At 32.5% G+C, this 60,948-nt stretch overlaps 1 protein-coding gene across 1 annotated transcript; it reads right to left on the bottom strand.

Moving 5' to 3' along the window:
- Positions 1-1,039: 1,039 nt before the first annotated feature.
- On the bottom strand, positions 1,040-49,718 carry LOC115876791 (radial spoke head protein 3 homolog). The gene is made up of 11 exons (XM_030892730.1): positions 49,560-49,718; positions 47,163-47,568; positions 38,536-38,939; positions 26,614-26,686; positions 23,823-23,949; positions 21,645-21,817; positions 18,539-18,705; positions 14,804-15,003; positions 11,111-11,197; positions 10,859-11,050; positions 1,040-1,204 (listed from the first exon to the last, which is right to left on the bottom strand). Exons 2-10 carry the CDS (start codon positions 47,520-47,522, stop codon positions 10,860-10,862), a joined length of 1,782 nt encoding a protein of 593 aa, XP_030748590.1. The 5' UTR covers positions 47,523-47,568; positions 49,560-49,718; the 3' UTR covers positions 1,040-1,204; position 10,859.
- Between the last annotated feature and the right edge of the window lie 11,230 nt (positions 49,719-60,948).

Genomic DNA, 60,948 nt, shown 5'->3' with positions numbered 1-60,948 from the left:
TTTACCCGAGTGAGACACCCCTCGATATCGACATACCAAATTCCATTTAAATCGGACGATTTTTTGATTTGAATCATTGATGGTTGGGTTTTGTAGGGCACGAAACGTCGTCAAAATATACTGAAAAGATGGGGCCACATTCTGAGTTTCAGTTTCCTAGCTCACATAGGGCTTGAGTTACGACGCTCCGTCTTAATCTCCCATCGTTACCACTTTTCCTGACGCCTCTCGTGTGTCACGGCCGTGAATTTTTACTCCCATCGCGCGTTTCACTTCAAAAATCGTATTTTAAATCTTAATCTAGAGTGCCATGGCTGTGTTAAAATAACTAATTTTTAATGAGGGTACCTTGGAATAATAGATTGATATAGGGAAATTCAAATAACTTTCGTTGCACATCATAATACGACCACCAGCAAACTCTATAAGACGACGCATGGTGTCATTGATGACGTGCAACGAAAGTTGTTCCAATTCCCCTTATAGTTTGTTTTTCGTGTCATTTCCTTGACGGTCAAAAGATGCTTCAATCGTATTTTTAAACATAATTTAATTCTTTCAAATGGAATAAGGGTGGTTGTTAGCATATTTGGAAAAATATTTTCTACGAATAATTTGGTACCACATACTTGGTAGGTATGTTGAGTCAAATTGTTGTTTTATTTGTTGTCGTGCCACTCTAGACTCTAGACTGTAATTTAAAATCCTTTCTTTTAATCGAAAGTGTCACAAGTTGACATTAGATTTTTTCATTTAATCTAGAATGCCATTTTCAATTAAATAAATATATAATACCATTTAAAAATAAAAGGATATATTTTTTTTTTCGGCGAAACAGGAAGCGACAAAAACTAATTGAATACGTCAATCAGATCTGGTTTAAGTCATATTATTAAGATATCAAATCTCATTCTTTTATTTGAAAAAATAATATAGTTGTAGGGGAGAACCACTTTGGTACACTCGGTATTTTATGTAAAAATCGTATTTCCCTGCATTCCAGCAAACTATTAGTGAAAGGTTAAATGTTAAACAATATTTCTTTTATTTTTTCAGCAACAAATTTTACAATAAAATAGATATAAATAAAAATTTTATACATTAAAAGTGCGTTCTCTAATAGTTCTTCAAAAATATCTAAAATAATATATTGTTAAAATATAGATTCTCTTTTAAAAGGCTCCATAAGGCTCTTCGCTGTAACCTGTAATAAAAATTAAAGATTAATTATTAGTGTGGCATTTCATTTAATATGACTAGAGTATTTTCAAAGTTACTTCATACAACTGAGATATGAAATAATCAAGATTAATGCATGGGTTTGTTGATATACAAACAAACTAGGGAATATTGCAAAAAAGGTTCAATTAAGCGGACATGATATATTACAATCATAAAATTAAAGAAAGAGTAAAGAAGTTGGTTGGGTTGGTGATTATTATTTTATTTCCCCACTCTACTTATTTCTTCAACCAACGGTAATATACGCTGATAACACTTTTTTTATTAATTTATTTATTAATATTTTTGAAACTCTACGAAACATATTTAATAATATCTTAAGATTATATTATAGGGTATTCCATTAAAAAAAATCATCCCGATCCACTCGCAGGGTGTTTTATTTATTTTTTTATTAACACAATGTTTCAACCAGAAGGATTACTGACCGTTATCAATTTTCAATCTAACCATTTTGAAGCTAAGAAAGGAATAGTTAAAACTTTTTTTTATGTCATCGAGCAAATATCATATCGTGGGCGTACAGCGAAAATATCGGCATCCTTATATTATATTATAAGGATGCCGAAATTGGACTTAATTGGTTTTTCATGTTAAAGACCGTGAAAAACTGGACATAGTGGTGTGTTTAATCTAATTCAACCAAAAATGTGACTTAGTGGATTTTCGCTGTACGCCCACGATATGCAGTGACCAAGCATCCTTAATGTTGAATTAAATAATATTAAAACGGATTTGCTTAAGAATGGTTACTCTAGAAGTCTGTATACAAAATTATATCGAATTGTAAAACCGATTCATTGGTCGATGAATCCATGATCTGAGGAGGACGCTCTTTCTCTCTTGACTATTCTATATGTAAAAGGAATGTCAGAAAAGATCAGACGAATAGCTAAAAAGTATAAAATTAAAACTGTCTTCAAATCTGGATCGACTCTAAGAAGTGTCCTAACAAAAACAAGACCGGAGTCATTGAAACAAGGGAAAGAGTCATGTATCCTTGTGAATGCAGTGAGTCGTATATTCGAGAGACTAAACGTCCTCTAAATGTAGGTACGACTTAGGACTTAGGGTAGCTGCAACGACATCCTGCAATCCTGTGGTTCAAACATACCAGCTGGTTTTTATATATAAAAACAAATCATTGTCTTGTTTCAATAGCAGCATTACGTTGGGATGTAGGTAGGGACGTCGTTGCACCCACCCTAAAGGCAGGCGGCCACAGCGAGCGTAACTAAACTAAGCTAAGAATATAAAAACAAACAGTAACTAAACGAAAATAAGTTTCATCGGCCACTGGGAACGATTTTCGTTCAGTGGTCAGCTAAGTTAGCTGCGTTTTCGTATTGTATCTTTGCTATCATAAAACCACATAAAACTAATCGCTACGAAAAATTCGCTGGACGTGACAGAGGTGTCACGAACTAAAATGAGCAAAACTAAACTACGATTCGAATCTTCGTTCATATATTTTCGTTTAGTTTCGCTCCAGTGGCCGCTGATGCATTTAAAAGTATGGGAGCTGATTTTTATACATCTTATCTTCGCTTGGCTTAGTTTCGCTCGCAGTGGCCGCCTTTAACGAGCACAAAAAACATGTACAAAAAGGTGAAACAAGAAGTCATGTATTGCGGATCATATTTGGTCAAAACAACACAATATCAAGTGGTTAGAAGCTGGGGTTGTCCACAGAGAACCTCATTGGAAAAATCGTAAATTTAAAGAGTCCGTTTTAATTGCAAACAATGACAACATCTTTACCAATCCTAGTACGGAAATATCTACGATATGGCAATTATTCATAAAACGCACTAATACAGGAATTCTAAGTGGATAACCTTACGGTTGACTGCACCCAACTTCTTCACGAGTGAATGCCTGGCTGTAGTATAAAAGCTCAGTAGTTTTAGGAATTACTTTAGTTTACAATTGATAACGGTTTTCTGATCGAAACGTTGTGTTTGGTTCGATTTTGTCTACCACATTGAAAGTAACGTTAAAATCGAGGTTAAAATATTTTCCTGAAATGCATTCCTTTAGGTTGAACACATACTTTAGGTTGGCACTTATAAAAGCATCCTAAGTTTTTTATTATAGGAGGTACAACAGATTAGACCTGTTCGGTGTGGAGATTTGAACACCGGTGTTAGGTGTTGATAACCACCGGTGTTTCAGTCGGTGTACCGGTGTCAACACCGACACCGGTGTTCATCTACAACACCGGTGTTTATCTCAACACTGGTATGGCGATGAACACCGGTGTCGATGTCGATAGTGCTGTTTGTTTTTTTTATGTAATATTTTTTAGTTTATTTTACAGCTACCAATTTTTGTTTCATGTTTTGTTTTGTTTTCTGTTTGTTTTTGATTAAACAATTTTTCCCTTTATAGTTGTTCGCTATAGTAGACGCTTCCACTTTATTTTACTGATTAGTCTGACAAAAAAATATATTTAAATTTAAAAGTTTTAAGTTAAAGTCGGTGCGCTTTAATAAACGATAAAAATAATCACCAATAGCATTACTATTATCAGGTTTATTTAACCCGTTTACCAAACACCGGTGTCGTAGCCAAAACCGGTATCGAGATGAACACCGGTATCGAAATGAACACCGGTGTCGGTATCAACACCGGTGTCGGTGTCGACACCGTAACACCGGATAGCCCATATTTGGCCACCGGTGTCAGCCCAACACCGGTGTTCCGGTGTTTGGAATAGACCTACAATAGATGCCTGATGCACTATTGCCAAACCCGTATAAAGTTTTTTTTTGCTACTTTTTTTTCTGCTACTACTGTTTGAACCGTGGCAATATCGAATGCGGCAAATTTTTCATATACAACCTTATAACATCATGCACAGAATGAAAATCATTGTTTTAATTTGATACATAAATGATCAATGAACTAATCTGTGTGTGAACTAATCTGTTCAAGGTCACATAAAACTTAATTCCAGTGCCGTGGTGTTTCAAGTCATATAATAATCAATATATAATCTGTTGTAATTTGTTGTTTTAACTGTCAAAGTCTTGTCAAAACATATATATTTGGTTATAAATATAAAATGGAATGCCCCATTGGTCGCACCGCAAGCACACCAATGGACTGACGCACAAAAACGAATCAATCAAAGAAACGCGATATAGTATAGTCTTTGTCAATCACGCTAATATTTTAGAATAAGTAGGAGGATCGCAGGCAGATGATTAGACCGGGCTTTTAAAAACCTACGTCTGCGGTAAACATTTACGTTTTTAATGTAAAAATGATAGCGCGCGTGTCGATTCTAACTTCATCAAGAGATGAATCACTCCCAAACATTCGTGGCGTTTATTATATTTACATGAGCAGGGACGCGCCGTCCATATGGGCAAGGTCGTGCGGCGCACGACGGCGCCAAAGCCCTAAAGGCGCTAGCGGTCACTGACTTTAAAAAATAATAAAACCAATTTTTGGAACTTATCAACAAATTAACATAAAATTTAAGTAATACTTTTATCCATGAACGCCAGTTGTGAAAATATATTATCTATCAATGTCGAGCGCCGCGCCGCTGGTCATTGGAAATTTTGGCTTAATATTATAATATTGGAGAAAGGCGCCTACCCTTATTTCGCACGACGGCGCCGAAAATACTTGGCGCGTCCCTGTACATGAGATCTAGAAACTTTTAGTAGAGGAAAAACTGCTTTGTTGGAATTTATTTAAAATTTTATGTTCTTATAGGGATATTACATTCAGATAATACAGTATTACAAAATTTCCCTTTGGTCTTCAGAAAACTTTAGGACCCGACATGAACCGGCAGCCACATGAGCCATAGCCTGCGGACACCTGTGTCAGCGAGACAAATTACCCCCTTTACAAGCCCACACCCTACTGCTTATTCACGCTTTGGCTGGGGTGGTTGCTGCTTGCAATATTCCACCCTCCGGTGGGGTGTACCGATAGAGGGCTTTATTAAATCTTGATCTGTCTGTTTTTGTTTTGGTTTTTAATATCGAGATATTGTTATTCAGATATCGTTTAAATTGAGAGCGGAGGGTTAGGTGGTGCAGATACTGAATGCGGTATGGTTTTGTTTAACGCTTCGATTGTTATTTAAATGGGGGTGGTTTTTCATATTCCGCATTGATTCAAATCGTAATTGAATAATAGGATAGGTTTGTGCTAGAAAATGGGGACCTGAAGTTTGAATTAAACCAGGATAAGTACTGTACTGAGAAGTACTGTGAAACACATTATACAGGGTGGTCCGAACTGTATTCCGGAAACTTCGGCAGCATATTCTGCAGATAAAAATAAGTAGAAAAGTTCGTATAAATGTATATCTTAAAATGCTTGGTTTCGGAGATAAGGGTGTAGAAGTTTCATTTTTATTTCGATTTTTTCCAAATAATTTCTGAAGTAACGTCAATATTTGGATTAAAAAATAATAAAAAAATATCGCTGTCTGGGAGATTTTTGCCATGAAAAATTTGATTTTGTTGTCAATATGACTTTTACTAGTAGCCACTTACATATTTTTAACTGGTTTGAAGAGTAATAACTTTTCGTCCGTACCTGAATAAAACTGCCAAGTAAAAAAATATACATTTACGGCGTTTTTTACCTAAAAAAGGTTTCTTGGTAAAAATCGCTAAGAGTAATAGTTTTCAAGATACTTGGAATCGAAATTATCAATACCTGTCATCATTGACATTAATTAAACATCTTGACTAAATAGACTTATTAGCCTGAAATCATAAATTTGAAATATTTTTGTGCCAAAAGTTCACACACAAACACAAACTGTTTTATCATCATTTTTTGCAGAAAAATTTATCATTAATTAAAAAAAACTAAAAATTTCCCAAATTTATTATTTCAGTGAAATAACTATCTATTCAACGTGTTTATTTTTCGTCAATAATGACATGTATTGATTATTTCCATTCTAAATATATCTTGAGAACCGTTGCTCGTAGCGATTTTTACAAAGAGATATTTTTTGCCTCAAAAATCACAGAGATGTATATTTTTTTTCTTGGTAGTTCTATACAGGTACGAACAAAAAGTTATTACGCTTCAAAACAGTTAAAACGCATGTAGGTGGCGCCCTCTCCTAGTAGGAGTCATATTGACATGAAAATCAAATTTCTCATGTCAAAAAACTTCCAAACACCAATTTTCATCCAAATATTGACGTTACTTCAGAAATTATTTGGAAAAAATCGAAATAAAAATGAAACTTCTACACCCTGTATCCCTGAAACTAAGCATTTTAGGACATACATTTATACGAACTTTTTTACTTATTTTTATCTGCAGAATATGCTGCCGAAGTTTCCGGAATACAGTTCGGACCACCCTGTATAATGGCAAATTTTCTGCTGATAATATAGAAATAAAAATTGCAAATATAAATAAATCGAGATAACATATCTAATGTATGTTGTAACTAAAAAAACATTAAAAATTTAAAATATCTACTTTTTAGACAAGGTGACATGGCGTATCAATGTTTTTTTTTAGTTTTTACGGTGGTTTTTACGCCATTTCAAAATATGCAGGGAAGCGAACATTTTAAAAATATTTTTATAGGTATATACATATAGACAGGGTCCGGCAAAAGTACGTCGGGCATCTGTAGCTACTAGAATAAAAAACTTAGGAATTTTTGTGTGCCAATCTAAAGTATGTGTTATTTTAAGTTCTACGGCAGGGTAGCTCAAAAAAGTGTGAATGGATCGGGATGATTTTTTTAAATGATATTAATATTAATAAATAATAACATTAATATTTCGATAGTTTCAGAGATATTAATAAATAAATAAAAACTATACATTTTAAGCCTTTCTTAAAGATATTATTAAAAATACAAGAACTGTCCTGAAATGTAAAAATATATTAGGTATTTACTTTAGATGGTCTGTACTTACTTTGCTATAAATATGGTAATAGTAAATTTACAGGATGTTCAAAATTATACGCCAAATTTTCTGAAAATATAAAATAATTTCTCTTCGTTTTTTTTAAATGGATATGTTACGGTTAAGGTCCGATATTCGGTTAATATCGACATTACCCGGTTAATCTCGAGAATAACACAAAACAACCAAAAACAAACCCAAACATTAATGTCGACATTAACCGGACATCGGACTTTAACCGTAACAGATATATTGTATATTATTTTTTCAATAGATGAAGAATTAAAAAATTAACATTTTTTTAGAATATTTAAAAATGTTTAATGGTATCGCACATATTCGCGGTTTAATATTTCATATTGTATTTTCCACAGTAAATTTTTATGAAAGCCACCCAATGATTTTATTCTCGCATTTTACCGTTGAAAGAGCCATATGAAATAATAATACGTGTATCTGTGAAACCACCAAAAATTTTGAAATACTTTAAATACAAAAATGTTATTTTTTAACACTCCATCTAATAAAAAAATAATATACAGGGTGCTACAAATTCGGGGTAAGAGCATTGGTTCCTCGGTAACTGTAATAGATACGAACATGGTTAAATTGGGGCAAAGTTGCGTTTTGGGATGTTCACCAAGATGCTATCAAAAAAGTTTTAAAAATTTCAAGGATTGCTGAGTTTTTTGGAAAAATCAATTGATTTTTTTAAAAATCAATTTTATTTTTTCCTCGTTACTTTTTAGAAAATCAAAAAACTAATTGCACATTCTCATAGCCACTTTACTAGGGCTATCTGATAGTATTTTTAGATTTCTAAATTAGCTGATAATTTGTGAGATACAGAGGCCAACTTAATTTTTTTAAATACGGACCTGCATTTTTATTTCAGATTTTGAAAGAACTTTGTCTATTGAGTACAACGATGTGCCACACTTAATAGTTTTTTTGTTTTGACATTTGAACACAACTTATTTAAACTAATTTCAAGTCCGCCTCTGAGGTTTTTCAAAGATTTAATCTATTCATCGTTGCAATATTGATTTGAGCATTCAAACTTAACAATGACGTGGGTTAAAACATTGAATACGGAAAATCAAATGCAATAAAATAATCAATATAAATAAAATATAAACAATCAAATTATTTTCCCGGAAGATGGACTGGAAATTGTAGAGTAATATAATTTATACTGCTCTACCATTTCCAAGTATAATGTCCAGCGAGGTTCCTGTACCTATTGCCAAGGGGCTACGTTACTTGACGTCATTTGTAAAAGTGAAATGAATTCATCTCAACATTTACAATAAAGAGTACAAAATGCATTCGGAAGGATAAGAAGAAAGTTCAAAGAGCTATAAATAAAATTGAACGAAAAATAACGAACATGTAGAACATTAGAAACTAGTTTGCAGAAGTTGATTTATTTATAATAACTTCGATTAATATTATGCATATTATTAGGTCGCACACTGAGATTTCAAATTCACAATAAAAAAAGTTAAAAATAATATATCTTTAAATTTCTGACCTGGATATTATTTATTTGAATTTTCCAATTGGCTCGATTTTCCTTATTCAATGTTAATTAGCGCTGAATATTCAATATTGTTGCGATGAATATAATCAGATTAAATAATTTAAGAAACCAGCGTCGGACTTGAAATTATTTTAAATATAATTAAATAGTTTTGTTGCTGTTAATGTAACCCAAAACAAAAAAAAGTATAAAGTGTGGCATCATTGTATTCAGGAGACTGAGTTCCTTCAAAATCTGAAATAAAAAATGCAGGTCCGTATTTAAAAAAAAATAAGTTGGCCTCTGTATCTAAAAATACTGTCAGATAGCCCTAATAAAGTGGCTATGAGAATGTGCAATTAGTTTTTTGATTTTCTAAAAAGTAACGAGAGGAAAAAATAAAATTGATTTACAAAAAAATCAGTTTTTTCCAAAAAACTCAGCAATCCTTGAAATTTTTAAAACTTTTTTGATGGCATCTTGGTGAACATCCCAATACGCAACTTTGCTCCAATTTAACCGTGTTCGTATCTATTACGGTTACCGAGATACCAATGCTCGTATAGTAAACGCCACGAATGTTTGGGAGTGATTCATCGCTTGATGAAGTTAGAATCGACACGCGCGCTATCATTTTTACATTAAAAACGTAAATTTTTACCACAGACGTAGGTTTTAAACGCCCGGTCTAATCATCTGCCTGCGCTCCTCCTACATATTCTAAAATGTTAGCGTGATTGACAAAGACTATACTATATCGCGTTTCTTTGATTGATTCGTTTTTGTGCGTCAGTCCATTGGTGTGCTTGCGGTGCGACCAATGGGGCATTCCATTTTATAACCAAATATATGTTTTGACAAGACTTTGACAGTTAAAACAACAAATTACAACAGATTATATATTGATTATTATATGACTTGAAACACCACGGCACTGGAATTAAGTTTTATGTGACCTTGAACAGATTAGTTCACATGGTAGCGACCGATGAAGCACTCCCAAACATTCGTGGCGTTTACTATACAAGTCAGTTAGTTTAGTTTATGCAGATTTAGATACTATATCGCGTTTCTTTGATTGATTCGTTTTTGTGTGTCAGTCCATTGGTGTGCTTGCAGTGCGATCAATGGGGCATTCCAGTTTATATATATATAACCAAATATATATTTTGACAAGACTCTGACAGTTTGCTGGAATCCTTTTTAAGTAATTTGTTACTATTAAATATTTTTGTAATATTCACCAATAATAATTAATTTAAAATTTTATACACAAAAACATAAACAACATATTATATATTGATTATTATATGATTTGAAAGACCACGGCACTGGCATTAAGTTTTATGTGACCTTGAACAGATTAGTTCACATGGTAGCGACCGCTGAATCACTCCCAAACATTCGTGGCGTTTACTATACCTCGAATTTGTAGCACCCTGTATAAGGTGTTCTATTTAAAAAAAAAACGAAGAAAAAGTATTTTATATTTTAGAAAGTTTGTCGTAGAATTTTGAACATCCAGTATGATTTAGGATTACCATATTTATAGCAAAGTAAGTACAGATCATCTAAAGTAAATGCCTAATATAGTTTTGATATCAGAACAGTTCTTGTATTCTTAATAATTTTTTTAAGGTTGAAAAATATATATTTTTTATTTATTTACTAATATCTCGGAAACTATCGTCATATATTTACTCATATCTTAGGATTTTGTAAAGTGAACTGAAAGGAAGCCAAAAATGCAATAATATATACAGGGTGTTCTATTTAAAAGAGATTTTATTTTTTTTTGAGCCACCCTATAGAAGATAAAATATTTTCCTGAAATATATTCTCGTACATACTTTAAGTTTGCACTTAAACAAAATTCTCAAGTTCTTTATTATAGGATCTACAGATGTCCGACGCATTATTGCCGGACCCTGCATATTGGAACGAAAAGCCCAAGTATGAAATTTCATATTGAGTTTTTTTCGGAATAGTGGGACATCTTGTAAAGATATTTTTTATATGATTAGTATTTTTTATAGCAACAAATGTGTGATCCAGAACCACAAGACCCATATAGTCTCCTTTGATTATCAACTTTACTTATATTTATCTTTGATTAAGAAGATTTACTGATATTTTTATATAAAAACTTATTAGGGTATCAATTATCAGTTGTATCTACCTTATTGCTCATTCTCTGGTTCTTTGGTTTTGTCCATTTCCCGTATTCTAAGTTCTTCCTGAAGTTTCAGATGATCTTGCAGTATCATATCTTCAATTGAAGGTCCCTCTTCTTCTGTTTCTTCAGATGAAACTTCCTTGTTGAGAGCCTTGTATATCTCGGCTCTATTTTCCAGAATTTCTCTAACAATATCTAAAAACATAATTTATTGAAATATAAAAGTGTTGTGTTATATTTTAAACAATTTAAAACCTGAGAGAACATCCCTACTGCAGACCATATCCTGTAGCTCGTGCGTGACTTCCTTAATCAACCATGGCATGAATGACTCATCGATATCTAAAAAAAGGAAAAACAAGTGAAAAACGAGCAGAAAATTAGAGTTACGTAACATCTACTGTTTGCCTGTGATTTACGACCGGCAATTTTCAGTAATACCAACGGTAATACATTATTTATATTGCAGATTATTTGATCCGATAATATACATAAATTATGTTAATCATAGCTTTAAACAAATTATAGCACGTGTGGATAATATAATATGTTTAAAAGTTTTACGGATAGTTTTACATTTTAGTTATTCAGGTTTGCAACGATTGATGGGAACCACAAAAAAATCGTATTATAAGTTTCAATCTAGAGTGCCATGGCTGTGTTAATAACACTAATTTTTAATCAAGGAGCCTTGGAAAAACAGATTTAGTTATCTAATGTTTTTCATGTGTTGTCCTGGCCGGTTAAAAGATGCCCAAATCGTTTTTTAATCATATCTCAATTTTTTCAAATAGAACATGGGAGCATATTTGAAAAAAGCATTTTTTACGAATCATTTGTTACCACACCTTTGGTATTTCGAGTCAAATTGTCGATATGAACCGCTTGTTAAATTAAAAAAAAAACATATGCAAAAATGCCAGATGTTGACATATGATATGTTATTCTATTCAGGGGTCATTCTCTATCGAATAAAGTAAAAAAATATCGAAGGTGTTATTTAAAAATCAAAAATTGTAGTTATTTCCGGTGAAACAGGAAGTGACCAAAAACAATTGAAGACGTCACTTAATCCTACTTTATGTCATATATCAACATACCAAATCTCACTTTTACATCTGAAAGAATAAGAAAGTTATAGAGGTGAGCCATTTTTGAGACGCACCCGGTATATCGTGTACACTAAGATATCGAAATAAATTACAGTGTAATTTCCATTAAACTCGCTAAATAATCCATAAATAAATTTATACAGGGTGTTTAAAAAAACATGTGCCATCTCTCGTGGGGAGATTTCTCACGTTTTATACGTTTCGATTTATTATAATTTTCTTCCAAGTGCTTTTAGCGATTCAAATAAAAATTGGAGGGTAAGGACTACTATGAGTGCTACATATTTTAATGCTGACAGAAGAAAAAATGTCGACATATTCACCAGGCACGTGCATATGGGTTATCATTGGAATATTTTTCTGAAAAAAAATATGCGTTACTGATTTTCTTTCTCTTATTTATTAGCAATAGTGTGTAAGCCATTTAATGCCGATTAAAAGTTGCATCTTGATATTGATTACACTAAATCACCACAATACACCAAAACACTTTTACTTTTACACTGGACGCGCGTTTCGCTAACCATGTTAGCATCATCAGCAGATGATTATAAACTCCAGTTGATTATAAACTTGATACTTGTGATTATAAACTCCAGTTTATAATCATCTGCTGATGATGCTAACATGGTGAGCGAAACGCGCGTCCAGTGTAAAAGTAAAAGTGTTTTGGTGTATTGTGGTGATTTAGTGTAATTTTATTTTGCTGTGTAACACCAAAGGTTCCAACCCTTAACTGTAATCTTGATATTTTATCTAATACGATCTCGTCAATGAGATCAATGGGCAATTTTATTAATAACAATTAATAAAATTAACATAAAAATAAAATTAATAAATTATTTATTTAATGTAATTTGTTACTCAATTTTGTTAAAATTTATAAACCTAATGTAAGATGCTCAAATTCCAATAGAAAATAATGGAATTAAAGATAATAACAAAAGACCAATTTTTAAAAAAAATTAACATCCAGTAACTTTAAATCTATGAATTTCCGCACTCTATGTTTATTTATTATTATTATAAACACTCTTTTATATTTTTTGATGAGGAATCAATGAGTATTTGACATTTTGGCAAGTTTATGACATTAAATTTTTTTAAAAGTTGCTATTAGAATTGGATTAGGACAAATTAATTAAATTGCTATCCAAAAAAATCCATATGGGTTTTTCGCCACTGCACTGCAAGAAAAATCTACAAAATAAAATAGTTATTTTTTGTAAACACTTCTGCGTTAAACCTAAAAGGACGCTGCTTGTCAGAAGTTGTGTTTACAGTAATAAAAATTTGCCTAACAAAGAAAAAAATGCTTAACGTTTCGGAAAGTTTTCTCTTTCCGTCGCCGGAAGCAAAAAAAATATAAAGAATTAAGAAAAAAAACTATTTAAAATATTTAAATTGAACTATTCGAGAACACTTTACTTTTTAAAACAGATACGTCTACAAGAAATCGTTGACGTTCTGTTAAAATGACATTATATTAAGTTAAACTTCAAAATTAACAATTACTACCTAATAATTACTTAATAAGGTAAAACCAAAAAGCCCTAACTTTCTGTATGATTATTTTTAAATTTTACGTGCCTGGTGAATATGTCGACATTTTTTCTTCTGTCGGCATTAAAATATGTAGCACTCATAGTAGTCCTTACCCTCCAATTTTTATTTGAATCGCTAAAAGCACTTGGAAGAAAATTATAATAAATCGAAACGTATAAAACGTGAGAAATCTCCCCACGAGAGATGGCACATGTTTTTTTAAACACCCTGTATAATCAAAGAAGCGATTGCCATACATTACTAACATCTACAGATGCATGAGCAATACATTTATTTTTATTAGATTGAATTAAAAAAGCCTCTTTTATTTTTCTTTTAGAGGCTATCGCTTCTTTCATTATAATTTTGGCGTTATTAAAATTTATTCTGTGCCCTGTGTCCCATGAATGCTGACAAATCTTAGATTTGTGAAAATCTCCCTTTCTTAAATAATCTTTATGTTCTTTAATTCTAGCATTTAAGGGCCTAGATGTTTCACCAATGTAAAACGTATTCCATTCACAGGGTATTTGGTATATAACATTTTTTGTAACATTTTTTAATTAAATTGCGTTTATCTCATCAAGGACACCAAAATCGACCAAATATCAAGAGACAACGTTTAATCAGCATTTAACGGTCTACACAGTAATTTTGCCAATAAAAAAAAGACAGTGGCGCACATATTTTTTTAGAAAAATATTCCAGTGATAATCCATATGCAAATTCTTGGTGAATATATGGACACTTTTTTAGCATTAAAATATGTCGCACTTATAGTATCTTTTACTCTTAAAATTTCATTGGAATCGTTAAAAATACTTGAAAAAAAAATTATAATAAATCGAAAAGGATGAAGACTTTAACCCCCCTTAAGCATGAAACAAAGTAGAATCGGACCTATGTTAATATGAAAAAAAGTCTTATTTTTAAGAGAGGAATCTCCCGACGCGACGAAAGATGGCACATATTTTTAAGACACCCTGTATTTTTTCATTTCCAGTTAGTTTGGTTATATTACGCCGAGGATACACCTGATGAATGTTACCATTCTTTCGCATTCATTTGCATGGTAGCCATTCGCACCTTTATTTGTACCAAGTGGTGTTTCCACCTACGTTATCAATCATTCGCGGCTCGCATTTTTCTTTGATCTATTCAATTTTGCCGACAGAAGTACCTTTGTCGCGCATTACATTCGCTTCGAATGCACTTTTACACCTGAATGCGAACGATGGTGACATTCGCCAGGTGTATTGCCGACTTTAGTTCATTCCGGACTTTTTCTTACCTTCTTTAACATTATCCATCATAAATCCTTCGGATTCTAATCCTTCAATCACGGATGGTAATAGGTCAGCCATGTATCCTTGCATTAGTACAGCCGCAGCTATACGTTCCTCCATTTCTTTCTGGATTTTAACACCATCCTCGTGTTCAGCCAACCTCTTTTCTTTTTCTTTCACAATTCTTTTCTCCCTTTCTTCTAACCTATATATAATTAAGAAATTATATTTTTTGTAAATGTTAAACTTTAAGTTAAAAAAATTAACCTTATGTAGTGTGCTCATATTAAATTCACATAATTTAGTAGCATTCAGATTGCTATCTTTATATCGTTCGCACATACATGAAAGTAGTGTAATTTATTTTACACTAATTGCAATTAGTTAACTACTTCTAGTTAAACAAGTCCGATAAAGAAGAATTAGTGATATGTTTTCCAAAATAATTAGTAATTGAAAAAAAGTGGAAAATTGCATGAAGAGAAATAGTTTTCAAACATATTGCGTGTAAAGCAGAACTTTTTGCAGAAAATTAGATTTCTTGAGATATTGATTATCTTGATCAGGTTAGGTAATAATGACCTTTCAGATATTAGTAAAAACATGTTTACGACTCTTAACACAATAATTTTTCTAAAGTAAAACTTATTTCTATAATAAAAAAAAACTATGTTTAAAATATGTATTATTGTAAACATAAAATAATCTATATACAAATGAGCAAAGTAGATAAGAGCTTGATAAATGTATGTGCATTAATGTAAAAAACAGTTTGACATTATTGATATTTTCCCTCAGACTAATATTTTATTTAAAATATTCATAATAATAAGTCAAAGTATATGACAACCATACTAATATTTTGTATATTTGGGTCAAAATCACGAAGGTGCGAAATTCGCTTCGCCACAGTATAATTTGCAAAAATCGCATAGTTATTGAATAACTAAATTTTGATAAAAATTTAATTTATTCGTTTTATCTGCACATTATTTAATATACTTTAAATGTAAATAATATTTAAAGTTATTTCAAGTTATGTACATAAAAAGTCATTTCGAGAACGCATCCTAAAGTAACGATCCCTAGAAACAATTACTAAGAACGTCTATTAATTAAACAATATTACACATATTCATAACTTGTGATCGAATAGTTTTATCTAATATTAACATTTTATAATAAAAATACAAACATCATTTTTTTTTCCAATATAAAGAAGGAAAAATATTTTGTCCGGAAGTGATTGCATCATTTCAGTGAACGCAGTTTTAACTAGCCAAAAATAATTTATTAAGAACGCTGCGGGTTGGCGCTAGTGTGCACTCTTTGTATATGGCGATAATCAAGGCGGCTGTCGCGTGTGTTTATAGTAAATATTAATACAAATTAGTGGTAAGTATCTTCTTATTTATTATTTATTGAGCGTACATCAATAGTTCATCATCCCGGGAATGCCTGTATTAATTTGCGATATCAGAAAAATGATTATTTCAATGAAATATAGCAAAAGTAACCTCAAATATTTTATGATAACTGTCTCAGATAACGTATATGATGGCTGCCGTTAATAGAAAACGCATTTTTATTTGAAAACGTCATTTCGTGAACGATCATTTTGGGAACGTTCCCGGACATGATGATGCGTTCCCGACATGATTATGACGTTCCCGGAATGACAGATTTGTTCAATTCGGAACAATATTGTAATGAAATTACTTGAAAATGATATTTTACTTTAATGATATTTTTTTGTAGCAATATGGAGTCGGACAAGACCGAAAAAATGAAAAAAAAGCTCAATAAAACAACTGAAAAAAAATAGTGCAGCCTACTTGCGGCAAAGAGAACAGGCTAACGCTCGAAAAAGAAAGTTTTTAGATAAGATGACAGATGAACAGCCAGAGATTAAGAGGGCTAAAAACCAGGTATTATGAATATTATCTGACAAAAAGGAACAGAAGTTATTGTACAAGTGTATCGACATGACCGTTTTCTCAAGGAGTTAAAACTATCCATGGTTTCTAATAATTTAAACGCGACCTCAGTTCAAACCAAGACCGCTTGTATATCTTCGATATTACCTTCTGAACTTATAGAAGGTCCCATAGATGTAGATGATTTAGGAGACCTTTTGAAAGTCTTTAGGATTTAGGAGACCTTTGAAAGAAGAGATATAACATTTATAAATCTATTTATGATTCATCTTCATCCGATGAAGACGATTTAATGACTATTTCAGCTCGTCAGCAGACTGAAAGAGATGCATGCAACAATGTTCAAGCTGGTACATCTTACGGGCAAGACAAAGAAAACTTACATCCAAATTTAATATCATCTGGGACATTTCTATTAATTAAAGTACCTACCCAAAATAAGAAACTTATTTACAGATATGTTGCCACTTGTCAGACAGGTGTTGACAATGATGATGGGGAAATCCTAGTAACTTTCTTGAGATCTGCGCGTAACGGTAGCAGAAAGTTTAAACTACAAAAAAATGATGTGTCTTATATTACCTTTGACCAAATAATAACTATTATTCGAAAGCCACGAATGAAGGTAGAGCATAACCAAAGTATTATTACTTCGATAAGGATGTTGATATTTTTAAAAATTCTAATGTTTTTGTTACTACAAATACAATTTGTTACTAGAAATACCAATAATATCAAAATAAATAACTAAATAAATTACACTGTTGATTCATTATTTCAAATATCCCTTTATTAAACTTCCATGCATCGATTTATATCATATTTGCTTTCATTGTAATACTATTACCGTCATTCAGGAAATAGCTACGTCATTCCGAGAACACGTGATCATTTTCGGGAACACTACTAAATTAAGGAAAACTTAGATCATTTTAAATATATTCCTAATAAAGATTATAATTCATTAATAAAACTTAATTCTGTGTATGTAAAGTAAATTTTATTAAGGAATTCATTTGGTATTTTAACAAAACTAAAATTGTATACTTAAAAATAGTAACTTATCTCAAATGTAGACGTATTTTTCTTCTTACCGTTTTACTATTACTATATTACACGTTTAGTTTAATTTGATTTTAATAAACTTTTAGGTGTGTCACTGTATAATGAAAATAAAAACCATTTATATTTTTTTTGACATTTCATGAATTTTATAAAAACGTTCACGAAATGACTGATTCTCCTATTCAATCTCCTTAAAAACCATATTTCAAAAAAAGTATATTATTCTGTGCTTGCACTATTGCAGTAACAATTCTACACAAGTTTATCGACAATTTCAGCTAATTTACATAATTCTAGTTTATGACATTTTTTATTACAAAATCAAATTTGAAATTTTCCACCTTGATGATTTTGACCCATTTAATTTTTAATACAGTCTCATTTATAAAAAAATACCTTAATTGTACATTGTAATTACAAATATTTTCTTTTCACAATTTATTTGGCCACGATTCTCTTTAATTTGTTTTATATCATAATTTTTTTGGTTATGAGTCTCTTGTTTTTGTTAAATAAATATTTTGTAAAGAATTTATTAATATAAATATTAAATGAACTTTAGAGACATTATTTGTTTTCTACCATTTCTTAAGATCATAAAAAATGTAGTAGCAAAACATTAAAAAATATAGTGGTGTATTATAACGAATGGGGAGAAAATAGGGTATAGAGGGTACCAATGGAAAACACCAAAAATAAAAATTATACCTATAACTAAATATATTTGAAAACAATTACCTTAGAGCCTCAGCAGTCTCTGCAGCTCTGAGCTCAAGGAATCGTCTTTGTTGCTCTCTTAATGCCGCCAGTTCTTCTTCTTCTAACACTTCAATAAGGGCTTGTTCGATAGTTTTTCCGACAAGCACTTCGAGGATGGGCTGAACTTCCATATCAAAGTCGAACAACTGAAATTTTTACAACATTAATCAATTGTGCAAAACACAAATTCATTAATTTGAATTTTATTCTCACATAACAATTTAAATTAGAGAAATGTTCCTCTTTAGACAGCGCGGCAATGAGCCTAATAATTGTGTTTTAAAACGATCCCAAGGCATGTAAACTCTGTATACGGAAGACTGTAATTATTATATTGTAATCAACGGTGCCCGGTGGCGTAGAGGTACAGGCTCTCGTCTACCAATCTCAAGGTAGTGGGTTCGAATTCTACACCCGGCATTTCATCAGCCGACTATTTTTATTAAAATAAAAATAGTTTGGGTACCTAGGTCGACTCAGCCTTAAATGAGTACTTGGGATTCACAATCATGAGGTAATAATAGACGGTTGAAGCGTAGTGCTAGCCACATTACCTTCCTTGTATACCGAACGGCTCTAGCATGGCAAGCTGTACCTTGCTACTCCCAAGGCGTTAAACGCTATATACGGGAGCTATTATTATTATTATATCAACAGTCAACTTATCAAGTCTCATAGACCTACGTCCAAGTCCAGTTCTGCAGGATCTATATCATTCTAACCTTTGATTTTACTTTAACTAAATTTTGTTTTGCGTGAAGCAATCCACGTTGAAAAGTTCTGTAGTCCGTTAGGGAAATCTGATGTTTGCGTATTGCAAAATCCTTATTACTTGATATATATACATAGTTGTTCTACTTATTTTGTAGGAGTTCACATTTATGACTATGAGGCAAAACATTATGAACTTTACATACTAATACAAGATAGTCGAGACACAATTAGCCTAGTTCTCATGGGGCGGCAAATAGCGTTGCGAGCGCGGATTTTTTTAAAATTGGCCCACTGCGGGAAAATTTCAACTTTTAGCGGATCCGCAAAATGTTAAACTATTTTTAACTTTTTAGCGAGTTTTTATAGTCTATCTTTGTCTAAACATGTTCTTTCTTCTTTTAATTTTTAACCTAATCTCAAATTGGGAGGGAAGCTGTTTGTTTTGGTAGTTTGAATTCTAATTTTGGAGTTGGGATTTTGATTTTAATTAATGTTTTTGTAAAGACCTTTTGTTTTTATGCCATTCATTAATTAATATTAATCCAACTATGTACTGCCTTCTCCATTGATAATAGTTATTATAGTTAGCAATATTAGTATCCATAATCACATAAAATTTAAATTAATAATTTAAATTAATTAATATAATAATATACTAGGTACACATATTTTTGTTTATTGTTTATTTACTTATTTACTTAAAAAAAACAAACTTTGTTTGTCACTGTCACCCTTTCAAGTTCTGACATTAAAAAAAATCACTAGAAAATAATCTTAAATACCCTAAATTTATCTAAAAATCCGCATCCGGAATCCCGCCTCTTGTGAACCGTCCAATTTTACTTTCTTCAACAGAAAACGATATTCCGCTCCTGTAACGCGATTTTCCGCTCCATGAGAACTAGGCTATAGCCGTCCATCAAAAATTCCGCATATATATTTCTTTATGCTAGAAGCATAAAATGATCGGCAATCTGATTTCTCTTTAAAGACACTTGTACAATCATAACACATTCTATAATTTCTTGAATTTGTCAATAAAGTAACAACAATGGACACAAATTTCAATTAATACAAGATAATTTCCAATACGGTTACAGTTCCACGAAAGTAAACTTAAAAAACCTTAAATACAACCGAGCAGCAGTTACAATTGAGGCGCTTCGAATAAAAGAGATACAAGTGACTTTTTTCTAAATCCAAATTTAGATAATTTAGGTACCAATTTGTTAGGTATAAATGGAATTAAGTAAATTCTACAGTGGCACTTAGTAGAGAGTGTAGAATTTACTTAATTTCCTTTTATAATAAATTGGTATCGAAAGTGTCTAAATCTGTATTTAAGTCCATTTAGAACAAAAAGTCACTTGTATCCCTTTTATTCTAAGCCCCCCAATTCCAATACTTTCCAATACTGAATTATTGTCTGCATCGTTATGTTTTCGTTATCTACAATTGACGTGGCTGTGGTGATCGGTATTCAGTAGGATCTACAGGGTTGTTCACCACATACGACACGGAGTATTGTAGCTAAACGATTAGATTTTTACAAATTGTAAGTTTTGGGTTCGTTGAAGGACTATTAGAGCTACAATTTAAAAATATTTTTACAAGATACAGAGTGTCCCAAATAAGTAAAAAATATCATAGTTGTATTTTTTTAAATGAAACATCCTGTATATTATTCTATTTTTGGATTCTACGATTGAAATAAAGGTAAATTTGATTAAGGTTTATCACACTTAAATCTTACCGTTTTTGAAATATTTTCAATTTTAAGAAATTGCAGTAAAAATTTTAATGCTTCATTTCTCCAAGGGTATCAAAGTTTTTAATACTAAATATTTACTGAAAATTATTTATTGATCAGATATTGTGTTGCAATAATAAAAATTTTACTACCTTATACAGAGTGTCCAAAAATTTATATTAAATAATTACTAGCTTTAAACGGCAATAACGTGTTTAAGTTAAATGGAACACCCTGTATATTTTACGTGAATCATATGCACAATTTAATTGTCTATCAAATTTTATTATACCATTTTTTACCTATCTCTGCAACTTTTCGTAGAAAATGCATTTTCTTATAATTTAGACCTCATTTATCACTATACCCATGGAATATTGACATTGACGTCGTATGTGGTGAACAACCCTGTATATCAATCACCGTACTGATTCGAGCACTAAGCGAGGTCCGTGGATTCGTATCCAACAGGACCTAGACATCTCTACTAGGGAGTCAGTTACAGGATATGAACTGAATTACAGTTTTGGTTATTTAATAAGTGAGTTGTTTAAATGCCATAATAGAATTACGATATACATATAGATTTATACTTCATTAAATTAAAAAAAAAAAACTTACATCTCCTGGATATATTTGGGTTTCAGCATCAGCACCAGTTTTGGCAGGAATATAAAATGGCGACACAGGTCTTTCCAGGAACAGGTCTGTTTGAGTGCACATGTCTGCCACCGGAGGATTAACAAACAGTTCTTCCAAGTAGTCTTCGGTTTGAATAGTCTCATGACGACGACCTATAATTAAATATGTAATCTTTGACAAAATTTGAACGCTCTGTAAGCCAAATGTTTCTAATTATAAATCACATGTTTGTTTTCGGTCCCGGACCGAGAGGAACTAGGGGAACTAATTAAATGACTAGATCACGCATTTAGATACACATAATACAATGCGACGACGACAGATCCGGCCCTTGTCTATGGCCGCGGCGGTTTATTTCTTTTTTGTTTCACTTTAGGTCTCCTAAATTAGGAAATATCTTATAAAAAGAAGTAGATGTTCTGACTTTTTAGACAAAAATAATGAGCTTGAAGTGACGAAAAATGCAATTTTCATTAAGAGAAAGAATCTATTTATCATTTAGCTTTATCTATATATGTCAGTATTATGTATTTTATTATTTGCTCCAATTAGTTTGTGATATAGATTTTTAAACACTGATTTGAGTTTTTTTAAAATTTATTGTTCATATCTGCAATAAAACTTACCTATATGTTTTTAATATACGCAATTACACGTTTCGTAATATTTCGTACATTTTCAAAATTATATAGATTATAGTACTCGTATGAATAGTTTTGACTTATAACAAAACCCACAAAAAAGCAACGGGGATGTCAATGCTAGTCGGGAACTAATGGGAACTAAAGACCAAGTTCAAGGAACTATTCATCTTGAGAAATTAGTACTAAGGAACTAGTTCCTCACAAAGAACTAAAACTCCCTCCTCTAACTCAAATACATATTTGGTATTATATATATTATATCACTTCAAATTAAACTTAACTATTTACAGTGCTATCTCTTAATCGAAACAACTAATTGTATTCCGATTAGCAAATCGTTCCTACTAGGGAACACTATGTCTATGCATATTGTTTATGGTTTATTATTTGAAAGAAAACCAGGATTTTTAAGTAGTAAAACCACTACAAAGGTTTAGACATTATTTATTGAACCGTTTTTAAACATTTGAAGCCACCCTGCGAATGCACGAAAATCTCCATTTTAAAAATAGTTTTTGAAATGCAACGGCAACATGTTCTCGTTTCAACATTATTTTCTCACAAAACTGATGACCGTCAGGCATAGATATTAAAGATCAGAACTGATTAGTACATTTAAATTGAAACATGTTGCTCAAAGAGGGAGAAATGCGAAAGACAGAGCAAGGAGATGCCGTGCTACGCAAATAAGTCTTTAGAGGAACGTTCTGATTAGGGAGGTAGCGTTCCCACTATAATATCGCAATTGGGATATTCCGATTATTGGACGTTCATATTAACGTGTGTTTTAATTAGAGACTGCAGTATTGCAGTATTGCAGATTGTAGTATTACCAAATAATGTTATTGGTATCATGTGGTGTCATCACTGGACACTGCCCAACCGGCGTAAACTTCGTGAAATAGAATATTTCCAAAGACGACTACCGTAGAGAATGCGGAGAGGAAGAAGAAATTAGAGAACATCTTCTGTGCCACGGTACGGCACTGGAATACCGACGCTTTAAAATTTTAGGGCAATATTTTTTGGAGAGACTAGAGGGAGCAGCAGAAGCCAACATCAGCGACATCGGGAACTTTGCAAAGAGCTGGAAGTGCTTTAACGCAAAGAAAGAATGAGAGGAAGGTTTGGTAAAACAATAGAGGGGTATCGCAATGGGCCCAAGGCCTCCGAGTGAGGGATCAAATATGATCCCAAACCCCAGCAACCTAACCTAACCTAACCTATGAATGACTACAATATGTACCGAAAACAATGCTAAACAATTTTGATCTTAATTTTCAACGGAAATAATTTTTTTCCTAATAATGTGCGTGTCCTCCGCGGTTTCTACGCACTTTCTTTTTGTCATAAACTGAATGAGGCTTCGAATAATCTCGCAATAAACGCAAAGAAAGATTGAGAGAAATTGGTACGATAATACATGGGTATCGCAATGGACCCAAGGCCTCCGAGTAGGATATCAAATAGGATCCTAAACCTTAGCAACCTAACCTAATGTTTAAGTGTTTACCTGTGACTGGAGGTGGAGAACCTAATCTAAGTTGAGAAGATCTGTAATGCTGATTTTTGGCTTTTCTGCGTGCTAAAGCTCTTCTTCTTGCTTCAGCTGCCCGAGCTGCTGCTGATTCACCATCACCCTGTAGTGAAAAATAATTATAAATTCCAAGCAAAACGTAAGAAATATTTTAATATTCTTTTTGTAAAGCTCTACAGGGTGTTTCAAAAAACATGTGTCATATCACGTGGGGAGATTCCTCTCGTAAAAATAAGATTTATTTTTCATACCAAGATATGTCCGATTTTGCTTTGTTTCGTAACTTCGGTTAAGGATTACAGTCTTCATCTTTTTTCGATTTATTATAATATTCTTCCAAGCGCTTTTAGCGATTCGAATGAAATTTTGAGGGTAAAAGTTACTATAAGTCCGACATATTTTAATGCTAAAAAGAGACGTGCATAATATGGGTTATTACTGGAATATTTTTCTAAAAAATATGTGCGCTACTGACTTTTTTTCTCTTGCTAGCTAATTAAAAGAATGTAAAAGATATTCTGTAGATTTCGACCACCTTGATAAGATTAATGCAATTTAATTAATTTGCCTTAATCCAATTTTAATAGCAACCTTTAAAAAAAATTATGTCACTAACTTGTAAAAATGTCAAATAAGTACTCATTGATTCCTCACTATCACTGTACACTGATAACCCGTATGCACGTCCCTGGTCAATCTCTTGGTACTTTTTTTAACATTAAAATATGTAGCACTCATAGTAACTTTTACCCTCCAAATTCATTCTAATCGTTAAAAGCACTTTGAAGGAAATTATAATAAATCGAAAAAAAATGAAGACTGTAACCCAGGGGGTTAGGTTGAAGTACATGACCAATTTCTGTACACCAAAAGGCAATGAATGCCTCGATTACTCGAATATAGCCCCGCAATGCCCCTTCCCTACTCAATCATGCCCGACAATGCCCCGTATTGCCCAATAATGCCTCGTATTGTCCAACAATGCTCCGTATTGCCCAACATTGCCTGAAAATGCCCCCTAATGCAATATATATCTACCTCTTTTCATTTCATGTCATATACTAGAGTATATTATTAATAACATAATAACAGATATACATAAGTAGATAAATAATATAAAAACGAAAACTTTAATACTTATATGTTAGGTAAATGTTTTTAAAATTTCCATTAAACTAAAACAAAGAAAAGTTTTTTAAAACTAAAACAAAGTTAAACGTTTCTTTAACTAAAGATCTGGCAGAAATTTAAAACTTAAAACACATAAGACATTTTTTAATAATTTTTATAAACAAAACTCCTAATTTGTGGTTTGGTTGCGGTACACAAAGTAAAGTTTGGTTTGGTTAAAAATTAAACTTTTCTTAAACTAAAGATCTGACAAAAACTTGCCCAAACTTGCTTTATACTTAAAATACATAAGATATTTTTTTATATTTTTTACATTTTCTTGGATATACTTTTCAGTATTTTTTTTAATAAACAAACTTCCTAATTAATTACTCTACAGGGTATCCCTTTTAAACGATACCACTATTGCAGTCTCCGAAATGAATCGGTTAAATCAGACAGAAGTTGCCTTTTTCGAGGCCCATGCAAAAAAAAACACGTTAAAGTGTAAACGTTAATCCTGTAGTGCGATCACAGTATGAAAATTAAAACTGTAAACGAGAGTTAAATGTAAAAAAGGCCAGACAGGCCACTTTTCCCTAACCGACCGTATAGCTCTTTCCATTTTGGAGATAGCCATAGTGGTATCGCTTAAAATGAACTGCCAAATACATACTGCGATAATAACTCAACCACTACATACTCCGAAACAATAATCAAACTGGCTGGAGCTAGAGCGTTGACCCGTTGCGCTGACGACTGCAAGCCGTTTGAGTGTTGGTGACGTAATGACGTAATCAAAGTGATGGTGGGAGGATGCGCGCGCAATATATTTAACTTAAATATTGCACCACATTGCCCTTTGAATGCCTCATATTGCCCAACAATGCCTCACAATACCTTGTATTTCCCAACAATGCCTCATAATACCCCCGCAATGCCCCACAATGCCCCGCAATACCCGACAATGCCCAATGCCGACAATGCCCCTAGGTTGTACACCACAAGCCTCATGTACTTACTCCCTGCTTTAACCTCCTGTAGTTACGACACAAAGAATCGGACCAATGTTGATATGAAAAAAAAACTTACTTTTACGTGAGGAATATCCCCACGAGAGGTAGCACATGTTTTTTGAAACACTCTGTATAGTTAATGGTTCCCGAGTTAACCGACGTCTTCTAGTATTGAACCATCCTGTATATATTCCTAGCATGTGACAATTAACACCGAGAGTTAAAAGAAGCTAAAATTTTAATATTATTCTACGTGATAGCGTCTTTCTTAATAATAGTTGGCAGTAAATAAAAGAATGTGAAATAAAGTAATATACGTTGGAATAAATAATGAAAAAAATTATATTAACTAATAACTGAAAAGAAACAAAATCGGCGCATTTTCTTAATTTCTGTAGCATGAAGTACTTACGTTATCTCTTGAAAGTAGTTTGGCGTATGCAAAATGGGGATTCCATTTGGGCTGCATTATAACAAAGTTCATAATAAATGATCTGGCTTTATTTTTACACGAAAACAATTTAAAAAAATAAAATAATAAATCAGTGATAATTTCGAAATAAAGAATGAGCCGATTTTTTGAAAAATTATACGAACATTGAAAGAAAAAAATTGAAATAAAAATGCTGTTTCGTAATTACCAAATGCTGTTGTGAGAAGTTGCTTCCTCGGAACACTCTTTTGTCGAACATAACATTGGAATAATTTATTTCCCTGTAAACAATAAATAATAATTATAAATTATTAAAATAATAACTGTTTAGGTTAAATTCACTCAGATGCAAAAAAAACGCAACGGAGAAATTTTTGGTCAAATTTAGAGTATTATATTTTTGTTATTTTTAGCTCTATTTTCATGAATTTTTTAGCAAGTTGTATATAATTATATCAACTTTAATTCGTAAACTCGGTTTTTTATGAACTTTAATATTTGGCATATTACACAGGGTTAAACGAGAGGTTGTTTTTTTACCTTAACTTTAAAACGCCCTGTGCAATAATTTCGTGTGTAAATTTTCACAAAATATAATTTTACGGTCAGAACCATGTCTCTTGAGCAGTTTGTTTTTTTGATCATGGCAATATATCCCTTGGTGAATTTTTAAGAGCGAAATGAACTTGCCACCAACAATTTGCAATTTTTTCAATTATTATTTCTTTTTGAATATGACAAGGCCGCTTTGGTGATTATTGTGAAGTATATACTATATGAATATTATCTATTATGAACTGCCCATCATGTTCGATGTTGGGAAAATGTTTGGCGGGAGGTTTAGAGGTCGCGAAGCGGTACCAGCTTCATTAAATGAACTTCGCGTGGTCCTTAAAGAAGAATGGGAAAGCATAACTCAATATGATATATGCAGCCTCAATGACAGTATGAACGGACCGGACGTATACAGGCAGTTGTAGCATCCAAGGGAGGGAATTATTCAAAGTATTAAGGTATTTTTTACAATTTTTTTCTGTTTGTATACTTGAGTATTACAGATGTTTTCTTAATACCGTTAGTTCTGTGATCGTTATGAATGTTTATTAAAACCAGGACTGTATCGTTAGTCTTTAACGTTTTCTTTTAAATTTATTATAAAGTATCAGCAATGCAGCGTAATGTGACGTTATGACAATGGTCACCAAAATCATCTCGCTATATTAAAAAATTACACCAAAAAGTAATGATAGTATAAGTAAAAAATTGCAAATTGTTGGTGGCAAGTTCATTTCGCTCTAGAAAATTAACCAAAGCATGTATTGACATGATCCAAAAAACAAAATGCTCAGAAGACATGGTTCTGACCGGAAAATTTTATTTTAAGAAAATTTACACACAAAATTATTGCACAGGGTGTTTTAAACTTAGGGTAAAAAACAACCCCTCGATTAATCCTGTATAATATGCCAAATACTAAAGTTTTTAAAAAACTGAGTTTACGAATTAAAGTTAATATATTTATATGCAGTTTGCTTATTTTCTAAAAAAATCATGAAAATAGGGCCAAAAATAACAAAAATACTTATAACACTTCAAATTTGACCAAAAATTTCTCTGTTGCGTTTTTTCTGCATCTGAGTGTAGATATATACTACCAATGAATGTATTAAAATATAGATATTAGCACGTTTATAGCATATCTTTTATCTACAAGGTGGCCCATGAGTTCAAGTGCATCGCATACTGCTTCAAGTAGTGTTCTATTCGCAGAATACTATGCTGAACCCAATTTTAAAACCGTAGCAATATACCGGGTGCGTCTCAAAAGTGGCTCACCCCTATAACTTTTTTTTCAGATAAAAAACCGGAAATGACTACAACTTTTTATTTTTAAATGGCACCTTCGGTATTTTTTTACTTTGTTCCGGAGAAAATGGCACTCTTTGAATAGAACGACATACCATATTTCAACTTTTGACGTTGTTGCTTAAAAAAATCGTATTTTAAATTTCAATCTAGAGTGCCATGGCTATGTTAAAAACACTAATTTTTAACTAAGGAGCGTTGGAAAAATAGATATGATTGTCTAATGTTTTTAGTGCCTTGTCCTGGCCGGTTAAAAGATGCCCAAATCGTATTTTTAAGCATATCTCAATTTTTTCAAATGGAACGAGGGTGGCTCATTAGCATAATTGAAAAAAGCATTTTTACGAATAATTTGCTATCACACACTATAATATTTCTAGTTAAATTGTCGTTATGAACTGTATGTTTTTTACATTTACAATTTGAAATAAACTATATGCGAGATGTGTTATTCTATTCAGAGTGTCATTTTCTATCGAATAAAGTAAAAAAAATACCGAGGGTGCCATTTAAAAATCAAAAGTTGTAGTCATTTCCGGTGAAACAGAAAGTGACCGAAAACAATAATTGAATACGTCAATCATTCCTAATTTATGTGATATACAAACATACCATATTTGATTTTTTTATCTGAAAAAATAAAAATGTCATAGGGGTGAGCCACTTTTGAGACGCACCCTAATTTTCAAAAAAAATTCTAACGACATCTTGACAAAATGGCGAATGCTTTATTATAAATTTGATTTAATAATTTATTTTCTTGTCGTATTTCGATTCTTTGTCAAAGGCAAAGGCTTCCCTATGGCTCTTTGATACTGTAAATTGATTATTGTTAATAAATAATATATTTAATTCAGTACCTTATCAACGATCTATTAATAAACGAGACGGTAGGAAAATACATTGAAGAAGTAACATTTATTTTTGATGGGCTTGTTGCTAAGTATATAATAAGTACGTCTAGGTATTTTCCAACTATTTTTAAATAGTTATGTATTTAATACAGGTACATATTTCTTTATTTATAAAATGTATTTATTTACCAGTAACATGCTAGTTTTTTTAAAATTAAAAATGCTATTTTTTGTGAAAATAATATAGAATTTAGTAATTTCATTTATTCTTCTATAATGAGAGAACTACCCAAATAATATACCTCATCAATCTTTTATCATCTGATTTTGGTAAGCTAAAGCATCAGGAATACCATCTACGAATACCAATAAAAGAAAAATTAGCAGACTCTGTATCTATTTTTGTTCGATTTATTTGGTTTGTTTAAATGTCATTTGAAAAAATTTGGTTGAAACTGATTATACAGGGTGAGTCTTAAATAAGTGCAAATATTTTCAGTGCTGGTAGATTTCGATAAAAGAAACATATTTTCTGTTTACCGTATTTCCAGTCCGAAATAACCGAGTTATTTTACATTGAAAATTTCCCAAAAAATGAGTTTTTGGTTAAATTTTGAGAACCACTAGATCTTTTCTGGGTTTTCTTCCTTGTAAAATATTTGCACTTTTTTAAGACTCACCCTGTACAATCGGATTCATCTCACCGTAAGAAATAAGAATCGATCATTAAATTATTTTTGCCTAACAGTGGATTTATCACGTTTTGCTCTCGGTTTTGTCTAATCGCATCTCTATATATTACATTTGAAGAAATTTGCTCCAAATTTTCCATTGAATGGAGAAAATTTTATATTTTATTTACAACCACATATGTAATACTGACATTACTGCCTTTTAAAAAAATTTGAAAGTGTCAAATTACCATGAAAAAAGCCTTACTTTAATAGGAAGGAATTATTGAGGTACTTTCGTGAGAAAATCCTCCAAGTTTTGCCTGGTAAAAATGCTAAACTTCTTTGGCTTAAAACCTACATTCTAGAGTTTTAAAAAAGCGACGAGTTTGTGATATTTTGATATGTCAGTCTTTTCCCTTAATTCTAGCACTGTCCGTATCATGCTGTACGTAGCCCAAAAAGTAGATGGCTTTTTCTGCCTTGCCATGTCGCTAAAATATGCCATCAAAATTGTCTCCGAAACAATATTCTTAGAATTTCTTTCGGCACACCATTTTTCGTATACTTTCAATGCTATTTCATATCGCCCCCTACTTTTCTCTGGAAGTAAACTGGCTTCTGCTCTTTTTGCAGCTTCTGTAAGTTCTGGTGGAGTACCAATATTAAAGTAGTCTTCATTATCAGAACTTTCCGACAACATTCTGGCTTTCTATGTTATATAAATTCGAAAAAGCGAACGAGAAATTCAAACCTGTCACTTAGTTGTTTGTTTTGCTGTTGAAGATTTGCGCCATTACAACCACTGGTACCGGTAATTATAGATATGGAAATGCCAAAACAGAAAACGACAAATTTTCCCATATTTATTTTTTTTCAAAATAAAATACTGTCCCTATTTTATAATTAATAATGTGGTTGTAAATAAAACAGTATACAAACCTCCGAGGAAAGTTTTCATTATTGTTTCGAGATTTAGTTAATCTCTCGACAGTAATGAAACACTTCCCCCCTCGGTATGTAATATACTATTACATGGCGTATTTACTTTATTCGCTCAATAGTCGCCGTCCAGGTCACGTCTGAAATAATTATGAGAGGACATTAGACATTAATACGGGTTAAAATTGGTACCGTTTCGACTGCAGTTTCGATTTCTGTCGTGACCAACTACCACTGCAAGTTCCTCAAACTAGGTTAGTTCAATTACTTTCGGGCTAATGATAGACGTAAACTCTGCCGATGTTCCAGATTTTAAATTTTAATGACGACTTTCTGTCGGATGTCAATACGATAAGACGTAAACAATTCTGTTCTGATTTTTATTTACAAAATTTTGTGACATATTTTTTTTCTGGGTTGTGATATTCTACCCATATAGACATTTAGGTACACTCATGTGTTTTGACCCAACATATACAAGAAAAATGTAAACAAACCGTTTGTTTTCAGATTATTAATCCTTACAAATTATAATCCAATACAATTTTCGAAGACAGTTGTCTCAACAAGAATACCTTGCCAAGTTGGTTTCTGTTTTCAACAATAAAGCACCACATTAGTCTACAATTTCTCGTTGGTATGGAGAATGTAGACGTGGATGGCTTAGTCTTAGCGACGATCCAAGGAAAGGTTCACCAACTACGGTAGTCACCCAGGAAAACGTCGATGCTGTTTGTAAGCTGATCCAAGAAGATCGACATATCACATATCGTGAAATTGAAGCATCACTGGGCATCTCAAAGACAACAATTCAACAAATTTTATATGAAGAAATATCTGTAAAAATTAGTTTCTCGTTGGATACCGCATCTGTTGATGGAAGAACAGAAAGCAATTAGAGTCAATTGTTGTTAAACATTTCTACACCTGTTTAACGCAGGAAACTCAAAAAAATGTTTAAAGTATTATCAGTGGTGAAAATAAACGTGAATCGGCTGTTTGGATGTTCCGAGATGAACCAAAATCTTCAAAAATTATCCGTTCTCGAAGAGTGTCCAAAAAGGCGATAGCGACATTTGTCTCAAAAGAGGGTTATGTAGCAGCAAGTCTTCTACAAGATCAAGGAAACATTACTTCTGTTTAGTACATATCTCTTTGTTTGCCGGAAGTAATTTGTCTCAAAAGAGGGTTATATAGCAACAAGTCTTCTACAAGGCCAAGGAACCGTTACTGCTGTTTGGTACATATATCTTTGTTTGCCGGAAGTAATTGCTGACTTTCGAAAAACCAACCCTCAACGACAAATGATCCTCCACTAAGTTCCCACACAACTCGAAAAATAATTGAGTTTTTAAAGCAATAAATCAATTTTGCACAAATCAAGCAAATTGTTGGACCATCCTCCACACAATCCCCTCCCAAAGTCCTAACGACTTTTTTACTTTTCCAATAATTAAGAATGAACTGATGGTCAAAAGTTCCAGTCCCCAGAAGATGTAGTCAGTGCTTTCAAAAAACGCAATTTTGAAGAAACGAATAAGCGAGTGGAATAACTGCTTGCAGAATTGGTTCCAACGGATACCACAATATCCACCGAAAAAATAAAGAACATAACGTTTTGTTCAGATGTATCAGTCACCGTTATCAAGTGTGAACTAATCGTAATCTTCAGCTACTGAGCTGATATACCAGACCAAACCAATTACCCGTGACGAAGTTGGGTAGTAGTACGTGTGATAGTATCTAGTAAGTCCTCAGTAGTCAACCGTAAAAAAATATTTTCTTGTTTGAGAAAAAACACACCTTCAATCAAATTTCGTCAAGTTATACAAAATAATTTTTTAATTTTCCTTTTAAAATAAGTTATTAAAATATTAGGACACAAACACAAAAAATCTTTGATATGTATTATTTCTTCTTAGGTATCACTAAACGTCGTAATGAACTTAGTAAAATATAAAACAAGATGTCTGGTTAATGCAATTATAAAACAGATATTGAAGAAGTGCGATTAAAGAGCTGCGATACAGACTTTCCTCTATATCAATTTCATCTTTGTCATTAAATAAATAATTGTGATAATGTTTGTGATGGTTTAAATAATATGCATGTTTTCGTATTTTACTTACACAATACGCCGTTAAATTTTAGTTATACACAAGTTTACATATTCATAGTTTTATAGTTTAAGTATTATAGTGTTAGAGATAAATAGCTTATCGTGAAATTTTATAAATTTGGAATGTGTGTGTGCTCCCTAATATAAAAATAAATGTCTAGACCTAAATTCGATGGAATACTTTTTACGATTCAATAAATTTTATCGGACATTTTTTGTAGTCTCTATTGAGAGGTTAATGGCACCGATAGAGAGAGCTCAGTAGTTATTGGCCATTACGCTGCTAAAGAAACAAACAGTAATTAATATATTAGATGGTGCGTGTTGTACATTCTTATATAATCAATCAAGAAAAGAATAGTTGATTTTATTACTAGTAATTTTATTGTTTTTTGACTTTCTAATATCCAGAATTTATGAAAATTAAACTTTAAACAAAATTTGTAGCTGGATGTACAAAACATACTGAATTAAGTTCCTTCTACATTTCTAAATTAATAAAAGCACTGTAGGGTAACAATTCGGTCTATAAGGACTAAATTATTTGTCCCTTTTTATCTCTGTACCCAGTACGTTGCACCAGCTTGTCCTTGATAGGATGGGAGTAAATAATTCCTCGGGTTCTAGCCTTGATTTTCAATATAGATAATGTTGCTTGCAATCCAAAGCTTAGCAGTGACATATTATGTTTCAGAATCTTTATCACAGAGTCTGCAGCAAAGACTTCTTTCATACGGTTGAGCTTGTTGAGATAGCACGACATGTCATATATATCCTGTTGTAATCCGCACTTTATCCCCATTAAGCATTAGCAGTTGCTTTGTGGTTTTAGAATAAGATTCTTTGTTGATGGCCTTTCTATGGCTGTGCCCCTGATTTTTTTTCCAGTAGACGTAGACGGTTTGATTTTCTCTGATCCAGAGTTTTACTGCACTATGGTGTATCCATTTGGATGGGCTTTGGACCAAGATAGGGTTCTAATGATACTTGCCTTGCTAGTTTAGATACTAGGGGGATTTTTTATTGCCTTGGATGCTGTTGTGATTTAGTTTGGTTGTCTTTATGTTAGAGTGCTATGTATACTTAGTGAAACTGATGAATTCGGAATACTTTAAAAGGTAATGTAAATAGCATCCCAAGTAGCATCTATCTGACTTCGAAATAAATCTGGCCTGAAGCGACGTCAGAGTTTGTGCAAATTTAGGTCGGGTGCTGGTGATACGACCGGTGACGTCGCTTTCCTATTAAAAGCGACGTCGTTGGATCCGAGTCGGTAAATCCAACGATCTGTCGACGTACAAAATAACAACGTACCATTTTTATTAATTTCCCAACGTCGTTCCCACGTTGGCTTGCACGACGTACATACTTGAACTAGCCCGACGTCTACCCGTTGTCCGAATAGGACACGTCTCACTGATAATCCCTAAAGTAACGTCCAAAATTATATTTTGTTGTATATGTTTATATTTATAACCTAATTTACGTATCTCTATTTACGTCCGTAAATACAACCCATTAAGTAGCATTTGCGACCTAATGAACATCATGAACATAACCTAATAAAAAGTTTTTGTAAACAAACTTAATTTTTTTATTATGCCTAAAAAACACTAAAAAGGCATTTAGACATTCATCTACATTTTACAAAAAGAGGTCGAGGCTTTTGCAAAATAATAATAGTAGTAGTGATATCTTGCCTCCACCCATAAATGCTTTTTATCCGGAAGAGATGCTGCATTACACTGGTGCATCTTAATTTCATTTTTTAGCTTAGGAAACCAGCAGACCCCATCCTCCTCCCACATGTGAGGTTAGGCTTAAATAAGTGGCTGCCCATTTTTTTAAGGAGAAAACAAAAACTAAAATATAGTTGCACAAATCCACAAATCACTGATATGCAAAGTGAGGTTACGTGGCGTACCTAGGAATTATATACGTCATAATACGATTGCTGGTCGTCCGGTTTGATGACTTCGGTCGTGTGAGACGACTAATGTTGGAGACCCGGTCGGAATTGGTATATCGGTAGTTCATATTAAGTCGGACACAGAAATCCGCCATTCTTAACAAGTGTCCGATTGTCAGCCATTTTAAAATCGTTTTTTGTTTTTAAAATTTATATTCACATTTCGATTTCTAGTAGAATAATATTGATAAGGTTGAGTTTGGGGGGAACCACAGTACAGTTTTATGATTAAACCAGCTAGAAAATTAAAAAAATATTTTGCCAGTTACTTTTTTGTAGATATTTTTATTTCATAAATCTACCTAATTTTGAAAGCGCTCGTTGTTTTCCGGAGTATTTTAACAGATATATAAAAAAGTGACTTCCATTGACAAAACTGATGTCTGGATTAATGATTCAGAATTATTATAATATGAAATTAGATAGGCACTTATAGTTATATTCGAGAAGTGATTATGAATCCATTTGTAATTAGGTAGTTTGGTTAGGTTTTTATGAATTCTTGGTAACGAATATGAAACCAAACGTAATGTAAGTGCTTAGCGACGAATTTTAAGTGACTAAAATCCAACGTAATATGACGTTGGTAATTGGTAGAATTACATTCCCTATTAGGTCAGATACCGACGTCGAGGCGACCCGAATCTGTATTCCCCATTTAGGTGCAAATAAGGGTCGTCAAGCGGTCGAACCGACGTTGGTACCGTCGGGTTTATTGAACGCCACGTATATCCGACGTTAGATAACGTCCAAATGCTACTTGAGATCTCTCATTCATTTGTCATAAATTTGCCGACATTAAACTGTTTGTATTTTTGTAATGGACTATCATACCAGTCCCGAAACGTCGCCCCCTAAACCATTCACAAAGCCTGTCTCTTGCGAGATTTTTTGGTACGCTAAGTGTCGGTTCTGGACCCATAAATGGGAGTCTGCACCAGTTTAGCCCAGGGAATTAGCACGCTCATTTCCCTCTAGGCCGACATGTCCCGGTATCCATATTAGCGACACTTTGTTCCTATCTTCTAATATATTGAGTAGTTTGTTACAATGAAGAATCGTCATAGACGTGCTTTTCGTTACCTCAAGTGCTTTCAACGCGGCTTGACTATCCGAAAATAAATTATGCTTATTATTTTCCCGGTGTATTGCTCTTCTACCAGCAGTTGCACACAGGTTTCAATAGCATATAGCTCAGCTTGGAAAATTGTGGTGTGTTTTCCAAGACTGTGGTAGATCTCAGTCTTTGGACTGCTGCAGTAAATTCTTGCGCCAGATCCTTTATCGTTTTTGGATCCGTCCGGATACCAACACATTTCCGCATCTAATAAGCCGTTTCTCGGCTTATCCCATTCGTCCCTGTTCGGAAACAGGACGTTGTGGGTGCGCGTCAAGAGTTGGATTGGTGGTGTGATCCGAGACCATTCCATTTGTCATAAATTTGCCGACATTAAACTGTTAAGTAGTGATTAAATACTTCATCTTTTGATTGAGATGAAGTATTGAAGGTGGTTTATTTGTATGTTCAAAGGTAGCATGTATTCGTTAATACATGGTTTAATTTGGTTGAAGAATTTCATGATTCAATCAAAATCGATGGTATATATTGTACAGTTTATGTGAAAAGTCTATGACTCTTAACATGAATAAAATAAATAATTTAATAATAACAATAATAATATTTAATTCCTTAACAAAGAATCCTAGCTCACAACATTTTACCTATATCTTTGCCTATATGTACTTACGAATTCGTAAAATGTGAAATTAGAAAAAAAACGAAAGTTGATAACCCAGTAAGATAATAAAAGTAAAAATGTAGGTTAAATTTCACATACGGCGTTATTTAAAATATTCATTCTTTATAGTTTAAAATTACATACTAGTAAAACATTTTAGACCTTTATTACGAGGAACAGGGAATTAATAAAGGGTTGCCTGCTAACAAGATAACAATTTATCATACTCATTTTTGACATTTGTAAACTTAAAACATTTCAATTATTTTCTTTCTTTAGATACTTAAGTTAAATCATTTTTATTCATTTTATTGGAACTATTAAAAAAAAATATTGTTCCTATAAATTAAAAAAAAATAGTCACTAGTCAGTATGTCTTAGTGAATATTTTTAACACTAATATTCTAAATAGTGTTTTTTTCATATACAGGGCGAGTAATCGAATTGATATAGAATAAGTGCAAATATTTTGAGGGGTAGTGTATTTCGACCCCAGAAAACACGATTATGATGTTTTTTTCGCCAAAAAAATTTCTCAATTTTTTTTTACTTTTTAATTAAAAACATAATTTCTTGATAATATGACAACATAGGTAATAGATTAAATTAAGAAAGAAAACCCAAAAACATCCAGCGGTTTACAAAATTTAAGCAACAATCATTTTCAGCTGGAGAGGACACAAGCATAGAAAGGCCTTCATCCAAGGACTTAATTCTAAAACCACAAAGAGACTGTTAATGCTCAGTTGGAATAAAGTACGGATTACAAAATATCTCTTGACAGGACGTATGGTTGTCAAGTGTTATCTGAACAAGCTCAATCTGTATCAAGGAAGTCTTGCTGTAGATTCTTCCATAAAGATCCTGAAACAGCAGAGCACATTATACCGTGCTGGCAACTGTTACTTTTGGGTCGACATTTACATGTGTGGAAGTAAATCGCATAGGGATCTTATTAAGTCGGAGTGAGAGAAATGCGACCGACTGACGCGACGTGCGACGCGCGACGGTGTGCTGTTGCGGCGTTGACGATACGCCTTCCCCTATCAAGTAAAGTAAAATCACGATCGCAAACCGCTTATTTTTAAAAGACTTTTTTTTTCAAGAGATAACTAGATAAAATCATTAGACATGTTTCTGAGCATTTGAAATGGAATTATAAGGATATCGTTAGCGTGTCATTTTTTTATAACGAACAAACGTCAGTAATCGCGATAATTTAAAAACTCAACTTTTTAACACATAACAGGCCATAACTCAAGAACCACTTTAGATATTGAAACTTTTTTTTATTTTCAGGATCGGATATTTTACAATACGTTTACATAAGAAAAATTCGATAAGGTTGTTTTTTCCATTCAAAAATTGTAAACAATCCATCCATTTACTTTTAGAGCATAGCAATTTTCAGTAATCGTGTTATTTTTTTATTGATAAAGATTTTCACATACTGTCTATAAAGAAAACACAGCAGAAATATTAACAAAGTTCTTGAAAAAACTACAATCTATTATTTCTAATAGATTTCGAGATATCGATTTTTGAATTTAGAATTCTAATAGCGCGACCACTGTCGAACACCCACTCAATTCCACTTATTTTTACCAAAAATGCAAGCGTTTCTAGCTTGCACTTAAAAAAATTCAAGCTATAGGGAAAATTATAACGACTCGTTAATAAATAAACAAATTAATTATTACGAGACGTAATTAAATCGTGAAGCTGAACCCATGACGTACACCTTTCCCTAAAACTTTAAGTACTGACAGAGGTTTGGTTTGCTATATCCCCTTCCACGTCTCTTAGCGATGTGCACAGTTTCTCGGTTTATTTCATTTAATTGCTTCCTTAGTAACAACTCAGAATGTGACAATATTTAAGATTTAAAATGAAACGCTCAGAAAAAAATTAAATTTATTAAAAAATGTATTTTTGCATAAAAGTGTGAGGCTACTGTAAAAGAAACTTACTGATCATTCTTTTGTGCAGCTTCGATATCATCTATATTTAATCCAGCCACACTTCCAATGATCTTAGCAGCTGCCAACGCAGCAGCACATTTCTGCACGTGCACAAACTTGGCTGGACTCCTATTCAATACTCTCGGCTGACTGGCATACGTGAACAACTTTTTCGCATCTTCTTTCTTGGCCTTGGACGCCTCCAATTCTTTTGTACATTTTGCTAGTTCCTTATTAAACAATTTTTCTATTTCGTGAGGTGGCTCTAAAAAGGTTCCTTTGGGAACGGTGGTGACGAAAGGCTTGCGGTGCTTATCTACGTGATTGGTTTGGTAGATTTTCTTCGTTTGTTTCTCTTCCTTTTGCAGTCGTCTTAGTTTGGCATCCAAAGTTTTGGTGAACTTGGAGTCCACCTAAATATTTAAATAAAGATAGTGATTTCTGGATTTTAAACCAGCATTGGTCAGCCAATGTAATTTTTCAGGACATTGAAGCATATGAAATCAAAGTTAATTAGTATTTGTGTAATAACGTATATCTTTCAATCAAGCTCGCGATTTTATTTAGATAAGAACAATTAAAGTTCGCAATTAAGCGTTGTAGGTTAATTAAAAATCATAACTCAGTTCAAGTGAACTTCATTGCATGCACGCTTTCAATAAAGGAGTTCTCAGTAAACAAGTTATTTTTAAATTGTTTTATTAAGACTCTTAATTTAAACTATACGCTAATCGATTTCATTAGTTTAATGTCTATGCGGGTTGTTTTTGTGGGCTTGGAATAGGACTGAACTTTACAAAAACTAAAAATAATACTTACATTAAACCATACGATCGAAAAAAAAACGGCGTTGATGAAAACGGCTGGGGAATGACAATCGATGATAATTTTGGCGAGCTCAAGCCACAGAGATCATTACTTGTCCGCCCGTACTCTTCTTTATTTTTTAATGGCGCTTATTGCCAGTTGGCTTTAGGAGGGTTATAATTTATTTTCATATTGAGTAAAAATGATTTTTAAATGGTGTAGTTTAAAATGAGAGAATTTTTTTTTTGAAACTAGATTTGTGTGTCTGAAAACGTTCTTTGTTATTCTTTCTCTGATTAGTGTTAATTTTGACAAGATTTATGTCAATTTTTAGAAAATGACGTCTAGAGATTGATCTCGACAAAATTATTATAGATTGTCGAGTAGATTGTCATTCCCAAGCCATCTTTGGCACTGTTTTTTTTCGGTCATACGGTATCTACATATGACTGAAACATGAATACATGGTGTCTGAATATTCCGATAACAGAACTACTACGTATTTTTGGAATCAAAATAAATTAACCCTCAACTGGCGTGGTGGGGTCTAGCGAACCGCAAGCACTATTTAAATCTCTGTAAAATGTTTACGTTTAACAATTAGGCCTCGCCGGCGCCGCGCCATTTACCTTTAAGTTAGGGTACCAATATGCAACTGTTAAGGCGCACTTGATTTTATCAAGTATTGTTCATACCAGCGGGGGCTAAAGTTTCATTGGGGTCTGTGTGGCACCATCACGCCAAGAATGTTTCATTATTAGGATGGTGGGTAGTCTAAAAAGTGTGCCTCACTGGGACGCTAATTTTGAGGAAGCATTAATTGAGTGGTTTGATGAACTTAAAGAGGTTTAAGTGAGATGAAGATCATTGAGACACTGTTTTTTCTCCGAAAAGTAACCATAACTCCGATTCTGAATCTCTTACTTATAGAAGAGAGAAAAATAAATCATCAATACTAGTAAAGAAAGAGATACTTATAAGAATGGTATATAAAAACCATATGTCAATGAAGAAATGACAAAAAACAAAAATCTTATGAATCAAATGTGCACGATCCATGTGCGGCAAATGCAGATCCTATATTAGCATGAACTGTATTTGAAAAAGATATGTACATTCAAGCTTTGCAGGTTTGTTGAAAATAATTTGTTTATTACTTTAGCTTCACATTTCAGTTGTTTGTACTTTTAATAATACGGTAAAATTATAAAATATATATGTTTTTAATTTCTATGTGTTTCTTAAGGACGGTCCACACTTGCTATATAACACTGCTATATAGCAAAGTTATATAACATGTTACATATTTTTTAGTTATATTTAGCAAATTTCGATGCTATATAACTTGCTAGATGTTATCCATTTGTAGTCGGTAAAGATCAAAAGATGTTGTGCAACATTGCTATTGTAACATGAAACAACGCGTCCACACTTGCTAAATTTCTAGTTTAACCGCTCATATTTACAGGGACGTGCGCGACAGAATCTTAGATATCTTAAACGATATTCTCTCGATGTTTTTTGTAAAAAATAGACGACGCGTCCCATCAATAAAAATTCGACAAATTTGCAAGTAGCCAATAAAATGAGTGGGCGGAGCGATTTGCGGTGACGCACTCGTCAAATCGACGTATAGAATATATTGCTGTTTATTTAAATGTTTTTTGTCCGCATTCCTTTCATAGACACAGATCCAGCAGACGAGACGTACTGTAAATTATTGTTTTTAAAAGACAGAAACACACCACGAGAAACAGCCGAGGCAAGTATTGAAAAGATAAGCTAATTGAGTTCAACTGTATCTAGATCTTGCTGGTAGGCTATGGCGGACTCAAAACCGCTTTTTTCTCGACTTTCTTTCCCTTAGTTCAAAAATAATTACGCACGCCGCTGCTGCGAGCTGAACCTCTTTCTCGCTAAAACGATTCATGACTACGAAAACTATAATGTGGACGGCTCCCGGTTTTTATGTTACATGTAGCTTGTTAAATAGCAATGTTATATAACATCAAATCAAATCAAATCAAATCTTTTTATTAGGCCCCAATATAAAAAATATATAAAATATAAACCATACTTTGGCTGACTAATAGCCTAATAGCCTAATAAGGAGTGCACCGCGATTACAAAACCGATTCACTGATTGCCAAAGGCATCAGTGTGGCACACTCCCTGTAAAAAATAACTAAACAGAATTTCATTTTCAATACAATAATATACCAACAACAAACAAACCCGTAAGAAAAACAGAGGACCACCGGCAAAGCAAAAAAGAAACCCCGAGCGCACAGAACAAAGCGTCTGCAAGACAATTTAGCAATGTTAAAAAATATATAAATACAATTTCAACACATACACAAATATTTTCCAAAATTGTAAAGCTGAGCAGTGAGCCAGTCAAAACCATATCAAATTAAAGGCCCGTTCACCACAGTTTGCCAAAATAACAAAAGATAAAAGATAAATTTAGAAATAAGTTCTATATTATATTCGATTGTAAAACCAGCAAATTATTCTTAACATATTTATTAAAATAATGTGATTTAAAGCATTTAACACTGATTGAAAGAGAATTCCATAATTGAGGCGCAAGAAAAGAAAACGATTTCTGAAAGCCAGCCGTCCTATGTTGAGGTATTCTGAAACGATGTAAGTTTCTTGTTACATGAGTGTGGTTAAAAGGAATAAACAATGATTTTAAATAAGGCGGTTGGCCAGTTTGTAAGATACGGTAGATAAATGTTAACATATGAAGTTTTCGCCTATTTACCATAGACAGAATATTAAATTGATTTAAATATGGCGTAATATGTGTATGAAATGAGATATTATACGAAAATCTCATGCAGGAATTTTGAAGTTTTTGAATGGATATGGCAACCATTTGAGTCAATGAAGAGCCGTATACCACATCTCCATAATCAAACAAGGACAAAATTAGCGAATTGCAAAGATCATATTTTGTATTCTGAGGAAGATGTTTCTTAAAATAAACCAAACCTTTTAGTCGCATATATGCAATTTTCAATTTATTTCTTACATGTATATCAAATTTTAAATTAGAGTCAAAATATATGCCGAGATTTCTAGCGTCCTTAACTATTGGTATTTTAGTATTATTAACACATATATCAAGATTGTCTGATAGATAATTGAGAATAGTCTGATTATTTCCAAACAGCATAATAAACGATTTGGATGCATTTAATTTTAGATTATGTTCCATTGAATATTTGTATATGTTATTAATATCTGTTTTAAAATTTTCTTCAGCTTGTTTTAAATTATCAGATGCAAAAGCACAGTAAATTTGTGAATCATCTGCATACTGTTGTAATGTAGAAAACTCATTTCTTTATTCATATCGGCAACATATAATGAAAATAGCAATGGCCCTAATATGGATCCTTGAGGAATTCCACATGTCATAGAAACGTAATTTGACTTTAATTGATGATTCCCCTGTCTTACTTGAACGCAATGCAGACGATTAGAAAGATAATTTTTAAAAAACGTTATAGAGTTTTCTGATAATCCGAAGTAATGGAGTTTAGCTAGTAACATATCATAATTTATAGTATCAAATGCCTTGCTAAAATCAAGCAAAGCAAGACAGGTGATTTTTTTGTCTTCCATATTTACTCGAATGTCATTCACCAGTTTTACAAGACATGTGGTTGTACTAAATTTTTTTCTGAAACCGGATTGACACTCTGGCATTATTTTATTTTCGGTAAAAAATGAAAATAACTGCTTATGAATATGTTTCTCAATAATCTTAGAGACCACCGATAGAACACTGATTGGTCGTAAATCATTAAAAGTTTTTGGAACAGATACCTTGGCTAGAGGTCTAATAATAGATTTTTTCCAGATATCTGGATATACGCAATCAAGTATGCAAGAGTTGATTATATTTATTAAAGCGTCCTTACAAAACGGTAAACAAAGCTTTAAATCTCTAATTGATATCTTATCATCTCCAATCGCATTAGATGATATGGAGTTTATTATAGTATTTAAAGTAGCATAATCAATTAATTGAAAATTAAGTTCATTAGAAAAAACATTGGAAAATGTGTTATGTTGGTAGAATTGTATTTTATCTGATGAAGTGCTGTCATCTATGTCACTGCAATTTGCAAAATGTGTGTTAATACCTTCTGCATTAGCTAAATCTGCGGGTATATCAACATTTGATTTGCTGGCTATATTAAGTTTTTTAGCCGTGTTCCAGAACTCTTTATTTTTTTTCATTGAAAAATCTTTAAAATAAGCAACCTTTTCTCTAATTATAGCATGTTTCGTGTAATTTCTCAAATGTCTGTAGTACTCTAAGCGAGTATCTTTCTTATCTTTTAAATAATTATTCCGAGCCTTGTCCCTCAGCTTAATTAATAATTAAATATTACTTGTAATCCATGGCATAAACGGTCTTTCACGAATTTTTTTACGTTTAATTGGGGCATGCTTATTAACGAGATACAAAATATAATCATTGAAAACTTGTAATTTTTCATTTATATCACTAATATAAAAGACTTGGTACCACGGTAATTGCACTGCGTCTTCTTCAAATTCATCAAGCGCAAAGCGTCATAATCTCTGAATTCGATATACTTTTCACAATTATTAAGGGTTTTTAGGTTAAATATAGAATACACCAAACAATGATCCGATAGTTCCTCAGAAATAGCCAAAGAATGGCTACAAATGCACGGCATATTGATATTTGCTATTATGACATCTATTAATGTTGATGAAGTATCGGTGATGCGCGTTGGTTGCGTAATATGTTGAGCAAGGTTGAAAGTATCAATAAGATTAGTGATTCTGGATGAAAAACGAGACTCGCCCAAAAATCTATATTAAAATCGCCTGAAAAATCACACAATCGTAGAACGGCACTGTCATACTCATTAGGTCACTTAAAGTATCGATAAAATTATCAGTGTCCAATGATGGCGCCCTATAAATATTTATGAATAAAATATGTTTCTTGTTTAGTTTAAATTTAATACTAATTATTTCACAAATATCCGTGGGAATATCAAACTGAATATTTTGATATTGAAAATGTTTTTTTATATAAATACCGACACCACCACCTCGGCCATCCCTGTCTTTTCTTATAAAATTATACTCATTTATTCCAAATGCCGAATCATTATGATCCGATGACAGCCAAGTTTCGGAAACTCCAACAATGTCAAAATTATACTCATTGTTCAAAAAATTGTCAAAAAAATTACAACATGTTACTAAATGTGGACCCTCCTTTAGCCAAGTTATATTTCTGTTGTCAAAAATTCCTAAAAATGCGTTTTACTTTATATTTGTGTCCGTTCTTATTAATTTGTTGAAAATTAATGAAATTGTTTGTTCACAAGTTTGAATATATTGTAAACAGTGTTAAAATAACAAGCTTTTATAAAATCTCTTCATCATGTATTTTTAACCGAAAAAAATTGGGGTCCGTCAGACCCCAGCACGCCATAAGCGTTACAAAAATCCACCACGCTAGTTCAGGGTTAATTTAACTCAACTTACCTTTATACTAGGTGCTTGTTTGTTCGTTAGAGGGCATTAAATTTAAAAAATACACATTTTTAAGATATTTTAAGAACTGATATTCCCATTTGAATGAGATTTGTGTTGTCTATGTTTTGTTAGACACCTAAATTATTTTTTTCAAAGAAATCCAGAAAGAAATACAAATAAAAACAAATACACGCAGAAAAAAAACAATAAGGTATTTTCAACAATAGTCTTAGTATTAAGAGCAAACCCATTCATACAAACATAGTACAGTTAATATTATAATCATTTTAGTTTCAATATTGCTGCAAGGATATATGGCTGCCAAGTGCTATCGGAACAAGCTAAACCTGTATGAACGAAGTTTTTGCAGCAGACTCTGCGATAAAGATCCTGAAACAGGAAAGGACATAATATGTCACTGCGAGACTTTGGATGGCAAAGTACACTTTCCTATTTGGGAAAGTAAGGCTAGAACGGAGGAACTATGCTCACATCCTATAAAGGATTTACAGAAGCTGGTGCAGGGCATAGGGATAGGGACATAGAAATAGACATAGAAAAGAAACAAACACAATAGGCCTGACAGGTCGCAGTGTTTCCGGCGTAGAACGGTCCGTTAATGTCGATGAAAAGAAATTGTCAAAATCGGCGATAATAACCTAGTTGATAAAAATGTAGAATATTATTTAGCGTCACAAGTGATTTTGGACGTATACAGGGTGGCGCACCTCATTCGCCTCGGTTGATTATACGCAAACGGAAAGATGTAGAAACAAATTATTTTATGGGTATATGTGGTAAGGAAATGTGCATAATTTAAAATTATTTTGAAATGTACAGGGTGTGTCAGAACTAAGATCTATACCAAAGTTATATTTTTTCTTACGCAACACCCGGTATTTTATTTCATTTTTGGATTGTTGGACATAAAATAAGGCATTTATTATAAGAGTTTAATATGTTTAAAAGCTTTGGTTTTTGAGATATTTAAAAATATTTAAATATGCATGCTATAATAAAAAAGTTTGTCAACACCTTGTACATTACTTTTCAGAATTAATTCTTGTGCTGACTTTCAAGCCAGAAAAATAAACTTACTAAAAAATTTGATTGCCTCTTTAAATGTATACAGGGGTATCAAAAATTGCTGGTCTATTTTAAATATTTATTATGCTTAAAAACTTCGTTATTTCAAATAGTATATATATGATTTGTGTATTTATTTAAATAAGTCGAAGCAGATTTATATGCTCTTTCAAACTATATTAGGGTTTCCTATACCTATCTGGCTCAGATTTTGAATAAAAAACGATTTTCAATAAAATTGTAATCAAGTTGGCTGGTGTCGCCATGACAATTTTCTAGTGACACTTAGTAGCTATTTTCAAAATCGACATTAGTTTATGTAGAAATCCGTTTTCGTATAATCAACCGAGGCGAATGAGTTGCGCCACCCTGTATATGTATAATCTTAATTGTTGTCCTCTAATGGACAATCGAAGTATTTTCATATAGAGGTAAATTGTGTTCAATTTACTTATTTTGATGTCAAAATACGCAGTTGTTCTATATCCCCGGAATATTGGGACACTCTGTATGTGTACCTATTTATTGTAAATTTGTAGGTATTCCGTCACACTGAAACAGAAAAGTAAAAACAGTGGCCATTTGCAAAAATAAATTTTTACTTTTAAGTTTTCTATTCATCATTTTTATCCATGTCAGTCCTACATATATGATTTTAAGTGAATCCATAGATTGCATTATTAATTAATTCATAAAAATAAACGGTCTCTGTATTATAAAAAAGACTCTGTATTTATTACCAACATATACCTACAGGGTGAGTCTTAAATAAGTTCAAATATTTTCAGGGCTGATAGATCTCGATAAAAGAAACATATTTTCTCTTTACTGTTTTTCAAATAACTACAAAATAAGTGAGTTATTTAACTTTGAAAAAAAAAAGTTTTTTGCTTAAATTTGGAGGACCACTGGATCTTTTCGGGGGTTTCCAATGTTGCCATATTATCAAGAAATTATTTTTTTTAACTTAAAACTGTAAAAATTTCCAAAATTTTTTTAGAAAAATTCTAAATTATCAAAAAAAATTTTTCGCGAAAAAAAAACTTATAATCGTTTTTCTCGGATCGATATAAACTACCGGTAAAATATTTCCATTTATTTAAGATTCACCCTATATATTTTAGATTATTTTTTTACTTGACAATTTCATATACTCCAAATTTCAAGTAACCACATTTAAAATACTTTTTTCCTTTACTTACCTGACTTTTTAAATCTTCAATTTTGATTCCTGTAGTACTATTAGTATGATTCAATTGATTATACGAACTACTGAATTTCTTTTTTAATACTTTATTATTAACGTTGTTATTATTGCTAATATTTCCATGAGATTTAGCAAAAACCTTTTGCTTATTCTCTTCTAAATTAGTGACCACTCTTCTCGTGGGATGGACTATTAAGTTTGGTTTAACTTTAGGGTCATTACCGAATGGTTTAAAGATAGTTTCACCGACAACGGCAATGTTAGGCAAGTTGTCTTGGTTGAGGACCTTGAAGGCCACGTCATCCGTTTCGTCAGATGACATGGAGAGCTTCGGTACTATCATGTCCGTTGCCATCAGCTTTGTGTCATTTTATTTCATCGTGTTGCATAACTAGTTTTTTCTTTATTAAAAAAATATATAATTTTTCCTACGTTTTAGTCAACGGACATACAGAAAGCGAGTAAAGCGTTTAAAGCGTCTTTAGTGATATTTTAGCGTTTGATTTCGATTTGTGACTACTGGGTTTATCAAATTGTTGTTTTTTACTCTAACTTTAAAACACCCTGTGCAATCATTTTGCAATCATATTGACAAATAACATAAAAAAGAAATGGAAATTAAAAAAATTGCAAATTGTTAGTAGCAAGTTTATTTCGCTATTAAAAATTAACCAAGGCATGTATTGACATGATCCAAAAAAAAACAAAATGCTCGAGTTCGGACCGAAAAATAATTATTTGCTCACGAAATTATTGCACGGGGTGTACTAAAATTTATAAAATTAATAACTGAGTTTATGAATTAAAGTTGATATATTTATATACATAATAGGGCTAAAAATAACAAATATATAACACTTTAAATTTGACCAAATACATTTCCGTTGCGATTTTTTTGCGTCTGAGTGTAATTTAAAGTAAAGAGGAAACAATTAACAAAATTACCATTACTCTTTGCGGTATTACTAATTTCTCTCCACAGTTCTCTTTTAATCATTTTATTTTTATGATCTCTAGGTATAGGTTCCCATATTATAGGATTTTTATAACCTCTGATACTATTAAAGACATAATCTTTGATGATTTGAAATTAATTGTCAACGTTGTGCATGCAGAAATTGCGAAAGGCGCTAGAAAAAAACAAACTAATTTGTTTTCATTTGCGATATTCTTTTGCGTCTTCGCTTAAGTCCCATACTCACTATTCGCTGATTCGGTTCGTCAATGCGGCAATTCGGCAAAATATCAAAAGTCATATAGAAATATCATGAACAGAATTGAAGAATTTCCAACGAATCGCATCGACGAAACGAATCAGCAAATAGTGAGTATGGGTCTTCAGGAAGCGCTAAACGATACACGGTCTTGGTCAGGCCACTCGTGAATATTTGTGTTATTTTGTTTCTAGTCGCAAAAGTTTTACACGCTAAAACTGTCTACTCGCTTTCTGTATAGCCGTAGGCTTAGAGTTCGTATCTGGTATTATTACTAGTCGTAATGTAAAAACAAGAAATCTTGATTGTTATTATTAAAATATCTCTGGTCGCCTTATATTAAATTTATAAACTTAAATTAATATTCACCTTCAATTATTAGCTTTACTGTTACTCATTTTGATTTGTAAAACACGATTTAAGTATAAAATAGAATAAATATAGAACAATAACAGAGAAACGTCCTTCATACCGGCATAAATTATGAAAAACTTGCAATTTTATCGATTTTGATTTCTACTAACATACATAATGTATACGGTATCAAATATTAAACACGTTATTCTTAGAAGGAACAATTTACTATGCTCACAGATGCAGGAACAATAAATAAATGTCTCCTTAGTAGTAGTTAAAATATTTTCCGGAAATACATCCTAATACATATTTTAGTCAGCAATTAAATAAAATTCCGATTTTTTTTATTATCGGATGCCTGACGCACTATTGCCAGACTCGGTATACTAAAAAAGTTATTATAATTAAATGAAGAGCACACGGGAAAAACGATGAAACTCCATTTTTTGCAACACCTTTTGGTACCTGAATAACACGGTCACGGTCACATAGAAAAAGGCATTTAAAAATGGGAAAAACGATAACGATAAGTACATGCGTAATTTGAATTAAAAAACCCTTTTCTGGACATTTGTTTTTTATGAACACACATCCTTTTTCCTGTGTACTATTCAAATGTTTAATATTAGTAAAGAACCGTGTCTCATACCTCAATAAATTAGGAATACATAAGATCTGATTTCTTATAATAATTGTTGTTTTTATTAACATACTTATTTCACGTACTAATAATACCAAACACGAATCTCTAAGAAAAAAAAACTTAATTATATTACCAGTTGTTATAAAAAGTAAATATAATTTAAATATTCAAAACATACAATCGTTTCTTGGAAGCGGTGTTGTTCTTGGGTCGGCCTTTTTCATGAGTGTAACGTGCCTTTTCAAGGAATCGATTTCAAGGCGATACAAGTGAACTTATTAGCGACGAAGTAGTTAAGGAAAAGCCGGTATAAGGCAACCGCCTCCGACGCGTCGGCTCCAGGTGTACGATTTTTCTAGACTGACCGCCGGTCAGTCTGGCTTACCGACGGCGGCCAGCGGTGTTTTGGCGCATGGCGATTATAATATAATTAAAAGTTATATTTAGAGTACGTGGTCTTAAATTAGTTAGTGTTTCGATAAAGAAAATGGAAATAATGCAAATTACATTATCTTATAGTCTGCTCCTTTTTATTCGATGTCTGCACATAGTCTTCTATACCTGTGTCCTCGCATCGGTTTATGCGGGTCATTGATAAGATGGGAGTTCAGCTCTAGTGACAGTCTTGCAGTGACATATTATTTGCTCTGCTGTTTCAGGATCTTTATTGCAGAGTTTCCAGCAAAGACTCCTTAGCTTGATAGACCCTGAACAAGATGCTCTCATACTCTTAACGATTCCATTCTGAAACTGGATTCCAGTCTGGACCTACCGTACAATCGAAAAAGGAAACGGCTTGGAAATGAAAATCAATGATATTCTATACCTGGTGTTTGGTTTGGTTAAAATAATTAGGGCAGCCAATAATTGACCCCATTAAAATTTATATGGGATTTTCTATGTCCCGCTCGACGATGCAACATCCTGTATAGTTTCACATGTTAAATGACAGTGGTCTTAATTTCATAGCCATCGCTGACGCCGTTTTTTCGATCACATTTATGTATTTTAAGAAGCCCCGTTGCATAAGGAAGTGACAAAACGTCCTCTAAGAATTTGATTTAACGGACATAAAAAAAACATACACAAAAAATGAAACACTTGAATTTTGTTTTTACACGGTATGTGTGGCTCAAACAGCACAACTTAAAGTGGTCAAAAGCTCGGGGTTTCCATTCCACAAGAGAGAATCCGATTTATATAATATAATCTAATAAAAAATTTAAATCTAGCGGCATCTTCAGCAATCCAAGTATAGAATTTAGCACTCTCTGGCAATTATTTATAAAACGTACTTTAAACCTTACAATGATTTTTAAATGGCACCCTTGGTATTTTTTTACTCTATACGATAGAAAATGACACTCTGAATAGAATGACATATCATATGTCAACTTTTGACATTTTCGCTTAAAACAAAATTGTATTTTAAATTTAAATCTAGTGTGCCATGGCTGTCTTTAAAACACTAATTTATAATGAAGGAGCTTTGGAAAAATATATTTGATCGTCTAATGTTTTTAGTGTTTTGTCCTGGCCGGTTATAAGATGTCCAAATGGTATTTTTAATCATATCTCAATTTTTTCAAATGGAGAAGGTGACTCATTAGCATATTTGTAAAAGGCATTTTTTAAGAATAATTTGATACCACACACATCGCATATTGTAATTTCAAATAAACTATATTCAAAAATGTCAAAAGTTGACATATGATTTATTATTCTATTCAGAGTGTCATTTTCTATCGAATAAAGTAGAAAAATACCGAGGATGCCATTTAAAAATCAAAAGTTATAGGAAATTTCCAGTAAAACAGGAAGTGGCCGAAAAGAATTGAATACGTGAATCAGTCCTAATTTATGTCATATATTAACATACCAAATCTTGTTTATTTTTATCTGTAAAAAATAAAAAGTTATAGGGGGCACTTTTGAGTCGCATCCGGTGTCTGACCAAAACGTTGTGTAAATTTTTAATTATTAAGAAACTAATACCGTATTATCGAAAAAAAATGGTCAATGATGGCTATGAAATGAAGATCGCTGTCACTTTATATGTAAATTTTATGGGAAATATCATCGATCGTCATTTCCCAGCCAATTGGATGCAGTTTTTTTGGATTATACGGTACATCAGGGTAATATTTCTATTTAATGAATTTCAATAACTATATTGCTAAATAGGAGCAACGCGTCATAAATATTTAATTGTTAAACATTTAAAAGAAATTAAAATAATTTAATGAAAATTATTTGCTATTTACATTTATCTACAAAATAACTGAAGGCAATTAAATGAGGTGAGGTATTTCAAAAATATGTAGTTAATATAATATCATAACTTATCATACCATGGTACTAATTTTCTCTAGACTTAGTAATTTTTAGCAGTTGTATTAATTTATACCTCAAGTAAAGTAACTATATATTTATTATAATTAATTATAATTTAATTATTTTTGTATGGAATAATAATACACACCAAATATTTTACTATAAATGTGTATTAAATAAATGTTGGTGGTATTTCTTTACAATAATTGTTAAATAGTTTTTAAATTTATTAAGATTCGAAATATTATCTTATAAATAGACGTGTAACACAATATACTCTGTTTTATTACTCAGGTAAGAATTTGACAGACGATGACAGAGAAAAAGCAAATGCTGTCCATACCAATCTATTTATTTCACTAAAAAGAAATTTCTAATATTTTTTAAGTTAACTACGGATGGGTTTATATTATGCCGTTATGCGTCGTCTCTTGTTGTTTTTAACCAGTTTTATTGGTTTATTTAAATAATGACAGATCATATTTTAATATTATTTGAGTGACGGAACAATGAACGATGCACGGGCGCAGATGCGTATAAACTCGACTTAAAGATTTTTTATGCTTGTCAAAGTCTTGCCAAATTACAGGTTATAATTTGTTTCAAATTATGCCAAATAACCTGCGTTTTGGAAGATGTAAAACACTTGCGAATTACCTGTGTTTTTTATTTTTTGAAGTTACGTGTACTAACGGAACTATAGTTCAATTATAAAGCTAATCATTTTAAAATATTTTTAATCTAAATTTTACTTTTCTCTCTTGTCCTTATTCATTGCATGCTTTTGTATCGATTTTATGTTAGTAATTATTGCAATGTCGTCTACATATTGCAATATTCACCTGTTTATTTGACCTAGTAACAGACCATAGTTTTTCAAACATAATTAGCCTGATATTTCTGTTTTCTATACACAATATTTATTTTTATTTGTTCTTCATACTTGTAAATAACATTGTTAAGCTTTATCTAAGTATAACATTATCTTAAATAAGTTTTAAGAAGTTTTAGAAGTCCTTTAAAATATCAGTTGGAATTCAAAATAATGATTCAAACGGTACGCTATATCGAAAAATGTAATGCCTTTATAATAATCTTTTGAGAGCCGAATAACTACTACTAAAGAATGTTTCGTATAAGTAAAACTATTTTTTCATTCATACACGAGCATTTGTTGAGCATAATGTTAAAATTTAATAAGAAGTAAAAAGCAAATTGATCCATTAACAATAATTATCGATAGGAGAGATAGGTAATCATTATGTTTTGTTAAACTCCTACTATTTCTATTTCTGATTATTATCCAGATGCTTAATGTACAGGTTATTTCTCCCATTAATGAAATATTGAAGTCTTGATTACGTAGATGTCACCTGGTATTTGACCTCGTTTCTATCTCACTTTCTTATCGATTGACCCATCAGAAATAGTTTAAATAATGTATTGTGCTTTATAGGACAAAAAAGCAAAAGTTGATGACCCTAAAAGTTAGACAACCTGATATTTCCCAACATTTGTAATGGAGGTTATAATTTATATATTTATGTATTTTTTATAATCCTTTTATTATCAGAAGCATTACATTAATAAATACATTAATAGATAAGTTAATTATAACTATATTAATTTATTATAACTAAAGTTAGTAGATATACACCTCAACCTGTATCAAGAAAGTATTTGCTGCAGACTCTGTGATAAAGATCCTGAAACAGCAGAGCACATGTTATGTCACTGCGAGACTTTGAATCGTAAGCGATAATAGGATTGGAAGGAAGAAACGCTTACTCAGCATATAAAAGACCATACCATAACGTGGTATACTGATGTTTCCAAAACCAAAGCAGGGACAGGGATATGAGTATTTGGGCCGAAAACTAAATATACCGAACCAATGGGCACCTACCCTAGTATCCTTCAGGCAGAAATTTACGCTATCGAAAGATGCGTACAATTTGTCTTAGATAGGAACTATCGACAACAGGAAATTGCCATCCTATCCGATAGTCAAGCAGCACTAAACGCGATCAACTCAGTAACCATCAATTCGAAGTTGGTCAAAGAATGCCCAAAGAAGCTCAACAAATTAGGCAAAGAATATAAAGTCCTCGTACTCTGGGTGCCTGCTCACCAAAGGATAGAAGGCAATGAAAAAGGAAATGATCTAGCTACGAAAGAAGCGAACACTCCATTAACTGGACCAGAACCGTTCTGTTTTCCAAACGGGAACTAACTGAAAGCGGAACTGAAGAATCTGGAAAACTCCATCCGTAACTTGGAATGGGTGTCCTCTAAGGGTCTAAGACATTCAAAAAAGTTCCTCAGAACTTAGGACCGAGAAAAATGAAAGGTTTTCCTTGATTTAAGTAAAAACAATCTTCGGATTGTCACGGGGTTTCTAACAGGACACTGTCTCCTCAATGAACACCTCAGTAGGCTGAAGCTGAGAAACAACGGCGAATGCAGATTCTCTGGGGAAAATGGGGAAACACTAAGTGCACAACCTCGCCCCTGACTGCATAAAACTCTGTTACCGGTGAATGCTTTGCTCTACTACACCTGAATAAAACGTTTAAAATTTCAAAATTAAAGACATGATGTCAAAATGTCGGTCCAAGATATTTTATTTCATAATTCATCATAACCACTACTAACTACCACATTCAAACAAATTATTTACGTGTTTGAGGTTAATTTTTCACCTATTTTGTACATCAGACAAAACAAACAAGGCAATTTAAAAGGTAAAATAACTTTATAAATTAATTGAATAAGAAGTTAAAAAAGGAAGAAAATGTTGACTGGTCACGTAAACTTTTCTGCTGCTGACGTTTTATTTTTTTAAGAGGGTGTTATAAATGTTTCGTATCTAAAATAAGAACATACCATTAATACAGGGCACATACTATGACATTAGAGATTTCCTATACACAGATTTTTTATAACAAGTATAACCTGTCATATTTAAATTCTTTAACTTTCTTGAAGTTAAAACTGGTTCAAAGAAATATGTAAAATAGATTTGTAATAATGGGTAAATTTTATTCAGTCCTATTAATTTTTTCCTAGACTGGTGCATAGTTTTTACATCCAAATCTTTATAGCTTATTGAGTTAATTTAGTTAATGATACTTGGTTTTAGCATTTAAAGCAATTCTGTCTATTTATTTTTGAAAAAAATATATTTTAAGCAAATATGAGCTTTAAAACGTCTTAATTTTAAAATTAATTATTTGCCGCTGAGACCGAACGAAAAAGAAACTCAGTGAATAATATCAATTTTAGCCATTGTTAGTTATCATAACAAAATTGTATAAAACTATGTTACTTTGTTATAAAATATAATGTGTTTTACTTGAGATAATGGGGAAGATTATAATATATATTTGATACCAATTAAATTTTTAGTTACGTAATCCAGGGCGCGATTTTTAAATTCATTGTTGCCAACCATGGACATATTCGGAGTCGTGCTGACTAACTGGAATTTAAACTTCGCGCTGGGGATTCAGCTGGTAGCTCTGCTGTAAAAATGTCAAGTTGCCGCATTTATTTTTTTACTGTCTGACATTGTCATTCGTTTTGAAACTTTAGTTTTGTATTACAAGTTTTTGGTTTAAATAAATAGTGTTGTGGTACTTTAAGTTTGAAAATGTTTACTAGCAGACCTTGCAGTCGAACATTATTCTTTTTAGAACCTCTTTTAGTGCGAAGTGTACATGATAGACATAGTACAAGATAGCTTAATAGCCGTAAAAAAATCATCGCAACTTTATTAGAATATTTTGAACGGGAAAGCGGCAGTAATGGCCCTTTATGTCCCTTAAGTGCTGTTAAGAACGTGAGTTTTGTTGATGTCAATAATAACTGTCTATATATTTATAATTAATTTATTTTTGTTTACAACATTTTGATTAAAAGAAAATATATAAAAGTGGGCAACGCTATATCGGTCAAGCTTAATCACGTGACTAAAAGTTTATTTGGTATGAACTGTAATTAAAATAGCATCGAGTAAGTAAATCAAAGACCAAACTGAAAGTGTATTTTTAGTGAAAAAACGTTAAATATTATAAATAAGGTAGCCAAATGGCGTTTTTAAACGTAGTTACACTATATTTGGAAATAAACCGACGAAATAGCTTACATTATTCAAGGTTTCGTCTCATTATCCAGAAAACATATTTATAGTTTCCTCGTCATTACTTTATTAAAATCCAATCCATTTTCAGATTTCCTTTTCATGCGAACCGTTCTTGTTAGAATATTCCGAAACCTTAGATCGTGAATACACTTTAGTGGATACAGTCAGAACGTTTCAAATGGTGTTATCGACATATTAAATATATTCTTACTAGTTTATCCGGCTAACTTTTTACTGCCTAATTCACTCTCTAAATTTGAATATTTTCCACTATTTTCTATTTATTGCTATTTTCCACTATTTTCAATGAATTTATATTCTACCTATAATGTTTATTGAAATCGGCCCAACCGTTCTTGAGTTGTAAATAGCGCTTGAGTTATAAATGCCTGACTTATAAATGGTGTTGGCGGATAACATTGCGGGGCTTTTTACACCAGCAATAAATTTCAGGAAATTTAACCTACGGCACTTCTTCTTCTTCTTACTGTGCCTCTTCTTACTGTGCCTTGGCAGAAAACAGGTATACTGGTGGAACTACGATATTATCACCAAAAGGAACGACTGCATTAGACGTAGACGTACTCTGACAAGACTTAAAGCACATGATCCAGCTAAGGAGAGGTGGAGAAAAAAAGGAAAGTGCCAGAGAAGAGTATAGGCTAGCTAAGAAAGCTCTAAAATTAGAAATTCTTAGAAGCAAAAAGCAAAAATGGCGAGAGCTATGTGATGAGCTAGACACCGACGTGTGGGGCAAAGCATACCAACTAACGATGAAAAGGTTCTGCAAAAACTATCAAGCACCTCTTGCTATAAGGATCATAGAAGAACAGATTGCGACGCTGTTCCCGAGTATGCCGAATATTAAATGGCCAGTTAATCCACCAACAGACGTGTTGTCCCAGGAAGAAGTACTTACAGCCGCCTGCAAGTTAAAAAATCGGAAAGCACCTGGTCCGGACACCATCCCGATAGAAATTATTAAAATCGCTACCATGCATGATACGCCTGCCGTAGCTGAAGTCATGAATAAATGCCTGATGCTTGGCCAATTCCCAAAACCTTGGAAAGTTGCAAAGCTGGTCCTTATCGAAAAACCGAAGAGGGAGAACGACCATACCAAAAAATATAGACCAATCTGTTTACTCAACTCCAGCGGAAAGTTACTAAAATGCCTATTAAGAGATAGATTGGAATCAGAACTAGAAGAAGGCAACAAACTTCATCCTAATCAATCCGGCTTTAGGAAAGGGATGTCCACCATTGACACATTAAACATGGTGGTCAACGAAGTAGATCGAATTAAAACCAAGAGTTACCGACATAGAGGATTTTTGGCATTACTCACCCTTGATATAAAAAACGCTTTCAATTCGGCGCCATGGCTGGGCATTGCAACTCAATTAGAGCATAAGAGAATTAGCCCTTTGTACATTGTACGCATGGTATTGTATTAGGTAGGTATTGTGGTAGGTACGCATGGTACGACTGTACCATGCATTACCTTGTACGCATGGTACAGTCGTTCCTGTCACATAGATATGTCATCAAAGAGTACGGCGGGAAACACAGAATGACGTGTGGAGTCCCTCAAGGTTCGATCCTCGGACCCACCCTCTGGAATATATTTTACGATCAGATACTTAGAACCGATACAGGCCTGGGCAACACGATCTTAGCTTACGCGGACGATCTAGCCCTCTTAATAACTGCATCCACCTACACGATCCTCGAAGAAAAGATTCAGACGGCTGCGCTAGCGATTAAAAATAAGTTGGAAAGCATGGGCGTCAAACTGGCCCCCGAAAAAAACTGAGCTGGTCATCCTCGTTGGACAACGCAAGGCAAAAGATCTAAGCATAAAGCTGGATAATTTAGTTATAAAACCTCAAAAGAAGGTTAAATACATGGGGGTTTGCTTCGACTCGGGCATGCGAATGACTTCACAGGTCACAGAAATCAGGGATAAAACGACTGGCATCATCCAGCATCTGACGAGAATAACCCCCCAATATCGGAGGACCTATTTGAGTGTCACGCGCACGAAGATTTACGGGAAAACGCAGAAACAGTGTGTGGTACGAAGATTTCTAGAGTAAACGTCGGAAACCTTCTAACATCATCGAATGAAAATACCTAAGCGATTTGCGGCATGTTAAGGAACATTATGAAGAAAAAGGCGAAGGACGAAAAAGACAACATCTGGGTACAGACAAGACCAACATAGAAGTATGATAAGTCTCTAATCTTGATGAAATGCCTTCGGCGGTACCGAGATTGGCGAGCTTAGAGCAATAAATAAAAAAAAATAAAATAAATAAATAATAATCAATTGGCGAGCTCAGAGCACAGATGGGTTTTTAGTGGGTAGGCCCTCTCGCATGAGGGAGATCCCCACACTCTGGCTCTAAAGGCGTTTCCCATCTATAAAAAAAATTACTGTGCCTTGTCAGGTTCCCCTGACGTTGGCAATCACGATGGCGAGCTGATCCCTGTTTTCAACCACTCTAAACAATTGTTCGGCGCTATGAATGCCTGTCCATTTCCGGATGTTCATCAACTAGGAGATTTGATTTTTTTTCCTACGCCCCTGCGGCTCTCTATTTTGCCCTTATTGTTAGTTATAGGATCCGGTAACGATTTCCTTTAAGAACATGACCAAAGTATGACAGCTTTTGGGCATTTAACTGTTAACAAAAGTTCACGAACAGCATTTGCCCTATTTAAGACTCCCTTATTTCTTTGCATAACCACCCATGATATTCTTACCATTCGTCTATGTAACCACATTTCAAATACTTTGAAACTTATTTTCTCTTTACAGTTTTTTAAATAACCGAGTCCAAAATAACCGAGATATTTTACTTTAAAAATTAAAAAAAATAGATTTTTTGCTTAAATTTTGAAAACCAGTGGATCTTTCCTGGGTTTTCTTTCTTGTAAAGTTAATCTACTACCTATGTTGCCATATTATGAAGATATTATGTATCTTTATCTAAAAATTAAAAAAAATACATTTTTTTTAAATGCCAAATTTTTAAAAAAAAATCGTGAAAAATCGTTCTGGGGTCGTTCGTTTCTGGGGTCGTCTAATATACTACCCTGAAAAATATTTATGACTCACCTTGTATGTCACAAATATTTTTTTTGGATTAATTAAAATTATAGTACTGTTTTATTTATTACCCGACTAATATTGCAAGCCTAATATTACAAACTCACTACGTACTAACTTCAACGTACTAATTAATATTGCAAGTCTTATAAGTAGATATAAAAAACCATAAATAAAACAATAAATTATTTTAAAAAATCTCAAATACACGGCAATTTCACATATTTTATATTTTAGCTAATAGCTTTCTCCGTAAAGATATTGGTAGAAAAATGTTTAAATTCTAAAGTTTTACACTGATAACGGGGAAATGTTCCCCCAGAAACGTTAAGCATTTTTGGTTGGTTTAGGTAAATTTATTTACAAATAAAGAACCACCGAGAAGCTAGTTTTCACTGGGATTCTAACTCAGTGACATTTTATAAGTAATATCTTTTATATTGGTAAGTTTTCTATTTCATTGTTGAAAGACCCAGCATTTTTTTGTAAAAGTGAAAGACCCAGCAAAGTTTGTGACATAGCGGTATCTACAAAGTATACATGATCTAGGTATAAAACGTCTTACGGATTTCGAGAGACTAACCTCAGGATAGCGTGTTTGTAATGTCCAGAATTTAATTATGCTGACCTTCGCTTAGACATTTTAGCCAGCAATAACGTACATTCACCCTTTATTTCGTTAGGCGAAATATTGATCTTCGCCTTTGCTGTTTGGCGTTGAACGTAAGAAGAAAAAAAAAAGATTTGTAACGTTTCTCCAAATCTACTTTTTCAGTTGGTGAAAAAAAAGTGAATAGTATAATGTACAGGGTGGACAAATTTAAAGATTTGAATAAATTAGCCCGAATAATATGAGAGATAAATCAATATAATTCCAATTATATATATGGCAGTAAAAATGTATGGGATAAGGCCAAAATAATCGAGTTATATTACTCTGGAAAAATTGAAATTTAAAATGCTTTTTTCTAATCGAAAATTGTCAAAAATTAATATATAATATGTAATTCTATTCAGAATGTCATTTTCTATCAAATAAAGTAAAAAAAATACTGAGGGTACCATTTAAAGATCCAAAGTTGTAATCATTGCCGGCAACACAGGAAGCGACCGAAAGTATTTGGATAGTACGTCGGTCAATCCCGATATATGTCATATACTAATATACCAAATTTCGTTTTATTATCTGAAAAATTAAAAAAGTTATACAGGTGAGCTACTTTTGAGAAACACCCGGTAGAATCGGCTGATATACGGGTCTTAAAAATATACTATAACAAATAAATAACTACCCAAGTCCCCAGTGATCCTCAGCCTGCTAAATATTGATTCAAAGTCAAAAGCCAACCGTAAAGGGTTTTTGCATTTTTTTAAATGGTAAGCGCTCGCGTAAGCGTTTTCGAAAAAAAGAAGTCTCAGAAAGTTTGCATTTTCGATCTTTTGTGAATGAAATTGAACTTGACAAAAAAGAAATTAGTGAAATTGGCTAAGAGAATTTATGGAGAAAAATAATTATTTTGGTGTCATCAATCACTACGTGGTTGGTTCATCTTTAGATGAGGGAAATTTTATCAGCTGTTGTTTTATTAGAAATACACAAAAAACACAACTTTGATCTTTTTTGGATTTTTTTATTGTAGGGTTAGTGGACTTTGATTATTTTAATTATAATACCTAGTGGTTAACATCTCATCGGATAGTCAAGCAGCACTTAACGCGATCAACTCAGTAACAATCTATTCGAAGTTGGTCAAACAATGCGTAGAGAAGCTCAACAAATTAAGCAAGGAAAATAAAGTCCTACTCTGGGTGCCTGCTCAACAAGGGATAGAGGCAATGAAAAAGCAAATGATCTAGCTAGAAAAGGAGCCAACACTCCACTAACAGGACCAGAACCGTTCTGTTTTCCAAGCATGAACCAACTGAAAGCGGAGCCGAAGAACCTGGAAGACTCCATCCGTAACCTGGAATGGG

Source organism: Sitophilus oryzae, unplaced genomic scaffold (genome assembly GCF_002938485.1).
Source record: "Sitophilus oryzae breed Bouriz unplaced genomic scaffold, Soryzae_2.0 scaffold_1059_pilon_pilon, whole genome shotgun sequence".
In the NCBI taxonomy this organism is placed as follows: Eukaryota; Metazoa; Arthropoda; class Insecta; order Coleoptera; family Curculionidae; genus Sitophilus; species Sitophilus oryzae.
The sequence above is the reverse complement of the archived record's forward strand: the minus strand, read 5'-3'. Positions and strand labels throughout refer to the sequence as shown.

What these genes read in the sequence shown, in the direction of transcription:
- LOC115876791 (XM_030892730.1), bottom strand. Translation starts at nt 47,522, where the DNA reads ATGGCAACGGACATGATAGTACCGAAGCTCTCCATGTCATCTGACGAA. An exon ending in ACTTCTCACAACAGCATTTG is followed by an intron (nt 23,950 to 26,613) that starts GTAATTACGAAA and finishes TTTTCACTACAG; the next exon opens with GGTGATGGTGAATCAGCAGC. An exon ending in CAGTAGGGATGTTCTCTCAG is followed by an intron (nt 11,051 to 11,110) that starts GTTTTAAATTGT and finishes TTATGTTTTTAG; the next exon opens with ATATTGTTAGAGAAATTCTG.